At 40.3% G+C, this 60,948-nt stretch overlaps 1 protein-coding gene across 1 annotated transcript; it reads right to left on the bottom strand.

The window, feature by feature from the left end:
* Nucleotides 1–771: 771 nt before the first annotated feature.
* Nucleotides 772–52,567, bottom strand: SUSD3 (sushi domain containing 3). Its single transcript, XM_060766024.2, has 5 exons — nucleotides 52,108–52,567; nucleotides 25,221–25,409; nucleotides 23,812–23,959; nucleotides 20,855–21,019; nucleotides 772–1,480 (listed from the first exon to the last, which is right to left on the bottom strand). The coding sequence occupies exons 1-5, from the start codon at nucleotides 52,193–52,195 to the stop codon at nucleotides 1,243–1,245; spliced, it is 828 nt and encodes a 275-aa protein (XP_060622007.1). The 5' UTR covers nucleotides 52,196–52,567; the 3' UTR covers nucleotides 772–1,242.
* Nucleotides 52,568–60,948: the final 8,381 nt, after the last annotated feature.

The following is a 60,948-nucleotide window of genomic DNA, read 5'->3' as shown; positions in this document are numbered from 1 at the left end:
CTGACATTTGTCGGGAAGTAGTAGCTAATAATGAAAGGAGCAAGGCAGTGATATCTCTGGCCCATCCCCTGTTCGGTTATCAGCCAGCACGCCAATGCCTTACAGCAATAAATAGTTTTCTAAGATCTACACAGATACTCACAGGAACACCTCAGCAAATGAGAATCCAAATGTGGCAGTCTAAAATCTGGAAACTCAAGCCATGGCTAACACCAAATGAGAGACTCCCCCCTGGGCACACAGAAGACTGGACAACTTGGAAGGTGCTGAACAGACTGCACTCTGGCACCATGAGATGCAGAGCCAACCTTAAGAAATGGGGCCACAAAGTGGAGTCCACAACATACGAGTGTGGAGAAGACCAAACCACACACCACGTATTACAATGCAGTCTGAGCCCTGCCACATGCACAAAGAAGACCTTCTTATAACAATACCAGAGGCACTCCAAGTAGCCAGCTACTGGTCAAAGGACATTTAATATAATGCCAAGTTCTTAAACTTTGTGTTTTTTAAATACATTACAACTGTACCCTTGGTTCGCTCATTTCCCCACATTCCTGCTGAACATCCTCTCTTACACCATATTTGTATACTGATAGTTTAATTTGATTTTGGTTCCCAACAATATATTCCATAAGCTTCCTGTCATTCACTTAATGAAAAGGCAAATTAAATTATCTTTAAATAACTATTTTTACTCCTAACAAGGGTTCAATGGCTTTAAAAGCTGAACAATATAGCTACAAGTATATTTGACAAATTTCTTAATTTTTTTAAAAAAAAACATGTTTATTGTAATTCCTTCATATTGTTGTGCAAAAATACATTTTATATCTTCCTGGCATGTTTTTTTAAAAACAGAAGATAAAAAGAAGTTTGCAGTCATGTGCTTTTGTCCTTGTTCGTAGGGACTTCACCTGCAGCAAAAGTACAAACAATTAAGAAGTGATACATAGAAACATATCCAGAAGAGTTTGCCATTATTTCTTTGATGGGATCACTTTTAAAAAAATGAAATTCAAATTGCAAAAATGGCAACTTCCTTTTAAGTAGCAAGACACATTGTTTTATTCAAAGCTGATCAGAATTTATTTTCAAATAATTCTGTTCATTCTGCAAAGATTCTGACATTCACTCTAACCAATACATAGGAATAATCCAGTGATTTATTTCTATGCAGTCTTTAAGGCACATTCAGCACATATCTGTGTTCGCATCTGCTTTGGTTCAGCAAATCCTTCATTGCACATCTGGGGCCCCATATCCAGGTAAATGAGCGTCCTGTGTCCCAAGAGCATCTTTTTCATGACCATAGACCTCTACAACATGTATAGTACTGATGGTATGCAAGGCAATACTTTGTCCTGGTACTAACTGATGACCAAGTGCACCAATGGTTTTGGCTGAATTCCTTTGTAAATAATTTTCTCCATAACACTCAGTCCCTGTAATGTCTCCACTGCATTCTTCATGGAAGCTGTAAGACAAAACCAAAAAAGAGCAGATTATATCTCAATGTTATGAGGAGGAGAGGGCAAGCCCTTGATCTGTTTTAGCCATTGAATTGACATGAAATAGATGAAAATATAGAGTATGCCATTAGTCCTGCTTTTACCCATTAACATTAATTTAGTATGAAACCATGTACTAAGTGCTGTATAATTGACAGGAAGTCAAAATAATCGAGACCAAGAGTGAGTGGGAGAGAGTGAAATTTGTAGTCGTGGGATGGTATTTCTAATCATATATTACATGTAATGACATAAAATGGGCCCATATTGCAACAGTTTTTAAAAGTTAGCTATAGTAAATGTGAAATAAATTTTAAGTTGTGTTAATGCAGGGTTTGCAAGAAAGGGTCATTCATTTCAAGAGTAATACAATTCCTTTGTGAAACCACAAAATATATTCATCAGTTCCATGAACACTTAAGGAAAAAATGGCTTCTGCATGAATGAGAGCCATATGCCTTGCCACCTACATTTATTGATGTGTGGACTGACAGCAAATCTTGAAGATGTCAGCTTCGACCTGAGTCACTGAACAGTTATTTGTGTCTCTGTGTAAAAATACCCACTGTATCTTTAACCAGCGGTATTATTTAAAGAATCACATTTGTTAAAAGTATTCCTAGGGCTAGTTTATTCATTCTGCAATGCTCGTGTATGAGATGAAAATTACACACATCTCACAACTTTCATATTCTTAGTTCTATGAATTCTAAGATTAGCAAGAACTAGCCCAAAAGCAAGGCTCTTCCAGGAAAGTATGACATCTAGGAAATCATTATTAGTTTCTATTTATTTCCTATATTTATACCCCACCCTTCGCCCCCCGAAAGGAGATAGATTTCTACTGTATCGCTCCTGGCATGTGATAAGTCAACAGAATAATATATTGTACAGGTTGAATAACCCTTATCCAAAATGTGGGGCCAGATGCGTTTTGGAATTTCAAATATCTGCAGTGGCACATATGTACTTGAGGTGATATCCTGAAGATGGAACCAAGTCTGAACACAAAATAAATGTATATTTCATAGATGCCTTATAAGAAGGTATTTGATACAATACTAGTATATATATATATATATCCTGTGTTGCCTGGGTATGCATTTTCTCATGATATCTATTAGAAATACTCATTGTTAGTGTTATGATTTTAAGGATGGTTCAATCACAGAGCTGAGGAAAAATATTCTCAATTTCTAATTTTTCATTCTTGAAATCAGTGTAATATATAACTATTTGCGGTAGAACATGGACACTGCAAGCCCTTGTTTCACTGGGCCACTGCTTTATTTATGTCACAGAATATGGGGAGAGTAGAGGAAGAAAAGAAAAGGGAGGGGAGGAATGGGGGCACTCCCTTGGCTGCAATCAGAACTGGCATAGTGCTTGCTTTTCTTCCATTCCGGTTACATGTTCACCATATTGTTGTTTAAATTTGCAACCTGCCTTTCTTGCAGTAAGCATGAGACACTGTATGTGATTTTGCTCCTCCTCCCCCCTCTTCAACCTTGCAAGAACAGATGAAACTTTGAGAAAGAAGTACTAACCAAGGTCATGCGGTGAGCTTGGATCTCCCAAACATGAGCCAACAATGTGATGTGGCAGCAAAAAAGCCAGCTGCATCAATAGAAGTATAGTGTCAAGATTCAGGGAAGTCATGCTACCCCTCTGTTCTGCCTTGGTTAGACCACTTCTGGAATACTGTGTACAACTCTGGGCACCACAATTGAAGGGAGATATTGACAATCTGGAATGTGTCCAGAGGAGGGCGACTAAAATGATCAAAGGTCTGGAGAACAAGAACTATGAGGAACGGCTTAAAGAGCTGGGCATGTTTAGCCTGCAGAAAAGAAGGCTGAGAGGAGACATGTATAAGTATGTGAGAGGAGGGAGCAAGCCTGTTTTCTGCTGCCCTGGAGACTAGGATGCAGAACAATGGCTTCAAACTACAAGAAAGATGATTCCAGCTGAACATTAGGAAGAACTTCCTGACTATGAGAGCCGTTCACCAGTGGAACTCTCTGCTCCAGAGTGTGGTGGAGGCTCCTTCTTTGGAAGCTTTTAAACAGAGGCTGGATGGCCACCTGTTGGAAGTGCTTTGAATGCAATTTTCCTGCTTCTTGCCAGGGGGTTGGACTGGATGGCCCATGAGGTCTCTTCCAACTCTATGATTCTAGGCAGGCATGTAGCCGGGGGCATTTCCTAGAATCAGGCTGGTAGGCAGGATTTCGATTCGGAGGGGAGGGGGGGCTTGACGGGGCTTCAGCCCCCCCCCCCCCCCCCCGAAATTCTCATGGTGGTTCGCGAAAAGGCCTTACTGGTGCATTATTTAAACTGTTATGTTTATTCATATCATGATCTGATCATCATACTCAATATATGAATGGGGGTATTGGGGTAACGATACAAAAGGTTTGCTAGGGTAGACCCTCTTTCACTCAGACTCAGCCCCCCCCAAACAAACTCAGCCCCCCCCCCCCCCCCGAATCGAAATCCTGGCTACAGGCCTGATTCTAGGAAATGCCAGCATATCCCGCAGTACAATGTTTTTGTGTTCCTTTATGGCAGAGACTGTGATGCCCTTATAACATCTGACTAAGATGTATATAGGATTCCTCTATCTCCCTCTTTGCAAAAAAAAAGTACAGCGTAAATATAAGATCAAACTTAATGCAGCATAATTGGTAAGCTTTTGAACTTTTGCAGCTATTCAAAGAGATTCTTTGTAGTAATGGTTCCTCAGAGATGGAGACCATTTCTCAAAAACCACACCTGACATGTCTTTAAATTAGCTTAGAACAGCAAAAGAGGAAATTAATACTATTTCAACAGGAAGTAGGTTGGAGCTGGGCCGATTGTTTAGTAGTACATGGGTGACATGCTGTAAAATATGGCAGATAACACATTGTAAAATACAAAATTCAACAATAGGTAAAGGATAGAAAAATCAAAGGGTAAAGATTTTCTGATCAAATGCTGGTGATTCACATCCAAATATAAACATGTTTTTGAGTTACAGTTTTCAACTTATAAAGAGTTGCATTCAAGGAAGCATTACCGGCAGTGCATTTCACTGAGCACTGCATGTTGCCAAATGTGTAAGTTTCTCATATTAAATTCAAATTCAGTAAATATTATGTCAGCATAAAGAATTCAGTGTTCTTGACATAATCATTCAAGTGGTTTAAAATAATTAAACTTAAGTAGTCAGAAAGGAGAAAAAGGGCACAGGAAGACAAATTACTTGAGGGAAAAGGTGTGGTTTCCTGTGACATTTATATCTGATTGCTAGACAATAGGTGTTGCTCCTTTTGTGTTCAAGGAGACAGATGTAACAAAAATCTTACTCCTTTTTTTTCAGCCTGGTAGGGACAGTGCTTAGAAAAGTTACTTTATTCAGACTTTAACCTCCTTTGGCTATGCGGGATAAATTAAGACCATTTGGATGGTATTCTGTATTGTAGTACCTAGAGCAGGGGTCTTCAAACTATGGCCCGCAGGCCACTTCCGGCCTGCCAAGGGCACTTATCCGGCCCATGGAGGAGGAGCGCACCCCCCCACACACACATAGTGCCCCTCCCTTGGCTGGCTCACGCTATCCATCAGGCCTGATGGGCAGCGCGAGCCAGCCAAGGGCAGCTGCTCCACGCAGCCTACCCGTGCGTAAAGCACCTCGCAAGGTGCTTTACGCGCAAGTAGGCCGCGCGGGGCTGCTCCTCCCTTGGCAGGCTCACGCTGCCCATAAAGCCCGAGTTGGTGCCCATCTCAATTTCTAAGCCAAAGAGCTGGTGTTGCCCATAGACAACTCCAAGGTCATGTGGCTAGCATGACTGCATGGAGCACCATTACCTTCCTGCTGAAGCAGTTGATCTACTCACATTTGCATGCTACACTGGCAGGAGCTGGGGCTATCAGCGGGAGCTCACCCTTCTTCCTGGATTTGAACCATCAACCGTTTGGTCAGCAAGTTCAGCAGCTCAGCGGTTTAACCCACTGCACCACCAGGGGCTTCGAAAAGGATCTGATTACCCATCAATCAAATTACATATATAAAAAGTGGAAACATGTATGTATGCATACATATAGCTTGATTAATCTGGACCATACTTGGTATACATACCCTTCACTGCCCAATCTAAAATAATGGTTTCATCTACAAAGCCCACTCATTTCAGGCTAGGGCCTCAAAAATAAAATAAATGCAAGTATGTATGCAGCACTCAGATGCAACCACAAGAAGGCGCCATACAGATAAAAAAAACTACCTCAGAAAGAGAGAAAGAAAAATAGAAGAATGCTAGAGTGTCAGCAGGGAGACACACTAACAGTCCCTCTCAGGGGCCAGAGGCATGCCATGAAGATGTTCCGGGGGGAGGGCGCTTCTCAGAGGCCAGGCAAAGATGAGAATGAGCAAGAGAAGGGAGATGACAAAACTAGGTAATAATTCAGTCTATAAATGATTAAAAGAATTCTATATTCAAGGCTGTGGTTTTTTTTAATGCATGTAGAAAAGAATTAACCAGATTTACTCTCTACTAAGAAGCTGTGTACTTTTATTTATCATATCTGAAGCGAACCAAGGGTACAGTTATAATGTATTTTAAAAACACAAAGTTTAAAAAAAAACTTGGCATTATGCCAAGTGTCCTTTGACCAGTAGCTGGCCACTTGGAGTGCCTCTGGTGTTGCTATAAGAAGGTTCTTCATTGTGGGAGGACATGAGAGAAGCCTCCGCACAGGATTGCAACACATCCGGCGTCCCCTGAGGAACATCTTTGGAGACGGCTGATTCTCTCACACCAGAAGTGACAAGAAGCTGAGTAATGAAACTTTAATTTTTTTTAAAAAAAAAACTAGCTTATGTGCCCACTGTTACTTGGTATGCATTGTCTATTCATAAAAGTGTAAGGTTAACAATGAGTATGTCCATTAATAGCATTAGACAATGCAAACCTGAGCAATTGCAGATATATATGCTAGTTATTAATAAAGGCTAACCTTTCTTAGTTTCCAAGATGAGATGGTATCTTTAGGCGGTGATGGAGATGGGGGGTAAAATGTCACCATCCTGATGCCCCAATTTGCAGCTGAACAGATCATTTGCTCAATGCAGCTTCTGGCTGTTAAAAAGGTTATGGCAAGGCACTTACAACTGTAGCAATAGTAAAAACATAATCTTCCTTGTGCCATGATTGACAGCTGAACAGACCTTCACCTGATGAAGCTTCAGGACATCAAGGTATGGTTGCAGCCAGGAGATGTCACCTAATTGCCTATTCATAACTAGCTGAAATAGGGTGTCAGTGATAGCTTCCAAGAATAACTTGTCCAAAACTAATGAAGTCTCAATATGGGTCTTTATTAAAGGGAAATAATTAATTGCATATACAGTCAGATAAGGCAGATCTTCCTTTGTAAAATTAATAAAAAATATTGTACAGTACACTGAAATGCAATAACTGAGGGCACATATAGACTGTAGAATGAATGCAGTTTGACACCACTGCTATGGCACAATGTTACTGAATCACGGGAGTTGTAATTTTACAAGCTATTTAGCCTTCTCTGCCAAAGAAAGCTGGTGCCTCACTAAACTACAAATGAAAAGATTTCGTAGCACTGAGCCATGGTCATTAACGTGTTGATTCTCGTTTCTTATTTACTAGGCCAAGGTGAAATTTGTAGTTGTCTAGGAAGCTTGCATTTAATAATGTAATATAGGATGATGTGCAAATAATATTTTCATTTCCAAGATCTGTAGCAGGAGATAGTTTTAACTTAAAAGAAAAGCCCTCTCATCCAGAAAGCTCTTTTTTAAAAAGTTCGGTGCTCTTTACACTGACTTTGCTTTCCAGCTTCAATAATTGATCCCATAGTGATACTGCTTTTGAATCTTTGTGACAGAGTGGCAACATGAGGAGGATTTTGGATGGTTTTTAGAGAGAGAAAAGGCTGTGTCCAGATAGTTAAATACTGCCTTTAAAATATAACTCAATATTGAGCAAATACAGCCAAGCATAAGAAACAAATGTCCTTGCAAAGCTTAATTGGATCAATTCAGAAAGAGTCATAATTCTCCATAGACATAGATGCCACAGGATGATGGGGCATGGCAGGAAATGTTCGCCATACAAAAAAAAATTCCCCCATTTATCATTGCTTCCCTGTACTATTAATTGGCTCTAGGAATACTGCTCAACCATTTTGAACTACCAGGGGTTTTTTTCCCCACATGATTGAGAAAACCCAATTGAGATTAGTTTCAATTTGCGTTGCCCCAATTCACAGTGTACATTTCTCCTGGAAAAAAAGAAATGGAAATCTCACCCACAGTGCCCAGTTCTCCCAGTGTACTTGTGTAAAGAGGGAGAACCAAGGCAACAAGGAGAGTAAAACTAAAAATAAAAGCTTTTCAGGTTTTGGTATGAGTGGTAAGAGAAGTGGTTAAGAAGGGGAATGTTGAGGGAGGAAGATGCTAAAAGAGTTTTGGTGTAATTGCAAGGGGCTTCCTTTGCTTGCTGAGCTGTAGGTTGGCAGCTTGAGTCTGCTTTGCTCTCCAACTGGCGAAATCACCAGATAGCACCAATCTCTATGTGACCATCCTATCCAATTTATGATTCAACATAAATTGAACATGAATTTGATCTTGACTATGAACTTGAACATGAAATGGAGCTTGAATTTGCTATTAATCAGATGAGGCGGTGGTCCCACATGACCATCCTCCAACATGGGCAACACTATAATTCCCAGATACAATCCATATGTTGCTCCCATGGAGGCTCTCCAGGTAATGGGTAGAGACTATAGCGTACTTTCCGCTTTCTATGGTGCACACCGGTACCTGCATGTGCCTGCCATACGTTTGACATCTATTTAAGACCCCCTAAACTCAATTTGCCCAAATGCACAGGGTAGGGAAGGTGACCCCCCCCCCCCGAACATGGAGCGAATTTTTTTCCTGCTTCTTGGCAGGGGATTGGACTGGACGGCCCATGAGATCTCTTCCAACTCTATGATTTTATATGAGGGACATGTATTAAATGGCAAGCCAGCTCATCCCAGAAAGGTCTTTTAGGAGCAGGAATGTCCACTTCTTCTGATACTTCTAAAGGGCACTGGCACATGTCTCTAGCCCAGAAAAGGTATGATCTGGTATTTTATGTTTTGAGTCTATTTAAATTTGGTGATGAGTTGAGTGAAATCACAAACTTTGTGACTACTTCAGCACATATACACATTGGTGTCTAAATTCCCCCAAAACTAGCTTCCTCTGTTTACATCAGCCTCCATTTTAAATCTAGGAATGCAGCCAAGAATCCCGGAATTGACACAAATTGAGATCCACCTGTTAAGTTTCAAACAGCACAAGGGAAGAAGTCAAATGGAAGAACTGAGCCATGAATTTTTTTTTTGAAAGGTGACAGAGCGATTTATAACAGATGCCATCAGCTTAGTATCCACCTGGCTGATGATACCTGTGTTATCATCATCAGCACAACCTCAGCTTCATTGTCTACCAGGGGCTACTGACTGAATATCTGGACCATCATTGATGGGGATACTATCACAGTATCTAAGTAACAATTGGATAATGTGGTACATTCCAAGCAATGTCAGTTTTTGTACTTGTATTTCTGTGGACTTATCTACAACAATTTTGTTGGTCTATTTGGAATTGCTTGTGAAGTTATGTTTACCACTGAAAAGCAGCTGTTTTCTTTTCCCAAAGATGCCAAATTTCAATTTGTAAGTTGTGATATTTCATAACCTTCTCCCTCTCTGTGTGTTCAATCCTGTTATCACCAAGGACTGTTACATCTACAACCCAGTTATTATTATAGTACCATCAAATGTATATCCTAGATCAACTAGACATTTTAAATAATACTACAGAATTTACTATACAATTGCACTATATTATTCTGTTGCAATTGCGCTATGTTACTCTGTCTTTTGGAGCTTATCACACAATATTGTAGCTCTCCTGGTGCCCATATTGTGGTGTAACATTATTCAGTCATCTGAATACAAGTTACAGTAACTTGTAAATGACCCCTTCCTTCCCCAGTAAGGTTTAATAACCACTTTGGGTATAAATGTTTCATTCTGCTTAATTGCACTATTTAGAGCATGGTGGGTGCTGTCATGAGCCTCAGTCCTATTTACAAGAGAGGAGTTAACAAATGGTCCAAGTTCTAGGCGAAGTATCCCCCTGAGAGGCAACAACAGCAGGGAAACATACCACGGAAGCCAATAGTCCATCTCAATATCCAAAGCCGAATCTAACAGAGTCTATTGCCAAGGTCAGTCCAAATCCAAAATCCGGAGTCCAAGGGTAAGTCCAAAGATCACACCAACAGTCTGAAGTCACAGCTCCAAACATTGACGTTACTGCCAGCAACAATGTGCCACACTTGAGCTCCTTTTGTTAGGTCCTCTGGAGTTACCTTTTTCTAGCTTGTTTCTTTGCTAATCTAAACAAGCCTGCTAAATTGAGCCTTTTCTTCACATGTCCTCAAAAGCTGGAACACTTAACTCTTCCTTTGTTCCAAAGGGATTGCTTGTACTTGTTCTGCAGGCCTAGAAGTAGTAGCTAGCTACCTCCATAGACTCTTCTAAGCTTAACTTAGCTTAGAGCTGCTCCTTGGCTGAAGGCAGGGCTAGAGCTTTAACACTGGCCCTTCAACCAGCATTTCCTTTCCCTCGCTATCAGAGCTATCCATGACAGGTGTACCGTGAGTATGGTTTCATTGCTTCTTTCTTGAGGATTCCCTGAACATCTCCAGCAGGTATACCCCAAACTAATTCCAGTAGTTTAGCTGGGAGGACCCCAGAATTCACAAGAGCACTGTTGTATACTTGATATCTATTTATCAGTATTTTAAAAATATTTTGAAGTTATTTTTAAAAGGGGAGGTTAGTACAATGGCACAATTCCTATGTAATCCTTCTAAGGATTAAGATCCAGAGAAACCACAGAGTACAGGAAATGTTTAAAGAGTAATTATACCAAAATGTAAAGAGTACTATGTGAAAGACAAGTGTTCATTGCCAGGAAAAAGAATAGGAAAAGTGATTTTGGAAGGGTCATGGTACGTGTTAGTCTTCTCAATCTAGAGTGTTTCCATAATAGCTCTATTACATAATTGTGCTGGTTATTTTGCTTTTTGTTTCAAAAACACCAGTTGTGGAGCAAACAGTGAGGAAAAACAATATTACAGTTGGACTCTCTGTGAGTTTAAGTTTTGCAGATTTGATTGTTCCTGGATTTAATTAATATGATCGCTCTAGGTTCTCCAGTGCAATTCTATGATCAACTTCAACTGGAGTACTAGAGATTCCGAGATAGATCATATTAATTAAATCCAGGAACAATCAAATTACATTTTTGTTGTTTTTCCACTTTCATTAAGGCTCCAAGCAACCATAACCCAGCTCTATGGCATTTCATATGTAAGAAAGCATAATATTAATGCCATTAAAATGTAAATGCAGTGATAGTGCAAGAGTGCATTGCCATTACACTACCTTTCCTCGTTTAAGAGAAACCTTTTTCAAAGGGAATGACCTCAAACAACTGAATAGTGTGATAAGCATCCAAATGTAATGTGTTAGTTGCACCCAGTAGTCTCTTATCTTTTGATGAGACTTGACTAAAAATCAAGATGTCGGTTGAAATGTGTAATCTACACAGGCACCCATGACAGCAAAATCACATAGGAGTCTGCATTAACCTGTGGCTTTCTCTTGCAAGACTAGATAACATGGAGGGCCTATACTTTCCTGGCATATTGATTCTCCAGACCTTTACATTCTCTGGCAGGGTTTCTTGTGTCTGTAGTTCTGATCTCAGTTTGGATTTTTTTCATGTATTATTTGAAAAAGAGGAAAAACTTCAAAGAATCACCTCAGTTCCCCCTTTGTTTTCATGATAATGTTAATAGAAAGGACTGTATGAATGCTCCAGCACAGCAAGAGACGTTGCTCTTTTGTTTCCTAACTGATGGAGGAAATTGCTCTGCAAAGTAAATTTTCTCTGAAAGGTGGGGAGTAGAAATCTTTTCTTGTTGTATAATGCAAGTTAGGCAATAGTGCTGCCTTTATAGAAATAATTATGGCTACTTTATGAAAAAAGCACATATACAAAGAACAATACTTCCAACAAGATAATCTTACTATATGAAAAATACATCTACATTGTGATGAATGGGGCTGGAGTTCTTCGCCCTTCCAATTGTTTGAAAAATATGTAATACGTTGCAAATGAAGAATGGTATAACATAAAAAGAACACTTACCTATTCTATTTCTATTTTAAATTCACAGTGGGAAATTAGGTTTGAAAATGTATATCCATCTTTTCTTCCATTTAAATATTTCATGCAAAGTGGTTTATTGTTCTAAAAACAATAAAATATCAACAAAAGACTAAAGTTACAACATTTTTGGGTGTTGGCTATTTTTTCACTGTAGGATAGTCCTTATATTGAAAAGGAATGGGAAAGGCCTTTGGCATCCAGAAGTAATCTGGGCCATTGGCTTGTATACCCTTTCCTTCCTCCAAAAGTAATATTTCTCCTAACTATTTTCTGCTTTAAACTGGTTTATGAAGAACATGGCTGAATCTCAACTGGGATGTGGACAGCCACTAATCAGGTGGCCAGGTCTTAGCACCTGTCTTCAGGTGTATCTGCACTGCAAAATTAATGTAGTTTGATACCATGGCTCAATATGATGATGATGATGATGATGATGATGTTTAGGACTGTGTGATATATATACTTTATTTCTAGTCTGCCATCTTTGCCCAGAGGGACTCAGGACAGTTTACACATGAAAAAGGCAAGCATTCAAAATAATACAGGATAATGGATAATAGCAACAGTAAACTTACAACAAAGGAACAGTGCTATGGAATCATTACAACAGTAGTTTTATAAGGTCTTTAGCCTTCTCTGTACAAGTGCTCGTGCCTCACCAAATTACAATTCCCAGAAATCCACAGAATTGAGCCATGCCAGTTAAAGTGGTGTCAAGCTGCATTAAGTCTATAATGTAGATGCACACTTTGCATCCTAGGACTAGTCTCTTCTTCTCTAGTCCTTAGTATGAGAGGATAAAAGCACAACCTTGAAAATTGTGGATACACACACCCTCATTTTTAATTTAAATGGCATCATTGCAATCATTTGCACAGGGATGCAATCTGAAGGGCACATTTTGACACAATAACCTTGGGTGCTATGTTCCACTTCCTCAAATCCTGGCACATAATTTGTATCAGAATTGTGTAAATTCAGCACGGAAATTGTTAATCTTTTTCTATTATATTTCAACCCTCATGCCATTTTTACAGTTACAATTAATCTTATGATAGCCAGTGTTTGTTTGTTTATTAATTTATTAATTTATTTGTTTATAGTATTTGTTCCCCGCCTTTCTCAGCCTGAAGGTGACTCAGTTGGTATAGTGAGCATTGGACTATGATTTTGGAGAGCAGGGTTTGATTCTTCACTGGGCCACAGAAACCCAAGGGGTGACCTTGGCTAAGTCCCACACTTTCATCTCCAAAAAACTCTGTGATGAGTTCATCTTAGAGCCACCAAAAGTCACAAATTACTTGATAACATCAACAGCAACTGATCTGACAAAATGGATACAGATTAATATTTAAAAGTGCTGGACTTGGAACAGGAGAGTGCAAATCCCTCTTGGCCATGGAATGTCCCATGTGACCTTGGGCTGTGACTTCCTCCCAACAGAATGACCTTAAAGTTCCTTTCCTTCCTCCATTGCACTATGTACTCTCCATTCTGCTTTGTGCTCTTACTTCCCCTATTCAGGGTGATCATAGTCCACCTTTCTCTTGTTCCTTGCTCTCTCCTTCACTCATTCTTCCTCCCTCATTTCAATATGTGCCCTTACAAGTTTCCCTTGTTTCTTACACAGTCCTGCTCACAATGCATCCTCTTTGCTCTTTATATTGTTCTATTTTCACTGCTTACTCCTCTTCCCTCTACATTCTTGCATTCTCGTGCCTCAGATACCACCATACACATTGCTCACCTACCCTTCCCTCCTGCTCCCCCTTCACCTTGTCTAGTGCCTGTGCAGTGCCTCGCTTCTTTGCTTCTGTGTGCCATCTCTTGCACAGCTTATGCTCCTTTGCTCCTACTCCTTCACTGGCTCTACAGCACACTCCCACAATGCCTTCTTACATGGTCAGACTTGCCTCTCTCCCTTCTCGCATACCTGAAAGGAGGAACAGGCTTCTTTCTTGGATAATAATTTCACAGAATAGTTCCTCCACATTTTGTCCCAGACCCCATCTCCTAAAAGTGTTGGACACAATATTATATGGTACTTTTTTAAAAAAAAGGCATGGAGCCTGAGCAACATGATGGTCCAAATGGTTCTGGATGACATTCCTAGATTACAGGTAAAACCTGGCAACCATACTGTCACAGTGAATATGGTAATCCTACAATAGCCTTCCTCTAAACATTAAAAATGTAGAAAATAGACAGCTGTGGGCATATCTTCTTTTTAACTATAACAGGTCTCAGACTCTAAGCTGTTCAATCTCAGTCATCTCTGTCATCCTGCAACAGATATATGTCTTTTTGATCTTACTTTTCATCCTATTATATTCACTGGTCAAATTTGTATCGGAAAAAAGGTCTTTTTTCATCCTGCCAAAGTAGGATGTTTTCTGCATTGTGACCTTATTACCCAGAACCTAAATCTGGGGTGAAGATCTTCTTTCCACTGACAAACTATCACTGTCAGCTAAAGAATGGAATAAGGCTGTGGTGCTGGAGAAATGTCACATTGAAAAATGAGATCTATGAGCAATTTGATCTCTTCAAACACCTGTATAAAGTTACTCTAAGCCAGAATCAGTGCTACGAGGAACTTATGAAAAAGCTGTACAAGTGGCATTATGTTCAGAACTTTAGAAAGCTTACTTTTTGGATTGCAAGTTGACAAGTTCCTTAGCTACTAGGGCACTAACCATACTAGCCAAGGAAGGGGTGAATGCATCTGAGAATTATAGTCCAAAAAGCAATGTTTTCAAAGCTCTACCATTGTGGGGAAATTGATTCAATATGGTGATTATACGTCTTAAGGACTAAAGCTAAAGATACAAGTATAAATAACTGAATCCATCCAGTAGTCTGATCAAAGTTTCAAGGACACCTAAGGATAAAACCACCCTGAACACTGAAGAAAAATAGAGCACTTGAAAATAATAAATGGAATTATGTGGGACGAAAGGCAGCATAATGCAGTGGATCAGTGCTGAGAATATAGAAAAAACCTGAAGCTCAGCCATCGAAAGCTTCTGGGTGACCTTGGGCAAGTGACACTCTCTTCTTTTCAGAGGAAGACAAGAGCAAGCTGCCACTGAACTCATCTTGCTAAGACACCCCAATGAAAGGGTTGCTTTACCTCAGAAGGCAAAGAACAACAATTACAGTTAGCATTTCCCTTCCCCTGATTTTTGCATTACAACAGTGCTTGCTATTAAAAAATATATGTGGCCCTATTCTAAAGCCTGGAACTCATTTTAACGCTATTATTTAGCAGTTTCAGTATGTCTCCTTTCTGCTGATAAAATATGAAGTAACTAAAATATATGCAGAGTTTTTCAAATGTCATTGTATGAGAAAATGAGAGGGATTTAAGAAATGTAAGAGACTGAGTAAATAGTTAATTGATATACACATTCACTTAAGTGTCTTAGACTAAAATTCTACAGTTACCTGAGATATGAACTCAACAGGAATTGGATCTGAGTCATCCTGTCAGCATGAAACCCCAAAGGGCTCTTGGCCTCTCTTTTGGCCTCTGCCCTACAAAGAGAAAAGTCCAATGTCCTATGGCATTTACAAGTCTATATTAAAATTTGAAAGAGTCATTCTAATAATGACAATCTTTGTTTGAATTTTCCTTCCTTAAAATGAAACAATTGTAGCAGATAATTTTCTGACAGAAGAAGAAGAAACCCTGAGACTGGTTTTATTTAATATTTTGACTGAATAGAAAAAAGCACATTTTAAGTATTAAGTTTTAAATACTCCTTTGAGTACCTATTCACAGCCCAAACAGAATTCCATTCCAGTGGCTGTAATAATAATAATAATAATAATAATAATAATAATAATAATAATTGCACCCTGCCAACATCTCCCTGAAAGGACTCAGTGTGGCTAACAAAGCACTCCAAAGTACTGCACATAAAATAAAAACAATTACATAGACATCAAAGTGATAAAAAACATGAGCAGACATCCATAAAATAACAAGTTCCAAAAATCAACAGAGAACTTCACTGAATATTATTTTTATTTTTAATTTTCCAAGGATTTTCAGGAGTTTCTAGATCTTGTCTTTGTTTGTTTTCAATAAATGGGCTACTTGCCAGTTGAATCTTTGTTCAGTGTTAAAGCATTCAGCCTGAACATTTGAGAAAAGCCAGATATCTTGCATCACAGTTCTTCAAAAACATCTAAAAAATACCCTGCAAGTACTTGATGGGAGTGCACCAATTAGCAGCCCTGCAAATAAGATTTTTCATGCCAATGTGGCACAGGTTGAATCTAATGTGCAAAGTAACAAAGAGCCTCTCATGCCCAGTCAAATTCAGTGACGTTTTGCCATTCTTGGACCAATTAGCTGGGCTACTCAGTGACATTTCCCCTTCAGTATTTAAGTGAGATAAAACAGCTGCAAAATGAAAATGCCTTTTCCCTTTCAAAAATCTTCCTTCCTTCCTTCCTTCCTTCCTTCCTTCCTTCCTTCCTTCCTTCCTTCCTTCCAAGAATATAAGCTTCTGGGAAGAGGTTGGGTTTGTTTTTTTCCCTACTTTTCCCCTGAGAAGTGGGATAAGATTATCTTAAGCAAAACAGATCTAGATTTTGCCTACAGCACTGCAGTTCAAATTTAAATCTCACACTAAAAAATAGAGAACATGACTTTGGGAAAGTTAAGTGACTATAATGTCAACTAGGCAGTCAATCCAAACCATTCTAGATTTTAGTCTAATGGCCCTTCTACACAGCCATATAACTCAGAATATCAAGACAGATAATCCATAATATCTGCTTTGAACTGCATTATCTGAGTCCACACAGCCATATAGTCTAGTTCATTGTGGATTTTATACAGCTGTGTGGAAAGGGCCACAGTTTCAAAGGAGCTGCCCATGGTGCTTAGCCTATTTGGGGGACAGGGTTCAGTAGCTTGGATAATTTGAATGAGGAATTATCTACTGCCCCACTGTCTTAGCAGATAGACACCTTCCTTAGGGGTTCCTTAGTTTGCTCCATGTGCACTAAAGCCCAGTCTTTCAGGATATAATAAAAAGAAGAGCAACTTCTGAGCAGCAGACAAGAAGCTACTCCAGTATATTCACTGGATGAGGAACACTGGAATAGACATGAGAAGTATCCAATTTTCAAGGGTGTCATATTCCTTCTTTTCAAAGAGGGGCAAACCTTTAAATGACATTTCAGCAAAACTGTCTGAAACATCACCTCTCAAACCAATACTCTCCTCATTTTGTTGGATTCTGATAATGTATGTTTCTAGCTGGATTCTTGTGGATTCTGAGAACAGTAGCCCAACATATCTGGAAAGCTCAGGTAGAAGAAGGCTGGTCCAGATTGTCTCACTAGTTTGTCCAAGCTCTCAGGCATCTTGAAAGTAAAGGGTGAATTGTTATGCAAAGGGAGACCTTGAAAACAATGTTACAAGATGACACTTCATTCGCTGTTTTCCAATTTTATCATTTATATAATGCAGGATAGTGTTTTTCGAAGCTATGTTATTCATGTAATTCCCCTTGCTGCCTTGCTACTAGCAGCAAATTATACATTCAGGATAATGAAAAAAAGATATGTCAGCAAATGTCACTGAAGTGACATACAAAGCTGACATCTCATTTGTCAGCTCTGACACTATCTCCACTGGCCCAAATGCCATCCCATGTATATAGATCCTTATATAAGAACATATAATATAATTCAAGCAAATAACTACATGCTTGTATAAAAACATGCTTGGTACCTTTGCTTACAGAACCAATTTCTCCTTTGGATAACTCTCCCCAGGGCCTGCCAAAGGCATTGTGCTACCTGAGGTGGAACAAATGGCTCCGGTTAAAGCCAATGAAGTCTGGCTGTATACTGTAGAATGAATACAGTTCGACTTCACTTTAACTGCCATGGGTCAATGCTATGGAGTTGTGGGATTTGTAGTTTGATGAGATACCAGCGCACTATGGCAGGAAAGACATTTCACATTATTATGGCTATTCACATGCACAGTCTGCTCCTAAGCAGTTCACTCCATGCATCTGAGGAAACAGGCTACCAAGCTTTTTCTTTCAATCTTTTAAGATACTACAAGATCCCTCTGCACACTGATATTCCAGACTAACACAGGCATGTCTTTCATTTCTGCTCCTTCTGATGCCATTTCCATTGCCTTCTAAATAGATAGTGAGGAAGCAACAGTCTGAAAAGGAGATGTTCAGTTTCCTGCTGTGGGGCTCCATGTCATGTAACCTCCTAATGTACTGCAGAAATTCAGATTGTTGTCATAGCCTAATGCATACCTTCCAGTCATATGTGTGCTTATACCTCATTACAGAGGGATGCACATGGGGAACAGACCCTCCTCTTCAGATATTCCCTGACAGTATACTGTGGGATTAGGCTGGAAAAGATGCCGGGAAAGAGATGGGGCCTATAAGGATAGTGTCCCCCTGAGATAATTGTGACTGCTTGAAGTAGGATCAAAGAGATCTATAGTTCCCAGTCTCTCATCCAGAGAGAGAAGCATAAAGAAGACTTTCTCAGGCTTTAAGAAAATCGAAGGATGCATATCGAGCATGCTTATTTGCATATTTAATTTAAAATGTTTGGACTCAAATTCAAATGATATTCTCTCCTAGTAAACAAAATAATAAGAAATACCAGGAACATTCATATAGACCACTTCTTAATTCAAAAATAGCACTATTTTACATAGTGTCAAAATTAAAAACAAGTCCTTAATCCTGCTGATAAAGAGATTTTGCGTATAATCCCTGTGTAATTAGCTTTATAAAATTCTTTGAAATCTCAAAAATCTCAAAATTTAATAATCCATTAAGGTGTTGCTGACTCTGAACAGATGCAACATTTCCATCTATTCCATATATTTTCTAGTTCTCTACAATTAAAACTGATAGGACGCTGTTTAGTAAAATAATTGGAAATGTCAGAGGCTTGTTCTAAATGTTTTCAATATTAGAAATATGCTGGTTATATTATATTAAATCCAAATAAATTCCACAATCTTGGGTAAGTCTATACTTTACAATGAATGTAGTATGACATCACTTGAACTGACATGGCTCAATGCATGGCTCAAAAGATCTTGCAAAACTACAACTCCCAAGATTCCATAACACTGAGCTATGGCAGTTAAAGTGGTATCAAACTGCATTAATTCTACAGTGTGGGTGTACCCCTTATGACATAGGAAGCATGGATTTTAGATGTGTGTTTTAGATTCCTCCCCCAAATGTTCTCTGGATAGCTCAACATTAAGAAAAAAAGAATTTCAAAAGTACAATGCAGTAAAAGACAATAAAATGAAATGCAGCCATAAAGTGTCAAATAAAATCAGGACAAAAAAAGAATACAGAATCAAAACGAGCAAAGTTCTAACATGGTTAAAATCTGAACTATAAAAACAAAATCTTTATCTGGTATTGAAATAAGGATAGGTACCAGGCAGACTTCATGAGGAGGGAATTCAATAACCACAATGCCTATATCTAAAAATCCCTTCATTGATAGCTCTCCAATTAAAATACCTGGACCCAGGGAGGCTACATGATCCTTTAGTGTTCATGTGTGCACATTAGAGAAAAGACACATTCACTTCCTAGATAGAGTATTTACTTTGAGACATATTACAGAAAGGTATCATAGACTAAAAAGTGTTCCTCTGTCACATTCGTGGACAAAAAGTTGCAACTTCCAGCGATTTATCTCATCAGATTTTGTGTCTTTCAATGTAGAGAAGGAGCCCCCAGTGGCACAATGGGCTAAACCCTTGTGCCGGCAGGACTGCTGACCAATAGGTAAGTGGTTCAAATTCTGGGAGAGTGGGTTGAGCTCCCTCTGTCAGCTCCAGCTCCCCATGAAGGGACGTGAGAATTGCCTCCCACAAGGATGGCAAAACATCAAACATCCGTGCTTTCCCCTGGCCAACATCCTTGCAGATGGCCAATTCTCTCACATCAGAAGCAACCTGTAGTTTCTTAATTTGCTCCTGACACACAAAAAATGTAGAGAAGAGTAAAAAAGTGAAATGTTGCACCAGCCTCCTTGACCCAGATTTGGATCCATGGGAAAAGGGAAAGCAGAGGTGAAAGGTGGTACCAGAGTATTCACTTCTGTATCCCCCATTGACAGCATGTATCCAATGAGCAAATGCTGGTGGGTATTCAGATGCAGTTGTTCTTGTTAATTACTGTTTAAACATATGAAGATCAACTTTAAAAAGGAACTAAACTATTAACACAAACAAAATTGAAATGATAAAAAGCTACCCCTTTAAAATGCCTCCCATCTTATACAGCTAGTTAAGAATGCTAGTTTTTTTTAAAGTTTCTATAAACCTTGACAATCTCCTCCCCTCTTCCCCCTCCCCCCCAAAAAGCAAAATGCTGTTATGTCTAGAACTCTCCAGTGCCAACAAAACATCAGCCTTTAAGCATTTGGAACACCTTTTTATTCCATGTGCTTGAGCCCTTCAGGAACACTAACTATCTCTTCAGCCTATAAAGCAATGGGGATATTTTTATTATTATGCTGGTTTTTTTACTATTATATTCCCTTTTTCTTTAATCCAGGAAGAATGAAAGTAAAAAAAGGAGTTATATCCAATGTAAATATAATTGCAGCTGTAGATTTAGGTAGCAGCATTATATTCAATAAGATGGCACCACATATAGCAAGGTGGTACATATCAAATTAAAGCAGTGAATCACTGCATGGAGACAAAGCCTGAAGGAGCAACACTGCGAATGATCAAAGGGTTTCATTTTGCAACATGGCTTTTGTACAAAAACAGAACATTAAACAATGCTTTGAATGACAGAGGCACTTGAGCACTGCACAGTTTGGAACACACACATTTAAACTCTGTATAGGACAAAAGAACGGGTTTATGTGAAGATCAGACAATGTCTAGCATTTCAAAATCTTCTTTCATAGGAAGCAACAATGAAAAAGCTGTTCAGAAATTCAGCATAATACAATCTTGAGGCTACTTTACCTGCAGAAGCCTTGGTTATCATATGCGATATGACTGCCAACATCAAATGCTGCCTTATTCTTGATATTTTTATTGTTGTTGTTATTTCTTCCTTTATAACCAAAATAAGCTGCTTGCATGCTTTCCAGTTCTTCACTTCTGAGCTGGTACCACAGTTGCATATCCCTGTCAAAACAGACATCGGTTTCAATCAGCAGCAGGCATCCAGGGCATGTATATCTGCCAGTATATGATTGGAATTACACATAACCTGAACATTTTAAGTATCTCTAACATTAGACATTCATCCTTCCCACATCATCTCTTGTATGTAATGTTGGAACTTGGCAATGAAGGTATGATAAAAACATTGAAGTCTGAATGTCACTCTTTTCATATATGCTCTGAATGAAACAAAGGGTGTTGTGCCTATAGAGTCTGTTCCTTCTGATCACACAGCCACTGAAGTTTAGAATAAAATGCGTTAGGAAGTTGGGAACAGGGACCGTCAACACAAAACTGGATTTATGCACAAGAGAAGTGAACTACGTCTTAAGGATTCCAGTCATGAATTTTAAATTTCACAACAGTCAATATACAAAAAGGCCGTTTTCATAATGTTTTTAAAACTTAACCCTATTTAAGGCCTAAACATGTCTTAATCTGGTTCTGTGTGCACACAGACCCAGGTTTGGAGTAGGGGCAGTAGGCACAGTCTTGGGGGGAACCATTATAATAATAAGTAATAACAAACTTTATTTATACCCTGCCATCATCTCCCCAAAGGGGACTCAGGACAGCTAACATGAGGACAAGCCCAGAATTACAGTACAACAAAATAAAATAAAATACAAAAAGCAAATGATAACATCAAAATAAAATACATAAAATAACAGAAAATGCAATAAACAGATGCAAAATAATGTGATGAAGAAATAAAATAAAAGCACGGCTGGCGGGCCAAATGCACAGAATAAGATTGATAAAACCCTGAGTGAGACAAGTAAATGGAGAAGTATGTGTCTGTGGGGGAGCTCAGAAGGGGCGAACAATGGGATTGAGTCTTCATTAAAGACAAGGGAAAGTGCATAATGAGGACAGAACTATAATTGGGATGGACATGATATGGGGATATGTATTTGGACACCTGTCTTTTGCATTATGAGTCCACTTTAGCTGCCATGGTTACACCCCATGGAATCCTGGGATTTGTAGTTCTTCTTGTGTCTTCCCAAACTACAAACCACAAGACTTTAGAAGGTGCAGCCATGAGAGATTCATAATAGTATAATTATGTGGAAGGGCCCATGATATCTTCTGTATCTGAGCACAGGAAAAACTTGGCTAAATCAATTCACAGGCCTGTCTGGTCTCCTAAAAATCTTGGGAAAATAGCCTAACCACAACCTGCATTTCAAAAGTAAACTATGTTTTTGGGAATTTGTTTCAGCATTGACACACACGCCAAGCCATACATCCTCAACTTGGCATCTCTATGTATTAGACCACAACTCCTATCATAAACCAAAAGGGGAGGAAATGGCACAATGGGGAACAGATTATGGTGTTAGTATTTGATGTACCAAATGCTTACAGAGCTGTTTCTGTAATTCTGTAATTCAGGCAAGCCTAACACCACTTGCAAGACATGTTACAGCAAAAGACAGGTGTCCAAAGGCATGGCAGTTTTATGGTATGTTACTGATAAAATTTTAGCTGAGAAATAAAGTATCATTTCCCTGATCTGCTTGCCTGAATAACATTTCAACCCATCTGTCCCTCTGTCACTGACTGTGTCCTGGTGAAAAATAGCTTCAGTTGCTTTTATGGCTTTTTCCTTCATCTGGGTTAAGATATTAAATCTGTCGAGTCAGGGCCTTCCCTTAAGCAATGTGCTTCCTAAAGTGGAAATTCCAGGAGGGTCTCACATCACAGGACCAGAACAAGTATTGTAGATCTTAACATTGATTAACTACCCCTTTGTCCACAAGATTGATTTTTCCCCCTTTTCCAAATGAGAAAATAAAAACTCTGCTAGGGCTGCTATAAAAGATGGGCAAAGCAATCCTATAGGGTGGGGAAGAGCTGAGAGAGGAACTGACTTCTTCTATGTCCAGTGGACTTGCGCCAAAATTCAGGATATCCCACTCCTCATTGTCAGGTGCATTCTAAAAGAAAGAAACTTCCTTTTATTTTTTTAAAGAAGAAAAATAATACTTCTCATTGATTTCAAAGGAAAGAAAACCATAATTCCGGTAAGCACTCATTCAGAAGCAATGAGGTTTGGGATCTTGTTGGCCCATAGTCTCATCCAGAGAACCTCAGAATGTCATACTTTCCTTCCCTCCAAGAAATAGTTTCTGCATCTGCCTGTTGAAGACCTGCTTCCTGGGGTTGCTGCTTCACCCTGATTTAGCACAGTGGGGGGACACTTTTCACAAAATAGTTTTTACTGCATGGATATCAAGAAGGGAAGTTATGGTATGGTGACTTTTCTGACAAAATTGAGTACTTGTGAATCCTACCTGAATTTGTCAGCAGAACAATGAGAAATATGAGCATTGCCAATAAGGAAAAAGGAATAAAATACAGCAAATAAAATATAGACAAAGGAAAATACAGAGTAAGAGCAGTAATATTGTACTTCAAAACAAACATTTACTAAGTATTTCCATTAATATGATACATGGTTTTCGAAAATCCCAACATTAACATTAAGTAACAAACTAACAATGTATATACGTGAAATTGTAAAACTGAGAATAATGCAATCTGCAGTGGATTTTTTTTTGTGCCCAAGTAAACAAATAGGTCCTGGTCTGCTACAGAAATGATAGAAAGACTATTTGAAATATAAAGAGAAGACTACCTGTCAATGCCCCCCCCCTTCCCCACATATCTTAGATCTTAAATTGTCATCTGTCATCACTCTAAAATCTTAACGTCTTTTAAAAACCCATTGCTCTCAACTGACATACCTTTGAGCTCTCCTTCTCTCACTTTTCTTAACACATTTGATGAGACAGCAGGTTAAAAAAGCCATAGACATCAGCAGAATAATAGCACAGCTCACAATGGAGGCGATCACTGCAACTTTAAACCCAAAGGTTTCATATTTGGATATAGCTGGAAGAAAGCACAATCACAAGCTGACACCTGCATTGTTATCTAATTTCTTCACACTTCTGCTAATAAATTCTTCACTTGCCTTGACAGTTGAAGAGGTTTGGCATCATTTCAGTCTAGGAACATCTCTGTTTAAGAGTGTCCCATTTATAAGTGAGAAGTGAAATCCTCCAAAAGGAACTTGGCATAGAACTTAATCTACTGTAATGTTTAGAAGGTTTTAGAAAAAGAAAGGGAAAGACAATATAGGCTCTTGGTACATGGATCTTATAGAACTTGTAGCATCTGACGATGTAGTCTTAAATCTGTGCTACCAATTTCTTTATCTCAGATAGTTTCAAAGATGCTACAAAATCTCTTGACATACTGATTTTCCAGAGTGACATAGCAATGTCTTCCAATTCTATCTTGGTACACGATGAACTTGCAAAAGCATGGCTAACATCTGAGAATGGCATTGCTTTGCTAAGACCCAGTTGCAACAGAAGACCATTGTCAGCTTGCAAGGTTTCCCTGCTGCTCCACCTGTCCTCATTTCTGCTGCATATATGCCTGTCCTCTCCACATAAGTGAGCAGTGGGAAGAGGGGGGAGATTTCACCTCCATGAGAACGCTCTTTTCTGTGGACAGTGGAGCAGATTACGTCTTGAGTAAGAAGCTGAGGGAACACCTCTATTAAAACTCTAGGTCCTTCAGCATGAATCTATGATCAATTTCCATGCTACACTGGAAGACGTAGAGATTTCTAGAGAGAGCATTTTATTCAAACCCTAAATCCATAGAAGTCAACGCTACAAATGCGAAGGACCGACTGCATTGTTGCTAACATCTTCTTACTGTGATGCCTATCAATCATTAACATAGGTTCAAAACTACAGTTCAGTACTGCATTCAAATAAAGGAGAAATGAGCAATCTATTCAGTTCTGGACTATTTTAAAATTAGACATGAATCTGCTTCAAATATACTAAGATTTTGGCACACGGCACTCTCGATATGCTGAAATCCAAGACCATGGCTTCAGATGTTCTTCACCATTTCTGTCATTGTTATTGTTGAAATACAAAAGCTTAGAATGAAAAGGAGCTAGTTTTGTTGCCATTTGACTCCTCTTTGTTAACAGAGTAGCTATTTCTCTCTGGTATCACAAGTAATAGCACTTGCACTTTAGCAAACTATCCATGTTCTTTTCAAAAGCCAAACAGGGATGGGCATCACATGGCAAATGAGTGTGGGGAGGAAGGAAGCAGTGAATACTTACGCTTACATGAAGGGATGTCTGCTGTCCACTGGGTGCTATTGCCTTTCCAAATGCATGTGACGACTCCTTGTCCAACTAGCTGGTGTTCTGCAGAACACCGGAATGTAATGACTGTGCCCACGGTGGTGCCATTGCCATGGATGATTTCGGACATGCCAAGGTGAGGTGCGAATATCTGGTTGCATTGTCCTATAAAAAGAAAAAAGGGGAGGGAAAAACATTGCTATTCCAGATCTTTACCATTAACCCATCCTGGCAGTACCACAAGATTAGAAGGGCGCTTATCAAATGAATGCAGCAGAGTGGTTAAGGGTGTTAATTGGGCCACTGAATTGCATGCGTGCACACACCATGTGAGGTAGATTTAAACAGCCATCTACATTTATTTCTGCTTTTACAATTGGGTTAATTGTGTTGGCCTACATCACAATCCTTATGTAAAGATCATTCAGATAATGTATATGGAGTAATTTACATGCTTTAAATGTGCAATATAAATGCTAAGCAGGAGCATTAGAATATCAGAGATGAAGCAGAAGATTTACAACTTGTGGACCTATTGCACAAAAAGTAAGAAAGCTAACTGTATTGGAAGTGCAGAGCTGCCAAACTTGAGATAGCCTAAACTATAAAGAGATAGATGAGAAGATGAGAGATGAGGAGTCCTGGCCCGTATCTCATGCCCTAAACCAAAACCATTTGCATTATGCCAAGGATTTCCATATCTGAAATAATGAACAATCAAAATCATTTAAATGCTTCATGCTGCTACAGCTTAATGCTTAAAAATAAGTTACAGCATGCTTTTCATGCACAAATCAAACAAAGCAGCAAAATAATAGTGATGCTAGCATTACACTTCCTGATATTTCCACCAAAATATCATATTTTAAAAAACTGTTTTCTTTGCTTACATTTTCCTGGGAGTAGTCTCAACAAATTAGTGCAACATATTTCAACATTAATATGTGTAGCGTACACTGGATGAAAGTAGAATAATTTTAACAAACCTTTAATTTCAGTAGAATCATCAGATTATGGTAATTTCTTTTATTTTGAGATTTATTAGAATTGGGACCCACTTGTTTGAAACCTACTGCAGCCAAAATATCCCAGTTTCTCTCTCTGTCCCTTCTCTCCCCATCTCCTTTCCCATTTTTCTCCTTGGTCCTCGCCATCCTTCAATTGCTCAAATTGAGTTTAAAAGGCAGAAACAGTTTGCATTCCAGACTGGAATATTGTTCTTCCCAATAGGTTCAGGTAAAAGCAAACTACTGAAACCAATCTTAACTTGTCTTTCTTCCTTCATTAATAACTTATGCTGTCTTGACCATATTCTGCTGTTGTTGGCCACATGTCTGCCTATTTTCATCTGGTATAAATAATATTTTCTTAATAACATCTCCTCTCATGTACACCTTAAACACTGACGAGAACTGAATAAATATTATTATATTGGGTTTTTTATACTCTGCCTTTTTCTCGATCCTGAAACTCCAGTTGCATCATAATGCCTTAATAACCAATGATCTAAAAAGTGGAGCAACACCATTTTGAGTAACAAAAATCACAAGAGTTCAATTGTAACTGATTTATTTCAAAACTTAAAAACATGATTTCATTCATGTTATATAGGAGACTGCCCAGTAAGTAAGTAAGCAGCCTTAAGCTTTCCTCAATACAGTTTAAAATTGCTTTCTTAATTACTGATTGTATTTTAATTAAAGTAATAATTTAATTCATATCCTCTCACCCAGCATGACACCCAAGACTTATAGCATGCATCAACACTATCAGATTGTTTTAACACTATATAACTAATATTTTGACATTATAATTATTTGATTTTCTTTAAGCATTACCACCTTTTGTGATTCTAAGTGTATTTTCTAGTTCTGGAATAAAAATCAAAAGGACGAATGAATGACTAAAGCAATTTCTAACATGATTTTCACATGTTCTGTATTTTGTTTTCCTTTGACCTCATTGCTTTTCATCCCACTCACCCCAAATCTCTATGGCTATCTACACAAAGAAGTTTGTTAACAGCTGCCAGGCTTAAAGGTGACATTTCATGCATCTGATGAAGTAATCTCTTATCCAGTAAAGCTTCAACCATAACAAATTTGTTAACTTATAACATCTCACAAGATTCTTAATTTGCCATTTCTTAAGAATTCCCCGAATCGACAATTTGGTTACAGGAGTGCGTGCTGGGAACACTCCAAAGGATAGCTGAACAGATCAGAGCTCTGCATAATGTGAGAAAAAGAAATGGGTGAGTAGAAGATGAATAGAGAGGCAGAGGCACAGAGAAAGAAGATACCACCAGAGAGAGGAAGCACTACCCAAGAGAAAATGTGAACCTGAAGTACAGATTCTATGTTGTTGACAGGTTGTTTCCAGAAGAATGTGTTCCATTTTAGGTGCCTCTTTGACAATACTATATTCTGATTGTAAGTCCATAAATAAGAACATGTATAACAAAGAAGGTAGGTTGTCCACTGTAACACAATAGTTGCACTAGTGTAGATAATGAATACATACCAAGTTGAATAACTTCAATATTGTACCTCTCTTCATTAACACAACTACACAAGTTCACAAAGCTGTGATCCCATGATCAGTCTTCTACATATGCTTAAACTCCTGCATTCCTACACTATTGCCTACTCAGTGTGCCTTGCAATTCATTTAATTGTTATTATTTTTAACATGATTGCACAATTTCAGCCTAAAAAGAGCAAAGCAGTCACCTTGGGAGCAGAGAGGGGGAGAGAAGGAAAATCCCATCCTCTGAAGAGAAAAGGACCTATCACTCTAAGGTAGATAGTTCACTCTAAGGTAGATAGCTTCATATCATAGTAGGATATGAAGCTATGGATGAGTTTGGAATTCTTGGGTTTCACCCATTAATAGCTTGGGATAGGAGAATCATGGAAGGGGAGCAAACAGTAGCAGGATACACATACTATCATGTGTTCGCTATCCTCACCAAAGAAGACAGTCCAGCTGCAATGGCGGTTTGCTTGCCTCATATAATAAAGTCCTTTATGCACAATGTATTGTGAAAGGCTTTCATGGCCAGAATCACTGGAGTGAAGATGCCAGCCACAGATGCAGGCAAAATGTCATCAGGAGAAAATGCTGCTAAAACACAGCCATACAGCCCAGAAACCACACAACACTTATGCACAGATTGCACAGCTAATCTTTCCTGTACCCTTTTCTTCTTCATGTGAAAAAACTTCCTCAAGCATTCAGCAAACATACAATCCAAAAGGAACTGCAAGGACACCTCAGATAAAATTGCTGCCCTAATTCTTTATGAATATATATATATATATATATATATATATATATATATTCTGTAAAGTACCTCCCAAGATGATTTTCAGTGTATTTCAAACAAAGGCAAAATCTGCAACACATCAGTTGAAAATACATTTAAAAGAGCATAATTGGCAATACACTCCCCCAAAAGTGCAATTAAAATAGTCAAAATACACAAAAGCTTCAGTTGCAGTGCTTTAAAATGTAGCATCATCTTATGGCTGTCATTAAAATAGTAATTATGTCATAAAAATGTAAATGTGAAAGAGAATAAAAAACACTGTCAAAGTTTGAGGCAGCTATTACAGTTTCCTAATGAACTGTAGCACATATCCACTTTTGCATCCTGTTTGGAATTTTGACTTTTTTTGCCTGAAACTGGACATTGCAACTTGGACAAAACCCAAATAATCTCTGTCAGATGTTGGGGGCATCAACCAAAATTTTCAAAAGCGGATAGTTCCTTCTTTTACTTCTAACAAGGCTCTTCCTTCTATAATTTTATTTATTTTATTTTTATTTCATCTACTTATACCCCGCCCTTCTCACCCTGGGGGGGGGGGGGACGGGACTGGAAATTCAGCACTGTGGTTAGAATAATAAACCAAAAACATGAATATTCTATTTTATTGTCGTAGATACCTAGCTGCAAGGTTTCCTTCAAGCCCAGCATTATAGATAGTGAGACCTTGAAAATTGCTGCTGTTGTAGCATAACCAAATTCTCTTTCTCCTTCATAGTTGCTGTGTGCCTTCAAGTAGTGTGCTGGCTTTTTTTTTTTCATTTACACCCACACCAATTTACATGGAGTTGATCTCCCTCATGGATCAGCAAGTATTTTGTCCTTCTCTCTTGCAAAACAATAATGTGAGAGAATTGGCCAAATTAAAACAAATTAAAGCTTTGTCAAAGGCTTTCATGCCGGAATCACTGGGCTGTTGTAAGTTTTGTGGGCTGTATGGCCATGTTGCAGAAGCATTCTCTCCTAATGTTTTGCCCACATCTATGGCAGGCATCTCTGAAGTTGTGAGGCCTTAAAATAAAGCTTATTTGAAAAATGATTATGAAAACCTTTGACTGTATTAACATATTACCAAATAACACTGAAAAGCTGGCTTCAAACACCTCAGATAAATACAGGGATGATCTAGTTCTAAAAAATCCACAACCCAAAGGTGTTATATACTTACATCTGGTCTGCAATTTGCTAGTTAAAAATAGGAAGCTACAGATACTGCCGGAATGATTGTTCTGGTGAACATACTGTTTGCAAATTTAAATTGTTCATGAAAGAGGATCAACCACTCCCTCTCTCATTCTGTTCTTAGTATATATCATTCTGTTGCGCAGTCATAAACTGTACCATTGTTTTTTCTTCCTTTTGCCACTGGGGACAATTTAATTGTGTTAAGAAACTTTATATCATTTCACTGTAAGTATGAAGAAGAAAGGCCTTCTAAATCACTTCATTTTTATATTTAAAATGGGAATTAAAAAGTACATGAGATTGAAATCAAGCCTTACTTTTTCTTAAAATTAGAAAATCCTTGTTCAATTCCATGTTCTTAATAAAAGGCACATGACATAATGGTTTAGATCAGTGGTGTCCAACCTTTGGGACTCCAGCTGTTTGGGACTTCAAGTTCCAGGAGTCCTGGCCAATTTGTTCAATGATCAGGAATTCTAGAAGCTGAAGTCCAAAATACCTGGAGGACCATAGGTTGGACACCACTGCTTCACCCAGTTCAGGGTGAAGGTCTTGTGAAGTCTGCCAAGAGGTAAGATTTTTTTTATGGTTTCCCTTGCATCCCCACCAAAAAAATTTTTCACTAAATCTTGTATAAAATTATTCCTTGTTCAATGCTCGTTACCTCCGTTTGAAAGAAGCTTATCTTCCAACAGTTCTGATTTATTGTTGAAGGCTTTCATGGACAGAATCACTGTGTTGCTGTGAGTTTTCTGGGTTGTGTGGCCATGTTCCAGAAGCATTCTCTCCTGACGTTTCGCCCTGGCATCTATGGCAGGCATCCTCAGAGGTTGTGAGGTCTGACTTCACAACCTCTGAGGATGGCTGCCATAGATGTGGGGAAACGTTGGGAGAGAATGCTTCTGGAACATGGCCACACAGCCCAAAAACTCACAGCAACCCAGTTCTGATTTGACAGGGACAGCCACCATTAACTCTATTCCATACCACATTTCAATTGAGGTCTGGAGAATCTACATCCTTCCCAATGTTTTCGCTGGGGATTGAAAAATTGCTTTGAAAATGTCCCAGTTTTTCTGTCCTCCTCCCATTGTCCTTTTTTATTCTAAGTTTACTTCAATTGCTCCAAATTGAGTTCAAAGTGCAATTGAGTTTTCAGTAGCAGAAAGAAGACATTTCACACCTCAGTGTCCAATTCTACACCAAGAAGCAAACTAGAAGCACATTTGGCTCAATCCTGATCATTATTCTGTAGCAATTATCATGAATAACATCTCATTTCCAAATGAGTGCAGTTAGCCATGGTATTTCTGCAGACATTGCCAAATTGTACATGGGATCCATTAACAGAATGCAGTTATGAACAGGAAAGTTAACTTTCCCAGGCTCACAGTGATGCTAACGTATTATCTGGAAATACTGTTTCAACAATGTTCAACTATTAAACTACCAAATGAAAAGTGCCATAGAAATCATATCAAAACTAGTTCTAGTTAGGAATAATTTGCATGGATTTTCCTTTGAAAATCTCTTAATCTTGAGTGAATGGTAATGTTATACTTATTTTGTACAAGTTGTCATCTGCATACAGATCTAGACATGTTTCATTATTTTTGAATGTATATTTTCTGGTTATATATGAGATTGTTTGTGTCAAATAATTAATAAAAAAATAAAGTGAAAAAAAGAAATCATATCAAAGCTGCACTAAAAACAAAACTTATTTCCCTTTGTAGGAAATACAACTTTCTCATAAAAATTCAAATATTGCTTTCCATCTAAACATCTTGCTGATACATGAATGATGCTTCAAAAAGCTTATTCTGGTGAATCTATCCTGAAGCTTGGCTAGAATTGAACAATAGCAGAAGTCAATTATGGTTGTATTTTTCAATATGTTTTCTTCTAATGTAAATAATAAAATAAAATAAAGGAAAATACTGCATATAACATAAAATGAAGACCTATTTCATTATGACAATGTTATTTCTCCTGGAAGTCATCAGCTATCAAACAATAAGGCAAGATGCAACTTTTGATTCCCAGTTATTTTGATGAAGGAGGCAAGTGTACTGAAATCTTTCCCTCGGAAATAAGAGAATTTAGAAGCATTTAATTTCAATGACTAGTTAAGTGCCTTTTCAATGTGATGAATGCTAAATGCTTATTCAAATCATTAAACACAAGCATCCTACACAGTGTAGGGATGAGAGCCTTTTTCATGCATCTCTAATATTTGTCAAGTATGCATTTCCAATCATCAAAGCATAATAGAGGTCTGAAGAATCCACATCCTTCCCAATGTTTCAGCTGAGGATTGAAAACGTTAATTTTGGACTACAATTCCCAACATCCCTCATCCATGAAGTCCAATGGTCACACTCGGAATGGGGAAATTTGGGAATGTTCGTACCCAAAAGTAATATTTCCAAGCTGTAATTGACCTACAGCTCTGAAATCTCATACCACTTTTCTGGTCAGATTGATTTGGTGGAGGATATAAGTCCTTTTTAAAGGTAAACATTTCAAATATTCACCATGAAATTGGAATAGCTCTTCAGAATAAAGAAGGCCTACATGAAGGTCATTTCAGGAAATCAAAGGTCTAATAAGGGGTTGGAGAAAATGACCAAATAAGAGCCAGAGCAAGCACCAGAAATAAATAGATGGAAAGTTAGATTGAGATTACTGGTTCAGGCAGGGCAAATAAAACCAATCCCCTTGGGTCTAATTTCCATAGCAGAAGTACTAGTATAGATAGACCAGAATCATACAGTTGCAACAAGTATGGATCCACTGGATCAAGAAATGACATAATGTACCCCTGTTGATGTTGCTGAACTGCAACTCCCTCACTATACTGACTACACTATTCAAAGGCGAAAGATTTATACGATCTGAAGAGAAACCAGAGTATTCTACACTATTATTGCAGAAATTTTTTGAATTAAATAAACACATTTCTAAATATGTGAAATTAACCAGCCTTTAATTCTTAGCATTTTGTAGAATGGAGAAAGAAGTTTCTAAAGTTTCTAAAGTGGCATTTTTTTCTAAAGTACAGTGGCGTGAACAAGAATTTATAACCTTGTGTATTTATATAAAAGCTCTGGTGATTGGCTATGACAAACAGCATTACATCATTGATTCATCAAGAAATTAAAATAAAGGTAAGTTTAAATATTTGTTTTCTTTACCTGGTTTTCTTTATCTCTTGTTTCTTTACCTGGTTTGTACATCAAAAGTTTTTTCCCCCTCTAATTTATTGGTATTAGTAAGAAAGAAATGTCTTATCAGAGTCTTCCAAGCTTCTTCACCCCCATAAATCTCTGAGCTTTTCTAATTGCCTTTGGGAGATTGACAAAGTCGCTTTCTCCTTTTTTTTCTTTTTTCAAATGGAAACTCCATGGGTCACCCAAATTCACCCTCTTTTTATCAAACAGAAATGTAAAATCACAGTGCTATCACTGGCTAGGATAGGGCTTCTGGGAGTTGCAATTCAACAGCAGCTGTAGAATCATACGATCCCCACACTAGTCTATAAACACAACATCTTAAGCTGGGATAGTTTGACTGGTTAAATACTATGTATGTATGGAGGTCTTGGGAAGATTTAGTGGGGAAAGAGATTGATACTAGCAGTGTTCATATGAAGACTGTACATCCAATGCATGTGGACAAGGCTGGGGAAGAAATATATGCATGCTCTCTTATTCTATTTGTGTGTTTGTGTTCATACGTGTGTGTGAGTGTGTCTTCAAGTCGCATGTCAACTTACGGCCTCCATATGAATTTCCTAGGATTTTCTTAGACACAGATGATTTGCCATTATTTTCTTGTGAAATATAACCTACAGCACCTGATAATCATTGGCGGCCTCCCATCCAAGTACTAATTAGGGCTGGCTCTGATTGGCTTCCAAAATTAGACAGGATCTGGTATCCTACCTAGAGTCTCCAAATGAATACATCTGATCCATACATCTGGGGTGAGATTTTAATTGCTGCATCCCACTATCAACCTATATGTAATTGCATATGTATGGTTCTATATACATATGCAATCACTGTGCAAATGAATTATAATATAGTTAGGTTTTTCTTTATTCAGTGAGCAATTTTGCACAATTAAACACCTACCATCCTATTTCTCATTCCAAAGATAATGGATTTTTTTTCACTTAAGAGAGAATATCCATCTATCCATACATCTATCCTTCTAGCCACCCCCTCATCCTTCCATTAAGGGACATGCATGGTATAAAAGTGTTTTGTTTTAAGCTTCCTCAAATCTCAATCAGGATAGAAAAATAAACTCAGTCTCTGCTTTAAATCTGCAGCAAGAAATAATTATGCCAGAAGATGTCTTTAACCTTTAAGCATAATTATGCTAGGATCCAAAACAAGATGGAAAACAACAATTCAAGAAATCATAGCAATGGGAATAATTCATCTATGTTGTTGTTCATTCGTTCAGTCGTCTCCGACTCTTCGTGACCTCATGGACCAGCACACGCCAGAGCTCCCTGTCGGCCGTCACCACCCCAGCTCCTTCAAGGTCAGTCCAGTCACTTCAAGGATGCCATCCATCCATCTTGCCCTTGGTCGGCCCCTCTTCCTTTTGCCTTCCACTTTCCCCAGCATAATTGTCTTCTCTAGGCTTTCCTGTCTCCTCATGATGTGGCCAATTCATCTATCTGTGCATGTAAGTCTTATTAACATGCAATACCTCTTGTTTGGCAAAGCAGAAATGACTCACTAACATAACTGGGAAGGTTTCACGTGTCTCACAAATGATTAAAGTGCAAGTCTTTCCTCTCCTGAATGAGGGGAATTAGGGGAGGCTGACCGGTATCAAGAGCAGGTTAAGCTTGTTTATCACTGTAATGAAATGAAAGGCAAAGTGAAATGCGACAGATTAGTTCTAACAGACTTTCTCTTGCCTCGATTTCCTGTAGCAAAGCGAACTGTCCCTGACCTTTTCAATCAATAGCAGCACATCTGCCTAGGAAACAGAGACAAACAAGAATCTGATTTGATTACTTGCTCAGTACAACAAAATCAGAATGCATGTTTAATGTCAAGATGGATAATTTCATCAGAAGGAAAGGAGGATCTAAAAGGCATTTCTGTGCCTGCTGAAGTCTTCTCAAAGCCAGAAGTCAGACAGAAATCACAGGTTAGAATCCCTTATCTATGCATGCAAAAACCACTGAGGTTCTCCACCACAGGCCTTTAATCGGTCCTTTTTCTTTTTCCATTTACATATGCATACATTTTACTGTTTGATGTCCATGGCTGTAGAGGCAGTCACAGATTGAACACAACTGAAACTTATCCAAAACTTCACATTATCTCCAGCATATTGCTTTTAAAACAGTGTTTCTCAGCCTTCCTAATGCCGCGACCCTTTAATACACTTCCTCAATAGAACCTAAAAACTTGGCTGTTCCGATGTGCCTTCTCAGATTAGGAATTCCCCATCCCAAGCCCTAGAAGCACTTTAGTACAATTAATATTACTGCACACTGCACTATTTTTTAATCTTATGTCCCTCCCGCCACTCCAGCACTTTTAACCCTGTACCCCATTGCGCTGGCCGGCCCAGTTTTAAAGTGTCTTGATGTATTGTTACTGTTGTTTGTTATTTTGCTTAACTATTTGATTTGCTTTGTTTACTATTGTTGCTTTATGTTTTTACTGTATTGTGTTTTTGAGGCTCCGGCCTGTGTAAGCCGCATCGAGTCCTTCGGGAGATGCTAGCGGGGTACAAATAAAGTTAATAATAATAAAATAATAATAATGTTATTGTGATCCCCAACCATAAAATTATTTTTGTTGCTATTTCATAACTGTAATTTTGCTACTGTTATGAATTTTAATGTAAATATCTGATATGCAGTATGTATTTTCATTCACTGGATGAATGAAAACACACAGATATCTGATACTCCCACATTTGAATACAGGTGGGGTTGGGGAGAGGTAATTTTCTCATTTGGGAGTTGTAGTTGTTGGGATTTATAATTAACCAACAACCAAAGAGCATTCTGGACTGCACCAATGATGGAATTGAAACAAACTCACCACACAGAACTCCCATGACCAACAGAAAATACTGGAAGGGATTGGTGGGCATTGACTTTGAGTTTTCAAATTGTAGTTCACCTACATCCAGAGAGCACTTTGGACTCCAACAATGATGGATTTGGACCAAACTTGGCACAAATACTCAATATGCCCAAATGTGAACACCGGTGGAGTTTGGGGGGAAATAGACCTTGACATTTGGGAGTTGTAGTTACTGGGATTTATAGTTCACCTACAATCAAAAAGCATTTTGAACCCCAGTAATGATAGAATTAGGCCTAACGTCCCACATAGAACCCCCATGACCAACAGAAAATACTGTGTTTTCTGATAGTCTTTGGCGACCTATCTGACAGTCCCCTCATGACCACCAAGGGTCCCAACCCCCAGGTTGAGAAACACTATTTTAAAGGGTCCTTTCACACTACAAAATTGCAAAACTCTATTACTACTTTACTGTGGCTTCATTTCTATGGATTTTTAGTTTACAGAGAGGTATTTGGCATTCTCAGTCAGACAGTTGAGTTACTTTACTGAGATACAAACACCTGGACACCAAGAGATGCAGCCAGGACAGTTAAAATAGAACCAGCATTATAATGGTGTTGTGAGCAGAGAAGTGAGAAACCCTTTCAGGCATATGTCAGCTTTCATCATACAGCATATTTGAGCACCTAAAGGATACAGCACCAAGAAACATATGGCTTTGGTTAGACAAATGTCCCTTTGGTCACCCCAACAATGATCTAATCTGAAAAGGTACCGCTTGGACTGGAACTCCCAAAATTCACAGCCAGCATAAGCGTGCTGGGAGTTATAGTCTGAAAAAAGATTTTACCAAGACTTCATGAGTGGTTGAACCCAGTGTGTACAAAAATTCTGTGGCTTCTGGTGGGAAGCCCCACTGTGTGCAAGCCCCACTGGAGAAAAAACATCCACAAAGCATGATTGTCTTCACAAGCATGGACTATATATCTCCACCAATCCACATTGAGATAATATCTGTATAATCCCTGATGAAGTCAAAACACAGAGTGGACTTGTGGTCCCTCTCTAAATGTCCCCTTTCATGTCTCACTTGCCTCTTCCTGTACAAGTCAAGCCTCTTGGGGGATTTAGCCATAACAGGTAAGAGGCTAGCCCAAGACTTTTTGCTACTCTCAAGTAAAGGTGTGTACTTAGTACCCCAAATCATTCCAATTCTTTTGACAAATGAGTCCAAAAAATTGAAAAGCGTCTATTTCCCTCTGTGGAAAAATAGGACTCAGCAGAGAGCACTCCTTGCCTGCTCCAAGCTCCCTGGCCTCAGAAGGGAAGGAGAACCAGCTGCTGATCCCAGTGAAAGCTTCTACAGTGAGGTGTGGCAAGGAGCAAGAAAAGAACCCTGAATAGTTAGCTAGTTCAAAGAGAAGGGAGCTAGGAAGCATAAGCTGCAAAATGGAAGTAAGGCTGCAAGTATCTACTTTGGGTGGCGTTGTAGGAGAAAGAAGAGAGATGAAAAAGGATTCAGGTAACAACTGAACCGAGACCTTTTCTCAACTGCCCAAGTTGGAGAGATGCCTAAGAGATTGTGAATCAAGGGTGACTTAGAGCCGGAAAGCAAATGGAAACGTCAAACAAGGTGACCAGATAGTAAATCGGCTTGGGGTAACTGGTGTGAAGTATCTGCCTAGTCTTATTAATTGGTTCATTTGTGGGTTGTTGTAGGTTTTTTGGGCTGTATGGCCATGTTCTAAAAGCATTCTCTCCTGACGTTTCACCTGCATCTATGGCAAACATCCTCAGGGGTTGTGAGGTCTATATATATATATATATATCTGTGGAATGTGCAAGGTAGGAAAATGAACTCTTGTCTGTTGGAGCTAGGTGTGAATGTTTCAATTCGCCACCTTGATTAGCATTTGATGGCCTGGCAGTTTTTAGGTGTGGCTTGTTAGTGCCTGGGGGAATCTTTGTTTATTTGTGGTTTTGCCTTAGGCCTCTAACCTACCCAATGCATCTCTGCCCAGGTGCCTGATTCTGCAACCACTTATCAGGATCCTAATAAAGTCAAAATCCACATGCTGCTGCTGCTGTTTTTAAGGGTACATTGACCATGTTCCTTGTCTGAAGACACATTAACCATAAAAAACATTTCTTTCTACCAGAGAGAATCTGGGTATGCTTGAGAGATCATGTAATGGGGGGGGGGGGGGGGGATAATAAGCATTTTAAGATGGCACTAATACTAATACTAATGTAAGCAATTTCATAATTTGTTGCCCTTTCTTGACATCCAAAATTTGCTACCTGAAACAGGCACCTCTCTTTGCCTAATGATAGGACCAGCCCTCAGCAGTAGTAAAGACAGCTCAAAGCCTTCAGGTACATTCAGCCTAATGAATAGAGATGTCTTTGCCTCAGTCTTGCTTTCAAGTATTCATTCTTCTTTCTTTCTCACACTTTTTTTAGACATTCCTAAAAATAAAAGAGAACATGACTATCACAAAGAACACAGTTAATATAATTTCCAAATTCAGTACTTTTCAGTAAAGTCTTGTTGACTCATCAGTCTGGAAAGTATCAGGTATAGAGGAATCGCAATGAGAAATGACATGATGTGCAAAAGAGCCCAAATGATGAGTAATGGAAATCAAATGACACTTTTCCCAATTACCCCTCAATATATGGCAGAAAGAAGTAAGTGTATGTTTTGTCTCCTAGGAAGTGAATTCAGGTGCGAAGGAAGTCAGGTTTTCCCTAAGTTGAAATACCCACTGAATAAACAGGATTTCCCTACTGTAATCTATGCAAAATATGGTGAAAAAATCAACTCAGATGAGACCAGGGACCTCATCACATGGATGAGGTCCAGTGTTGTGATTCACCAGCCTCTGTGGTAAATCATGAGGGCAGTGGGACAATCCCAGTGACTCGCACCCCTGCCGGCAAGCAGCTGACACTTCCTCATCACACGTGGGGAAGTGTCACTGTGCAGGTTGTACCCAGGGTAGCCCTGCTGTTTCTTACAAAATATGGGCAGGGTCCTGGTTGGTGGTGCAGCATCAGTTTACTCATGGAGCCCCACCAGAAGTTAGTCTGTATTGTCTGATGGGAGGCATGGGGCCCCGTGTGTGAATTGGGGTGGCAGCATTGTAGGATGCTGATTTTACCCCATGTGATGAGGCTGTAAGACAGGATTCGCCATTAAGCTGAATAAAGCAGGTGACAGATGGTGAAAAGTGTGGGCAGATGTGGCACTGTTACTAGAAAGCAGAAGCTGTGCATGTCATGCAAATTCTGTGTGTGCCTCAACCTGCCTGTTGTCCTGAAGTCTGATAGAAGTGTAGCCAGCTTCTGTATACCTTGTCTGGTCCATATTATGCCAGACACAAAAGTATCTAGAACCAGCCATAAATTCATCAAATTCATTGAAAATGTGGTCCTTTGTAACTCTTCTGTATAGTCTATTAACAGTAGCTTATATACTTGAAGAGCTTCATTTAATGTCAGAAACTGACTTGAGTTCTATTTCTATGGGTAAATGCAAAATGCCAAAATAACGTCAGCAGTAACCATCATTGGGAGACAACAGACCCCTATATACCAGGAGATTGTGGTGCACAAGTGGGAGGATGTTGATATTATGGCTTCCCAACAAGGATTTGTTTCCAAATAGAAAGTTGTGCTAGTATATTGCAGCAGAAATATAAAAGATGCTGTGGCACCTTGCAGGCATTTTCATAATGTGAATTTGGGTAGATGGAAGTCCATTCCAATAGATATTAATCTGGCTCCCTTGTGAGAAACAGGATGTTTGGACTAGGTAAGTCTTCAAGGGATCATTTCACTTCTTCAATTCAGACTCCAATGACCATTAGTATTCTATCCAAGATGGTTGTGTTTCTTTCTGGGAGTAACTAATAGCTTCCCTGTCAAATTACTTTCTCCACTTTTACCTCAGGCCTCTGGTCTGGCTGAGTAATAAAAAGGCAATCCATTGTTACTGCAGAATTAAAGAGTGATTAGGGAATTAAGATTCTCTTGTTTTTTATGACCACTGCAGGGTTTGAATCTGTTGTGAATAAAACCAAAAGAACAATAAAAGAAGCTAGATCTCTGACAAAGCAATATCTTTCGGGTTCTTGATTTTTTTTTTTTTTTACAGATGATGACAGTTTTCATAAGCATGCAAAATGAAGGGTCATAAAACTTCTTTAAAAGTATGCTAGTTTTAAAGGTATTTGGCATTCTAAATCCAAAAATGATCTCAGGTGTGTTTTACCATTATGTATTTTCACAATTTGCTTTGCTGTTTCTATGTTGGAAGATGTGACTGAATGAAATCAGTAATGAAAATTGTTAAAGAACAATATGCACATTTTTATTGGCTTTTTCCCTGAATTCAGCACCATCTACTTCTCAAAATAGTTATTGAAAAAAGTTTGTTTGTTTGTTTGTTTTCATCACAGACCTGTCTTTTGGATTTCATGTGTTTGATGCTGTGACTTTTTTACTTAAATGATCTTGGGGGATGATGTTGCACAGAAGTCTTTTGGAGGGCTTTAATTTTGATTTTTGGCAGTAAATGGAGGTGTTGGCAAGATCAAGTAAGAAGAGCAGCACATCTGTGGTAAAGGAGGGGGTGAAACATGGCAAATAAAGGGACAGAAGAGTAGTTGGTGTCAATTGGCTGATTTCCCCAAAACTAGGAACCATATCAATGAAAAAGAGGAAAGGAAACATGCATTATTGTTGTTTTGCCTTCAAGTCATTTCTGTCTTATTGCAACATTAAAGTAATCCTACCATGGAGTTTTAGTTGAAAGATTTGGGGGTGGGGTGATTTCCTTCCTCTGAGGCTGAGAGGGTATGACTTGCCCAATGTTATCTAGTGGGTTAATTGACTAGTGTGGATTCAAACTCTGGTGTCTAGAGTGCTCAAACCACTACACCCCACAGACTCTTCAGATACAAATCCAGTAAGAAATACTATAACATAAATCAAAATGCAATGCAGGCATAGCTCACTTAAAGTATCTGGCAGCATTTTTTTTACAAAAGCTCTGCAGACTTGCTCTGCTTCCCTTCTTTTCATCTTTGTTCTCTGTCTGGCAGTTTTTAAGCATCCACAGCATCATGAGACTGGTAAAGGAAGACTGAAGAAACAGAGATTTTCACTGTCAAGTTGCAGTAATATGTTTGCAATAAACAAAGGGAGATGGGAGAGAACAGGATCCTACTGCAGGCAATGCTACTGTAGCAGTATATGTTTGCCTATAACAGGCAAATAAACAGTGGATGCCCCAGAATTCCTTACTGAGTATGAGTAAACAGCAAAACAAAGAGAAAATTGGGCCATAAATAAACCAACTCAAGCTCAACCAATATACAAGTTTTGAAATTGGAAATGGAAGCTGGTGAAACCAAATGTCACCCCTGGATGCACTTTGGAAGAAGTTTTCAGGTGCTCCTTAGAAGACTCTGTTTTTGTTTGTTAGTTTGTTTTAAAAAAACAATGACAACTGCTGAAACTGCTCTTCTTTTTTGCCATGTACCATTGCAATTCTTCCAACTTTTTTTCTGCCTCTTGTTCAATTTTTTTGTTTGTTTTTCTTAAGGCAGTAATGCCCAGGAACAAATCTACTGCATTAACTGAGACATACCTGTGCATCAAAACATAGTGTGGAGGACTGGCTACGTAAGCTGTCCGCTTGCTCAGTCTAGAATCCATGGTACTGTTAATGGACAGCTTCAAGGTTCCTGATCTCCTTTAAGTGTGTTTTGATCTTTAAAGTGGACTCAGACCAGACATAAAGGAAGACTTCAAAGGGCTGCCCTTTACCAACTCTTCAAACAGAGATTTGTCTTTTTTTTTAATACTAGAGAGGTGAAAGGAAAACACGTGTCTATTTCTAATCCACACTAGGGTTAGAAATAGTTGGAACAAAAGCAACTCTTTGCTTGATGTAGCATGGCTGACCTTTGTGGAAACAGATGAAGATGAATAAAACAGCCAATCTGGAAGGAAAAGTAAGTCAGAGTACTGATGTTTTCACTGCCTTAGGATATTATCACACTGACCTCATAGCACTATTATTCCACTTCAAATGTCATGACTGCAGCCTATGGAATATTGTAGTTTACATCTTGTTGAGGTGCTAGAGCCCTCTGGCTGAGAATTTGAAATATTGCTCCCTAAACTGCAAATCCCAAGATTAAATACTATGTTGACATGGATGTTAAAACAGAATAATAGCACTATAACAGTGTCATGTGATAGGACCCTACAAAGCAAGGAAGATGGTGATTGACTGTCCTCCCCTGCCTACCTAGGACCCTGCCCAAGCTCCTTAGACTTTAGTGTTTTAGGCTCTAGTTAGAAAATAATATTATATATGTGAAATTCCTATTACACAGTCAAATAATTTCAGTATGAATATCAATCACTATAATTAAATTTCCTAAGATTTTTAAAAAATTATTCCATTATGTATAAATAGTTTTCGGAAGAGGAAGAGGCAAAATAAAATCACTATGTGCCATTTGTGGCACAAATAGTAATTTCTCGCATAATACATTTTGTAAAATTATCAGAATTTTGAAAATTCCTAATCATAAATGAAGGGTGTCAATAATACTAAAAAGAAGTGAAATTATAGCACACAACATAAAAAACGTATACAAAACAAAAAAGCGCCACTGTGTTGGCCTTCTTATGCTGTTTAGAGTGCATATCCATCTTCCACATACCCTAGAGGTACTGGCAACCCTAGAAGTACTGGCAAAATCAAACAGCATACAAATCAGAAGTAGCAAAGTGGCAGCCCAAAGTTGGATCTGGCCCCTGTGACCAAATTTTCATCAACATATGGTAAAACATTTTCACATGGTTTCATTCTTAGGGAGAAGAAAACAAATATTTTAAAACCTCTTGTGTCTCATATATTCCGTCTTTGAGTGTTGGGTATAACACTCAAGCTAATATATAAATGTGTTTCCTGAACACATACATTCTGTACAGTAGCTCCTGCACTAAGCAGAGGTGTCAACATGACAAAAATGGTGAAGCAGAATGTATTTTCAGTTTTTTGGATCATTGTGCGTAGAATAAAATAGTCCCTGAGCACTTTGGCCTGGATCCAGTGTTACACTGGAAGTTATCTACTAGTACAGGTGGAGTATTCCTTATCCTAAATTCTTTGAACCATAGATAATTTGGATTTGGAAAACATGTGTTTGCATATTCATGAAAAATAAAATATCTTGGAGATATGACCGAAGTCTAAATATGGAATTCATTGATATTTCCTATACACCTGATGCACATACCCTCAAGATAATTGTATTCACAATATTTTCATTAAGTTCGTGTAAACTGAAACATCAGAAAGCGAAGGTGTCACTATCTCATCCTATGTGGACAATTTTGGAGTATTTCAGAATTATGGATAAGGGATGTTTAACTTGGACTTTCTCCCCTTCCATCCTCAAAGTCTGTGTCCTGTGATAAAGCCCTCTCCAGAGAGTTTCCCCAGCCTCTAGGACAGATTGTGAATGTTTAACTGAGTAGGAATGAGGAAAGTTGACCTCATGCTCAGAGGGTTTTTTTTTCATGTCAGGAGCGACTTGAGAAACTGCAAATTGCTTCTGGTGTGAGAGAATTGGCCATCTGCAAGGATGTTGCCCAGGGGACGCCCGGATGTTTTACTATCCTGTGGGAAGTTTCTCTCATGTCCCCAGATGGGAAGCTGGAGCTGACAGATGGGAGCTCACTCTGCTCCCCAGATTTGGACCGCCAACCTATTGGTCAGCAGTCCTGCCGGATTAAGGTTTTAACTCATTGTGCCACCAGGGACTCTTTACACTCAGAGAGTGTGGTGATAACTATTCCACATAAACTTCTTTTAATATTATATTTTTTTCATGGAAAATTCCCCACTGCATGCACATGTGCACACACACACACACCTATCCGAGTTGCCTGGGTTGTGGTAATGCAATCCATCATTTAGTGGCACAGAATGTTCTAGTTTTGTCGAATGAGATTTCTCACAACTTGAAGTGAAACGGATAAGTAGCACACAGAGTAAGTTAATGAAACTGAAATTACTGAACTATAAATGAGGTATATGTTATGTGCATGTGCAATTCCCCTCTCAACAATATAGTTAGTAATTTTTGTTGTTAAATAGAAGACAAGTATAGAAAACTCTCTTTATATTATTACAAATCTTCCAATAAAATAATTTCTACATTAAGCCAAACAGACTGAATCGGATTGCATTTTTAAAGGAGCCAAATGCTTTCTGGATTTTTTTCCAGTTCTTCTTCCAGTGAACTCACATTGCTTCTCCCAACCCTGCCAGAGAGAAGCCATTGCATCAGTAGAGCAACCTTGCATCACTCTAGCTTTTTAATGCATACTTCCAAACTGTGATGAATATTGTGCAAAGGTCTGTGTGCTAGGACACAGTACACAAACAAACAAGTATTCTTCACAGAATAAACAAAACAGCAGAACAAGACACAAAACCCAGAATACAATTGTAATGAAGCCTTCCAGCTTGGCTATAACATCCCTAGATGCAGGTATTCTATTATTAGTTCTAGTCACCCTTTTTGTTGGCTTCCATGTTGTTATAAATGGTACTTAAAGGAAAAGGAAGACATACAGGAGGCAATATTTAGAAGGGTACCAGCTGCCAACAAGGGGCTTGAACCCCACTGTTGTTCAAGAAGAACAAGTTTCTATCTTCTATTTAAAACAAGGTATTCATCCTTGGTGCGGCTTGTTAACAAGTACAGTCATGCACCTGGAAGCATGGTTCATGCTGTAAAGAAGGCACAATGGAAAGTGTTACTTTTTCTTAACCACAATTGTGTCAAATGTATCACTGGGATGGTGTGTTGTTGTTGTTGTTGTCGTTGTTATTTAAAGCATTTATATTCCACCCTTCTCAACCAGAAGGGGGCTCAGGGCAGAGCACAAGATAAATATGTGCAAACATTCAATGCCAGAATAAAACAAACTATAAATATACACAAACATTAAAATCAGTTGTAGCCAATTTAAAATCAAATTGCTAAAAACCATCTCAAACCAGTCATTTCTCCCAATCACCACTGGATCTTGTTACAGAATCATAGAGCTGGAACAGACCATAAGGGCTATTAATGCCCCTTACATGACATTTTCTGGACATTTAAAATTGTTTCATGAATGCAGAAGGGAAAAGGGGTGTGATTAAGCAAGTGAAACCTCAACAAGTTGAACTGTTAACCTCCCGGTAGCCTTTACTGATAATCCAGATGAATTCAGGGAAGCAGCCATCCTTGAACAGTCCGTTCTTAGTGTGCAACTCCCTTGGTGGTCCATTATGGAACCATAAATAGTCAAGTAAAGCCCACAGAATCAGGCTTTATGTGAGTAAAGTAGATTACATTTCTAATAGCACTGCCACAAAACATACGATGAGCACTCGGGAAAGCTGCTCTGACAACATATTGAAGGGGACAGCTTTTACTACAGAAATCTGGTCAGTGGATGTAAGAACAGAAAACAGGCACGTGCTTCACATTTCCCAGGGCTGAAAAATAATGTTAAAATTTCTAGACATATCACATTTGTAACACCATCAGGTTCTTATAAATGTCCTTTTCACTTTTTAATCTTTAATTAATACATTTAGATACAACTGTGGCTTTGCAAAAGCCTGTGGCCAGTGGGTGGTATATTACAAGTGCTAAGTAACCAGCAGGCAGTTTCTTAGCTCCGCTATGTCAATCTTGCCCTCTCCATTTCCCCATTGCTTTTCATCTGAATAGAGTCTTGACAGTTTTTCAATACAATTATGCCAACAGAAATGAATCCTTGCAACCATCAGTTACAAAAGCCAGCTGCTAAAAAGCTGCTATGAAATAACAAATGGAACTTTCAATGAAACATTTCAGCAGGTTTGCTGCTCTAATCTTCTATGGCACTTTATACCATTTCTCCTTCCCCTACTCTCTTTCCTTCTCTAACACCGGCATCCCATTGACACTGAGCATGCTTGGTTCTCAGTGGGCTATTTTTTCTTTTTTAGGGAATGTTCAAATCTTAGATTTCTTTTTTTATTGTCTGTGTGGGGAGTTCTACTTCTAGCACTGGGTATTTTTTTTTAAAAAAAAACAAGAACAACTTCTTTGTCTGAAATAGAAAGTTTTTTTTCTCATGTCAGAAGCAACTTGAGAAACTGCAAGTCTCTTCTGGTGTGAGAGAATTAGCTTTCTGCAAGGATGTTGCCCAGGGGATGCCCAGATGATTAATGTTTTGCCATCCTGTGGGAGGCTTCTCTCATGTCCCTCCATGTGGTGCTGGAGCTAACAGAGTGAGCTCAACCCGCTCCCTGAATTCAAACCATCAACCTGTCAGTCGACCAGTCCTGCCAGCACAAGGGTTTAACCCAGGCATCCTCAAACTGCGGCCCTCCAGTTGTTTTGTCCTCCAACTCCCAGAAGCCCTGACCAGCTTGCTGAATGGTCAGGAATTCTGGGAGTTGGAGCTGAAACAGCTGGAAAGCCGCAGTTTGAGGATACCTGGTTTAACCCATTGCACCACCGGATGCAGAAAGGGAGTCATCTGCAAAGGAGTTCCTTTGGTTTAAATTATAACATTACAGCTGAAAACAGTGAAACAGTTAGTTGCTAGATTTGTGTGGGTGTGTGCACACAAATACATACACACATATAGAGACTGCCAACTTTCTCCATTGGTTATAACATATGGTGCAAACCTGGCATTCCACTTAGCATTTCAAATAACAATAAAGCTAAGAAATGGTCCATTTTATCATCCTCTCCATGAACTGCCCAGTGGGCCTTTCTTCTCAGCTACAGACTTTTGAAAGTGCAATCAATCCTCCAGTTTAGCTAAAGGATGTGAGAAATAAAGTTTATTGCTACAAGTGCACTATTTCTCAACACAGAGCTACTCCATAATGCCCGTTTCTTTTTCTGCTTAGCATACAAGAGCTCATCGCTGATTTCCAGTATCTGCTGTTGTCCTATTTTCAGCAGCAGAACGCATCTGCAAGCACATTCCATTAATGAAGAGGGTAAGCGCCCTCACCAATATGCACCCTCTCCCCGCATGAAGCCAGCTTATTGCCTGACCCCGGCTGACATCACTTCCCTCCTCATGGTAACAATTCTAAAGGAAGAAAAATGTCTCATTCGGCAGCAAGGGGGAAGTTAATGGTGCCGTTTTAGTCTGTTTCAAAGGATGCACATTCAGCTCTCTTCCAACTCAGGTGAAACCAGCAAGTCAGAACAAGGTTCTCTTTCTTTGCTTCTTCTGTTAAAACGCACCAGGCAGCATCTGTTCTGGACACTTAACAGGCTTAGCTGCAAAGTTAACTTGGGGGCAGAATACATGTGACCTGCTACTTGGAAGCATATCAGGTTTCTTGTGTTTTCTTAGTTAGATTTGTATCCTTTTTTTTCTCCAAAGAGCTAAAGGTGACATGCTTGGTTTTTCTCCTCCAAGCCACCTGAGGCTCACAACAATTCTGCTTGGTCTATGGGGGTTGAATAGGGCAAAGTTTCCAGGTAAGTATTATGGCTGAGCAGTAAGCAATGGCAAGGGATGATAATTTTATAAGGTGGAAAAGCCTGTCAGGGTTGTTTATGTTATTGTTTCCTCTAGGGCACTGGTAGACAACAAGCGATGGTGAGAGGTCCACGTCTGGTTTGAAAAAGCAATAGTCTTTATGCTACAATATTGTGGAGCGGAAAGAAGCTTTTGTTGTTTATTCATTCAGACGTTTTTTACACTTCATGACCTCATGGACCAGCCCACGCCAGAGCTCCCTGTCGGCCGTGGCCACCTCCAGCTCTTTCAAGATCAAGCCAGTCACTTCAAGGACACCATCCATCTTTTTTGTCCTTGGTCAGCCTTTCTTCCCCTTTCCTTCCATTTTCCTCAGCATCATTCTCATCCTCAAGCTTTCCTGTCTTCTCATCATGTGGCCAAAGTACTTCATTTTTGCCTCTCATATCCTTCCCTCCAGTGAGCATTCAAGCTTTATTTCTTGGAATATGGACTGGTTTGATCTTCTTGTGGTCCAAGATACTGTCAGAATTTTCCTCCAACACCACAGTTCAAAAGCATCTATCCTCCTTCACTCAGCCTTAATGGTCCAGCTCTCGCATCCATAGATTACTATGGGAATATCACTGTTTTAACTATGCAGATCTTTGTTGCCAGTGTAATGTCTCTACTCTTCACTATTTTATTGAGATTGCTCACTGCTCTCCTTCCAAGAAGTAAACATGTTCTGATTTCATGACTGCAGTCTGCATCTGCAGTAATCTTTGCATCTAGAGATAAAAAAATCTGTCACTGCTTCCATGTTTTCTCCCTCTATTCAGCCGTTATCAATTAGTCTGGCTGCCATATTCTTGATTTTCTTTAATAATTGCAACCCAGCTTTTGCACTTTCTTCTTTCACCTTGGTTAGAAGGCTCCTCAGCTCCTCTATGCTTTCAGCCATCAAATCGGTATCATCTGCATATCTAAAGTTGTTAATATTTCTTCCAGCAATTTTAACTCCAGCCTTGAATTCATCAAGCCCTGCACGTTGCACAATGTGTTCTGAATACAAGTTGCATAGGCTGATTGAGAGTGTATACAGCCCTGTTGTATGCCTTTCCCAATGTTGAACCAGTCTGTTGTTCCGTGGTCTATTCTTACTATTGCTACTTGGTTGTTATATAGATTCCTCAGGAGACAGCCAAGGTGAATTGGTATCTCCATGCCACCAAGAACTTGTCATAATTTATTATGGGAATAATAAATTATTATTTATTAAGGAGCACCTATAACCTATTTAAAATGTGGAGGTTACCCCAGAGGTTCCCAGGACAAGCAATTCACCTTTTTGGAGCAATCTAAGGAGTCTCCAAAGGCTACAAAAGCAACACCAGGGACCACAAGCAACCCTAGGGCTATTAGCAGAGTGGCAAGAGGTGTTTCAGAAAGGCAATGGGTGAAAGTGGAGAAGATAAACTTTCCCTCTCACTTACCCCAGACATCAAGCACACAGAGCATGCTGCTAACCAATGTTTTGAAACACAGCAATGAGGATCACACACCTTTTGCACTTTCCCTCCTCAAGTAGTAACTTTCCCTTTATTGGGAACACATGCGTTATTGGAATTTACCTCTAAATACTAGGTGCAGTCAAGCCACAGAGAAACACCTTTAGGGCTGCCCCATCACTTGGAAGCATTACCCAAAGGTTTCACCAAAATTAAGAAGATTTCGAATTCAAGGACTGGGGTGTGTGGATTGTGGGCTCATGGTGGGATTGTGATTTCCAAGCTCGTCTGACAAACTATAAAGTAGTCATTCCATTTATAGCCATGGGACTAAAGTGTGGTAATACCAGTCACCCCCCCCCCCCCCGCCCCCATGGCAAACCCATGGGAGGAATTATGAGCCAGTATTTTTTTTCTACAGGAAGATGATTTAAATCACAAAACCAATGCAAGGTTAAAGATGAAAGGGGCTGCTTCTCACCATTGGGAGACCTAAGGTTGGCTTCCTGACAAAATGTATACTTTAATAATAATAATAATAATAATAATAATAATAATCTTTATTTATACCCCACCACCATCTCCCCAAAGGGCACTCAGAGCAGCTTACATGAGGTCAAGCCCAGTGATACATTACAGCAACATAAACTATAAACAACAAAATAACATTACAATAAAATAAAAAACCAATCAAGTAAAATAAACAGTACAAAATAACATAATGAAAAATAAAACACAGTGGGCGGGCCAAATGCACAACATAAAATGTTAAAACTCTGGATGAGATAGCCATGAAAAGGTACATTTGTGGGGGAGGGCACTGTGATGGCACAATGGGTTAAGCCCTTGTGCAGCTGAACTGCTGACCTGAAGATTTGAAAGTGAGCAGTTCAAATCCGCAAGACAGGGTAAGCTCCCACCTGTCAGCCCCAGCTTCCCATGAGAGAAGCCTCCCACAGGATGATAACACATCTGGGTGTCTCTTGGGCAACATCCTTGCAGATGGCCAATTCTCTCACACTAGAAGCGACTTGCAGTATATTCACAATTTGCTTCTGGCACGATAAAAAAACTGGTGGATCAGATCCCAACAGACTAGAATGCCCATCACCTCTGAGCTTTGGCCATCCTAGCTGGATCTAAGGAGAACTAAAGCCACACAACACTTGAAGGGTCACAGGCAGGCCCGTAGCCAGGATTTCGATTTGGGGGGGGGGGGCTGAGTTTTTTTCAGGGGGGGAGTTTCAGGGGGGGGCTGAGTCTGAGTGAAAGAGGGTCTAGCCTAGCAAACCTTTTGTATCATTACACCAATACCCCCATGCATATGGGATATATTGAGTAGGGTGATCAGATCATGATATGAATAAACATAACAGTTTAAATAATGCACCAGTAAGGCCTTTTCGCGAACCACCACGAGAATTGGGGGGGGGGGCTGAAGCCCCTCAACCCCCCCCCCCCCCCCCCCCCCCACATGCCTGGTCACAGGTTTCCCACCTTGTTTAAATCCAAACTTATTAACTCCAGACCTACATCATATTGGAGCAAAGACACAAACCCTGGGACAGAGATGTTCTGGCATGCAATCCGATGAGGCACTCAGGCAGTCTGTGTGGGTAGCACATGCCAAATATCTCCAGCCTTTCTCCTCTGGTTTCTACAGAAAGCTCTCATACAGAGACAAAAATACTTTAATGCAGGGAACTGATTTCCACTTGGGAAGCAGTCGGAGCTGAGATTTCCCCATGAGAGAAGAGCAAACCTAGGATACTTTCAATGCCTTCAGATTTTGAGATTGCTTTGCAAATACTGCGCTGCTCCCTGATGCTCTTGAGATCGTAATTCACTACCAGCCGACAATTGGATTGATATCCCCCTTTCCTCTCAGGAGTGGGACTCTCCCTCCACTTGGATCTTGTTTCTAAAATGGGCATTATATTCCTCATTTTAGTGCCTGGATTGGAGCTTAATACCTTTCATGTACTACAGACTCGTGCGTGGGCGCGGGTCCTCCCGGGGGCACTGACCACAGGCGAACTCGCCAACTCAGCTTGACTTGGGACCCAAGGCTTGTGGGGGGCAAAGGAGAGGAAGCCCGGGAAGCAGGCTGGTCGGGAAAGGAAGGGCATAAGGGGAACATCTCTGAGAAAACCCCAAAGACGAGGCAACCGGCAAGATCTTAGAAGGGCAGCTGCAGCAATTGCCCCCCTGGAAGGATGGGCTTGGGGCGGAGGGGGGCAAGCATAGCCCTCTCTCCGGCTGGCATCGAGGGCGCTTCTTCCCGCTCCGTAGCACACCAACTCTCTCTCTCTCTCTCTCTCTTCCTCTCTTTGAAAGAGCGGGGCCCAAGAGCAGGCATCGATTTCACGCAGCTCACTTGCCGGGTTTAGGCTGCTCTCCCTCCAAGGTCCCAGCCAGGGCTAAGCAGAAACTCAGCCCGGAAGCCCCCCGAAGCAGACTCATCGAATCACAGAATCCTAGACCTGGAAGAGACCTCATGGGCCATCCAGTCCAACCCCCTGCCAAGAAAAAGGAAAACTGCATTCAAAGCACTCCCGACAGATGGCCATCCAGCCTCCGTTTAAAAGCTTCCAAAGAAGGAGCCTCCACCACATTCCGGGGCAGAGAGTTCCACTGCTGAACAGCTCTTACAGCCAGGAAGTTCTTCCTAATATTCAGATGGAATCTCCTTTCTTGTAGTTCCGCGTCCTAGTCTCCAGGGCAGCAGAAAACAAGCTTGCTCCCTCCTCCCTCTGACTTCCTCTCACATATTTATACATGGCTAGCGTGTCTCCTCTCAGCCTTCTCTTCTTCAGGCTAAACATGCCCAGCTCTTTGAGCCGCTCCTCATAGGGCTTGTTCTCCAGACCCTTGATCATTTTAGTCGCCCTCCTCTGGACACATTCCAGCTTGTCAATATCTCCCTTCAATTGTGGTGCCCAGAATTGGACACAATATTCCAGGTGTGGTCTAACCAAGGCAGAATAGAGGGGTAGCATGACTTCCCTGGATCAGACACTATTCTCTCTCTCTCTCTCTCTCTCTCTCGATCCCAAAGGAGCGAGGCAGGCTCCAGCGGGGCTGTCCTTCCTCCTCCTCCTCCTCTCCCGGCGCCTCACTTGCCCGCAAGCCCGTCCCCGAGCCTCCAACCGCGCCGACCCCCGCCCAGACTTCTCTTCTCTCCCGCCACTACTCACCTGTGTAGTTATTCCGAGCGGGGTTGCCCTCCTCGCGGATCACCACCGTCCGGGAAACGTCGAGGATGGAGGCGGTGGCCGTTTGCATGGCTCCCTCGCCCGCCCCCTCCGGCTGCCTCCCGGAGACCCTCGGAGACCCAGGAGGGGAGGGAGGGTGGGAGGGTGGCCCGGACAGCAGCCCCCCCGACTTCCCCGGGGCAGGGGCCTCCCCGTCTTCTTCTTCCTCCTCCTCCTCCTCTTCCGCCGCCGCCTTCTCTGCCCGCGCGATCCCGAGCAGGAAGGAGCCCCTCAACTCCCTTAGACGGCCTCCCGCCGCTCTGCCTCGCACCTTGCCGCCTCCTGGCTGGAGCCCTCCTCCTCCTCCTCCTCCTCCTCCTCCTCGTCCTCTTCCTCTGTCAGCGAAGGGAGGGCGGCGCTGGCGAGCACCTGACGACGAGCCCGCCCTCCTTCCCTCCGCCGCCTCGCCTCCGCGCCTGAGCTGCAGGGGGGCAGAGGCAGGAGGAAGGAGCGTCTCTCCCTCCCTGTCCTTGCCCCCCTTTCCGCCCCCTCCGCGGCAGGCGCCCCACAGAAGGAAGCTCCGACCCAGAAGCCCTTCGCCCTTCCGCTCTGCCCCTTGGACGGCTTCCCGCCTCGGCGCCAAAGGAGAAGAAGAGCCACATAAACCCACCCAGCCAGGGGTTTTTGTTGTCTCTCTTACGGAGGCAGAGGAGCCCTTGGGGCCAAAGTCCAGCAGGAAGGCCCTCAAGGCAGCCAGCTACAGGGTGCCCGGAGTCTCCCAGTCTGCACCTAAATGGGAGTCTGCTCTTGGTTTCACGCCAGACTCTAAAGTAGGGGTTCTTAACTTTTTTTCCCCACCAGGGACCACTTCTCCAACATTAATACCAAAAGGGTTATGAATCAGTTTTTGGTCGACTTTAGTTTCAGTTTGGTTATTTGGGGAGCTGACTCAGAAGATTGCATTGGATAGACCACATCAGCTCTAGATTCTGATACAGAACATATGCCATCCAGTAGTCTCCATCTGCTCACCCACAGAAAACCATATTTAATAATCTAGAGCTGATGTGATCTACCCAATACAATGTTATGAATCAGCACCCCAAATAATAATAATAATAATAATAATAATAATAATAATAATAATAATAATATCTTTATTTATATACCGCCACCATCTCCCCGAAGGGACTCAGAGCAACTAACATGAGGTCAAGCCCAAGAATTACAATAAGGCAAAATAAAATACATACAACAGACAATAACATCAAAAAAAAATACTAAAGTAATACAATAAAATAATAATAACATAATAACACAAATATAAAATGATAAAGGGATTAAACAAAGCAAGCTGAGCCAAATGCAAAGGATAAAATTATAAAACACCTGGGTGAGCTTGTAGATAAATAAAATGGTGTGTCTAGTGAAAGACTTGGGTGGGATAAACAATGGGGTTAATCTTCACTAAGGGATGAAATAACCCCAGGAACAGGCTAAAAACAAAGACAGCAAGGTGCCCCCGCTTCCAGGCGCCACATGAAATGGCTCCTCTCGCCTTTCGTAGGTAGTCAACCTCTCCTCTCCCAATATCCCCATTTCCTCAGCACTATAAGAGGGTTTCGTGAGACCAGTCACTCTCATTGCAACAGTGTAGTAATGGTGAGGCTGCAGGCCATTTTTTAGTTCTTGGAGCCCACAGGTGGTCCATGGACCACAGGTTGGGAGTCAGTGCTTTAAAAGAAACAAATCCTGTCATCCAAATAGACACCATGGATCAGGCATGTAGCCGGGGGGGGGGGGGGGGGGCTTGAGGAGCTTCAGCCCCCCCCCCCCCCAAATTCTCATGGTGGTTCGCGAAAAGGCCTTACTGGTGCATTATTTAAACTCTTTCACTCAGACTCAGCCCCCCCCGAAACTCAGCCCCCCCGAATCCCCCCCTGAAACTCAGCCCCCCCCCCGAAACTCAGCCCCCCCCGAATCAAAATCCTGGCTACGGGCCTGCCATGGATAGGTCCTTCAAAGCTTGGAACCATCTTCAAAGCTGCTTCCTTGCCCAACTGTGTCTTTGTTGGTGGGCTCTAATCAATGGGACACTAGAGGATATTTTCCACTTTATAGCAGGATTAGGGAATCTGTGGCTTGCCAGAGGTGGTTGAACTCTGGTTCCCATCTGCCCTAACCAGCCTGTCCAATGATGAAGGGCAATTGGAGGAATGGAGTATTGTGTGGTTTCTGGACTATATGGCCATATTCTAGCAGCATTTTCTCCTGGTGACATTTCACCTGCATTTGTGGCTGTCATCTTCAGAAGATCCATCAAGAGAAAGTGATGCTAGAACATGGACATACAGCCTGAAAACGACACAAGCTGTCCAATCCCAGCTGTGAAATAGTGCTTAGACATCTGGGCTAAATCTTGGCAGAGTCCTTTATCCTCACACTCCCTTTGGGTGACTTTGGGCCAGTCACGCAAGGCAGCTGTGAGGATAAAGTGGGAAGTTAGGGGAGCCATATCTGTGCCTTTGACTTCATTGGAGGAGAGTTAGGATATAAATAAACAAAGCAACACTAAGCAACAGAGTCAAACCAAGTCCAGTTTCAAATTCTGTGTAAATGTAAGAACTTGAGGTATGAATAACACTCTGCAATGCTGGAAATGTGAGGACTGGAGGGAAATTTGGTTGGGGAAAGATTTCTTATAAGGGGGTTATGATCTCACTTTGCCCCAGCTCCATAGCTGTACTGCTCTTTTCATATATCCTGGTAGACCATATCTGGACTTTTTTCTCATCAAGTGGCTCTAGAAAATGGGGTGGGATATATCCATCACAGTTGTCAGCAGGAGGCTCCAGTTACTCATATACAGTCAGCCCTCCACATTTACTTGGGCTAAGAGAACAAAACACTCATGGAAGTGACAATGTTGAATAAAGAATTTAACTTAAGAGAACACTTTTCTAAGTATCTCTGGGTCAGTGTTTCTCAACCTGGGGGTTGGGACCCCTGGAGGGGTCATGAGGGGCCTGCCAGACAGGTTGCCAAAGACCATCAGAAAACACAGGTATTGTCTGTTGGTCATGGGGGTTCTGTGTGGGAAGTTTGGCCCAATTCTGTCATTGGTGGGGTTCAGAATGCTCTTTGATTGTAGGTGAACTAGAAATCCCAGTGATTAAAAATACATTCTGCATATCAGATATTTACATTATGATCCATAACAGTAGCAAAAATACAGTTAGGTTACTAGTCCCAGTCCCCAAGCCTTAGCTAGGTCTCAGCCTTGCTCTTCTTTCTTTTTCCTGACCCCCTGTCATCTGTGAGTATTTGTTCTGCCCAGTCCTTCTCATAGTTCACTAATAGGTCCTGGAAATGTATTCCAGGCCCCACTATGGTCACTGTTAGGATCATTCCATTGCACCTCCCCCATCTCCCCAGCCCTATACTGCTCTGCACTATCCTCGGCTCAGCCCCCTTAAATGGTCTACTCTGATTCCTAGCAGATGATAGAATAATGTTGGAACTGGTTTTAATGTATACGTTTTGTGTTAATAATTTTGTGTCTATGTTTTGAACACTCTGTATATATTTTTTCTGTGTTCTTGCATGTGTGGAAACTGCCCTGAGTCCCCTAGGGGAGATAGAGTGGTATGTAAATAAAATTTTATTATTATTATTATTATTATTATTATTATTATTATTATTCCACTGGAGCATAGAATTGCACAGGAGGTCCTAGAAAATCCCAGAGAGGTCCCCCAAATTGATTCTATGATCAGTTTCCAAAAGAAGTTGCAGTGGAGAACCCAGAGATTCCTAGAGAGAGCATTTTAATCAAATCCACTAATAATCAAATCCATTTAAGAGCTAACTGTATATTTTATGCAGCGAGTGAGAGAGAAAGAGATGTATGCAAATTCCTGTCTACATAGACACCTTATGTCTGCTGTCATGTTTTGGGCTATTTTAACTACTTCTCCCTCAGTGTTTCTTTTTATGCCTTAGTTTTGTTGATCCGATAAGCACCCTTCCGAGACGAGGCCATTTGAGAGTCTGAATTGCCCTATGTGCTTCCTGCTGACCTGGCCGCAGCCATATAAACAGATGGCCCTGCCCAGACTTATTAGTCCAGCTTCTGCATCCTCAGCCTGTCAATCAAATGGTGGCGGTGGGGGGAAACACTCAACGGGGATTATGTTCTCATGGCCAAGGCCAGGGATTAATAACGACAAATTCGTTAAGAGTTTGCTCTCCCCTTTTAAACTGACTGCAATCAAAGTCGCTCCTGGGCACCTTCTACTTGCTTAAGGTTTGGCTAGCAATAAATGAGTGGCCCAGCCTGATTCTAGGCATGGTTCCTTGGAAATAAGCCTCACTAATAACAATAGTGATTAATTCAGAGTAAATGTGCTTAGGGTTGCGGCTTTGGACAGCACTTCATCTACCAGCATTCATTCACAATTCCTCACACGTTGCAAGAGCAAATTTGCTGGAATTGTTCAGTTAGAGGAGAGGAAAGTGTATGAGATAAGGTCCCTTTATTGGATTTGCTTTATCCAGGATTTGCATTACATGCACTTTGATGAAGGGAGCAAAAACTTGTCTATAGTGAAAATAGAACAATTATGCTGTTTGTAAGAGCACTGAAGAACTCAAGCTGGATTTGATACATTGTCATTCTAGATCTACAGCCTCCAGCAACAACTCTCATTCTGTCCTGGGGAAGGGCCTAATCCAACGATTGTTGGGTTGTGTGATTTTAATGTTTATATTAATATGTTTTTAATGTTTTAATGTTAAATGATGTTGTATTTTATGATTTAATTGATAATTTATGTTATTATCGTTATGTTAGGTTTCTGTACGTGCGGCATTAAATGTTGCTATAATTACCTTGGAAACTGTTTTGAGTCTACCGTGGTATACAAGTGAAGTAAATAAAAAAAATCATTCAGAGCAGGGGGGTTTTCAGGGGGCTTGTGAGAAATACAATTCCCCCCCCTTCCTATGTAATGGGTCTATTCACACTATACAATTACAGCATTATGATTTCACATTAATGGCTACAGTAACATTCTATGGAATCCTAGGGTTTGTAACCTGATCAGAGACACAATTATTATTATTATTATTATTATTATTATTATTATTAGTAGTAGTAGTAGTAGTATTTATTTATTTATTTATTTATTTCTATCACGCTTTTCTCCCATAATGGGACTCAACTAGAGTTCTTTGGATGGGAACTCTATAAACATTCCTCTCTAAACTGCAGATCAAAGGATATGATAGAACTATCACAGCTGAAGGAAAATAATGATATAATTGTATAGTGCAAAAGTCCTTAGTTTTTTTTTTCTTGTACCATAGGCAGAATGTTTGTTTCTTTGCACTGTTTTCCTGGAATGGGATGCACAGCAGCTCACAAAAAGAATCCACTAAAATCTAATAATAAAATGTGAAAGACAATGACAAACTATCATATTAAAACAGCATAAAATCATTACAAGGCATACACAAATTTAAAATAAAGCACCTATTTCATAAGAACCTGCTTTGTTAGCAACTGCACATTAAAAGCCTTCTTAAACAAAAATGTGTGGGAGTAGCCACTGAGAAGGCTCTCTCTAATATTCTCACAAAATGAGCCTGTGATGGTAGCACGACTGAAAGCCCTCCCTCAAGGAGTTCAATTCTTCCATCAATGGAAGACATATGTAGGTTTGTTGGCTTCCATATTAGAATCATAGAATCATAGAATTATAGAATCAAAGAGTTGGAAGAGACCTCATGGGCCATCCAGTCCAACCCCCTGCCAAGAAGCAGGAATATTGCATTCAAATCACCCCTGACAGATGGCCATCCAGCCTCTGCTTAAAAACCTCCAAAGAAGGAGCCTCCACCACACTCCGGGGCAGAGAGTTCCACTGCTGAATGGCTCTCACAGTCAGGAAGTTCTTCCTCATGTTCAGATGGAATCTCCTCTCTTGTAGTTTGAAGCCATTGTTCCGCGTCCTAGTCTCCAGGGAAGCAGAGAACAAGCTCGCTTCCCTCCTCCCTGTGGCTTCCTCTCACATATTTATACATGGCTTTCATATCCCCTCTCAGCCTTCTCTTCTTCAGGCTAAACATGCCCAGCTCCTTAAGCTGCTCCTCATAGGGCTTGTTCTCCAGACCTTTTATCATTTTAGTCGCTCTCCTCTGGACACATTCCAGCTTGTCAATATCTCTCTTGAATTGTGGTGCCCAGAACTGGACACAATATTCCAGATGTGGTCTAACCAAAACAGAATAGAGGGGTAGCATTACTTCCCTAGATCTAGACACTATGCTCCTATTGATGCAGGCCAAAATCCCATTGGCTTTTTTTGCCGCCACATATTAGTATTAGTATATTAGTATGAAAGTGAATCTATTGCTAGTTTTAATCTGAATGTTTGAGGAACACATTTTGAAGATAGAGTCCAGTACCTTAGACAGCTTCTTTTAGACCCGTCGCAAACTCTGTTCCTGCGGGAGCAAACCTTGCTAGCACGTCCCTGACATCATGAGACTCCGCCTCTTGCCCCGCCCCTTTCTCCGCCTCTTTCTCCTTGCGAGAGTGGTTTTTCCTTTGCTAGGGCAGCATTGCCAGCATACTCTCTCAGTTGGCAGAATTCAACTGAGAGAAAATGCGGGCAATGCTGCCCTAGCAAAGGAAAAACCACGCTGGCAAAGAGAAAGGGGTGGAGAAAGGGGCGGGGAGAGAGGCGCAGGCTCATGACGTCAGGAACGTGCTAGCAAGGTTTGCTCCCGCAGGAACAGAGTTTGCGACGGCTCTAACATCTTTAACTTCTAGTGGAACTCTCTGCCCCAGAGTGTGGTGGAGGTTACTTCTTTGAAGGCTTTCAAACAAAGGTAATCTGTCAGAGGAGCTTTGAAGGCAATTTTCCTGCTTCTCAGCAGGAGGTTGGACTGGATGGCCCATGAGGTCTCTTCCAATTCCCTGATTCTATGATTCTAGATGAAACCCTGGAGCAAATTCACTGGCCACTGATATGAAAGCCACCAACCATTAGTGATATAGCTCAAAGTGAAACACAAACACAGTGCAGTCAGGATCCTATTTGTAATCATTCTTCTTTTGTGGAGTTTGGGGCAGAATGTAAGGTGAGCTATGCAATTTACTTTCACATCCCAACAGAAGGAAGATTATGCTGAGAAGAAAAAATAATGGTTCTCTCGGATCAGTGCCAGTGTCACACACAAATGATTATGGTAGGCTGATATGGGACCTCCTAAAGAAAATAAATGCATTTTAAAGTGCTTATTTAGGCTAAACCATGCCCTTTCCTCTTCCACCACCACCGCTTCTTTCCCCTCCTTTCCCCACTCCTCCCTCTTCAATTAGAGTTTGTTGATTGCAACCAAAACAATAGTAAATGTATGCACTGGTCCCTGAAATCTGCCTACTTCACCACAAGGTCACTGTTAGCCTTCCTTTAGCCTTGGGTCATCAGCCTAATGTTTCTTGCAAATTGCTCCCAGAGAGACCCCCATCTTGGGCCAACTCCACGACACTCGAGAGTATTTTAAATGTCTTGTCAAGCCAGCTCAAGCCACCTGCTCCCAGCTTCCATATCCAAAAAGAGAATTAATGAGGAGGTGACACTCTCACAAAAGATAGGCTTTTATTTCTTTATCATAGCTACAAAGAAAGGTCATAGGAATTTAATCTCTCTTTGACTGGAATCCATAATGCATGTGACTATTTTAAGGGCAGGGGGAGTTGTGATGGGTGCTCATGAATATGCTGTAGAAAGAGTAACACTGTGAGTGTATGAATAAACACACAGTGTCAGCAATGTCATCATCATAATTTTTAGGCTGAAAAATTCAGCTCATCCAATAGTTAAATATATAAACTATCAAGAAAAACAAACAGTAAAGGGACAACACATATATTTAATATGTAATATTAAAATTCTTTCCTTCCCACCCCAAGCAGTCAGCCATTAATGGCCTTCAGCTGTCTACCAAAAGGTTGCAAGGATGTGTCTAGGGGAAAAAATACAGAACCTAGGGAAAACCATCAAGAACATTCTCCCCCATATTCTCATTAGATGTATCAATGAGGGTGGTGGGACAGAAGGAAGGGCACAGGCAGATTAATAAAGGACCATATAGTAGGCCCTCCACATTCTCTGGGGATAGGGGCACAGGGCTCCATCCAAAAATGGAAAACTCAATCAAAAACTCTGCTACTCCTCTTTACCTGTGAGAACATCTCTCTAGGAATACCTTGGTTTTCCAGCATAATCCTAGGATCAACCTCTACTGGAAGTTGACCATAGAATCATGCTGAAGAATCTACAAATACTTAGAAGGTATATGGTTCAGATATGTGGATGACACTTTCACCATTTGGAGCCATGGAGAAGAAGAACTCAACAGGTTCCTGGAACATCTTAACAGCATCCACCCTAACATCCAGTTCACTATGGAAAAAGAAAAGGAAGGAAGATTGCCTTTTCTAGATGTCCTAGTCATCCGTAAACCAGATCAACAATTGGGTCACACCGTTTACAGAAAACCCACACACACAGATAGATATCTACATAAAAACTCCAACCATCACCCAAGTCAAAAAAGAAGCACCATTAAAGCCTTGGCAGACCGTGCAAAAAGAATCTGTGAACCCCACCTCCTCCAAGATGAACTGAACCACCTCAACTGGGCTCTCCAGGCCAATGGATACTCCACCTCAGACATCAGAAGAGCTGCAAGACCAAGAACAAGCCATGAGAGTAAAGATGAAGATCCACCCAGAGGAAAAGTGTTCCTGCCATACATCAAGGGAACCACTGA

Source organism: Anolis sagrei, chromosome 2, assembly GCF_037176765.1.
Source record: "Anolis sagrei isolate rAnoSag1 chromosome 2, rAnoSag1.mat, whole genome shotgun sequence".
NCBI classification, from domain to species: domain Eukaryota; kingdom Metazoa; phylum Chordata; class Lepidosauria; order Squamata; family Dactyloidae; genus Anolis; species Anolis sagrei.
The sequence above is the reverse complement of the archived record's forward strand: the minus strand, read 5'-3'. Positions and strand labels throughout refer to the sequence as shown.

Excerpts from the sequence above, each read along its gene's own strand:
- SUSD3 (XM_060766024.2), bottom strand. The coding sequence starts at position 52,195 with ATGCAAACGGCCACCGCCTCCATCCTCGACGTTTCCCGGACGGTGGTG. Across the intron at positions 23,960-25,220 it reads AGACATCCCTTCATGTAAGC|CTATATCCAAATATGAAACC; the intron begins GTAAGTATTCAC and ends GCTTTCTTCCAG. Across the intron at positions 1,481-20,854 it reads GATAACCAAGGCTTCTGCAG|CTTCCATGAAGAATGCAGTG; the intron begins GTAAAGTAGCCT and ends TTTGTCTTACAG.